Source organism: Dendronephthya gigantea, unplaced genomic scaffold (genome assembly GCF_004324835.1).
Source record: "Dendronephthya gigantea isolate DGI-Jeju-01 unplaced genomic scaffold, DenGig_1.0 000026F, whole genome shotgun sequence".
In the NCBI taxonomy this organism is placed as follows: domain Eukaryota; kingdom Metazoa; phylum Cnidaria; class Anthozoa; order Malacalcyonacea; family Nephtheidae; genus Dendronephthya; species Dendronephthya gigantea.
Window position 1 is genome coordinate 136,212 of NW_021163036.1, and position 70,233 is coordinate 206,444.

At 38.4% G+C, this 70,233-nt stretch overlaps 7 protein-coding genes across 9 annotated transcripts in view; 2 read left to right on the top strand and 5 right to left on the bottom strand.

The window, feature by feature from the left end:
* The first annotated feature begins 2,755 nt into the window (after window positions 1-2,755).
* On the top strand, window positions 2,756-7,310 carry LOC114523234 (integrator complex subunit 12-like). The gene is made up of 7 exons (XM_028544100.1): window positions 2,756-2,887; window positions 3,172-3,445; window positions 3,783-3,975; window positions 4,115-4,181; window positions 4,531-4,623; window positions 5,573-5,683; window positions 6,123-7,310. The coding sequence occupies exons 1-7, from the start codon at window positions 2,756-2,758 to the stop codon at window positions 6,330-6,332; spliced, it is 1,080 nt and encodes a 359-aa protein (XP_028399901.1). The 3' UTR covers window positions 6,333-7,310.
* Window positions 7,311-7,388: 78 nt separating this feature from the next.
* Window positions 7,389-7,826, bottom strand: LOC114523235. The gene has a single exon (XM_028544101.1). It carries the CDS (start codon window positions 7,824-7,826, stop codon window positions 7,389-7,391), a length of 438 nt encoding a protein of 145 aa, XP_028399902.1.
* Window positions 7,827-13,923: 6,097 nt separating this feature from the next.
* LOC114523180 (zinc finger protein 184-like) lies at window positions 13,924-21,213 on the bottom strand. Its single transcript, XM_028544043.1, has 2 exons — window positions 21,104-21,213; window positions 13,924-18,291 (listed from the first exon to the last, which is right to left on the bottom strand). Exon 2 carries the CDS (start codon window positions 18,277-18,279, stop codon window positions 14,692-14,694), a length of 3,588 nt encoding a protein of 1,195 aa, XP_028399844.1. The 5' UTR covers window positions 18,280-18,291; window positions 21,104-21,213; the 3' UTR covers window positions 13,924-14,691.
* A 533-nt stretch (window positions 21,214-21,746) lies between these two features.
* LOC114523031 lies at window positions 21,747-32,620 on the top strand. The gene is made up of 11 exons (XM_028543838.1): window positions 21,747-22,162; window positions 22,946-23,114; window positions 24,113-24,198; window positions 27,084-27,325; window positions 27,599-27,759; window positions 28,114-28,216; window positions 28,344-28,389; window positions 28,763-28,854; window positions 29,049-29,240; window positions 29,741-30,119; window positions 30,897-32,620. The coding sequence occupies exons 1-11, from the start codon at window positions 21,811-21,813 to the stop codon at window positions 32,159-32,161; spliced, it is 3,087 nt and encodes a 1,028-aa protein (XP_028399639.1). The 5' UTR covers window positions 21,747-21,810; the 3' UTR covers window positions 32,162-32,620.
* Window positions 32,569-46,428, bottom strand: LOC114523030 (flocculation protein FLO11-like). Of its 3 annotated transcripts, none has more exons than XM_028543836.1 (17): window positions 46,252-46,428; window positions 45,445-45,524; window positions 44,827-44,919; window positions 44,277-44,522; window positions 44,010-44,049; window positions 43,613-43,824; window positions 42,028-43,232; window positions 41,437-41,815; window positions 41,027-41,212; window positions 39,258-40,025; window positions 39,062-39,148; window positions 36,763-38,688; window positions 36,047-36,289; window positions 35,275-35,595; window positions 34,702-34,938; window positions 34,085-34,231; window positions 32,569-33,653 (listed from the first exon to the last, which is right to left on the bottom strand). In XM_028543836.1, the coding sequence occupies exons 2-17, from the start codon at window positions 45,497-45,499 to the stop codon at window positions 33,328-33,330; spliced, it is 6,471 nt and encodes a 2,156-aa protein (XP_028399637.1). In that variant the 5' UTR covers window positions 45,500-45,524; window positions 46,252-46,428; the 3' UTR covers window positions 32,569-33,327. The 3 variants fall into 3 exon arrangements, with proteins under 3 accessions (XP_028399637.1, XP_028399636.1, XP_028399638.1); XM_028543835.1 differs by having other exon boundaries at window positions 45,445-45,533; XM_028543837.1 differs by lacking the exon at window positions 39,258-40,025 and having other exon boundaries at window positions 32,570-33,653; window positions 45,445-45,533.
* A 10,266-nt stretch (window positions 46,429-56,694) lies between these two features.
* On the bottom strand, window positions 56,695-61,952 carry LOC114523236 (chromatin assembly factor 1 subunit B-like). Its single transcript, XM_028544102.1, has 11 exons — window positions 61,897-61,952; window positions 61,012-61,115; window positions 60,732-60,925; window positions 60,270-60,366; window positions 60,097-60,166; window positions 59,948-59,990; window positions 59,494-59,832; window positions 58,837-58,898; window positions 58,105-58,230; window positions 57,719-57,909; window positions 56,695-57,602 (listed from the first exon to the last, which is right to left on the bottom strand). The coding sequence occupies exons 1-11, from the start codon at window positions 61,950-61,952 to the stop codon at window positions 56,695-56,697; spliced, it is 2,190 nt and encodes a 729-aa protein (XP_028399903.1).
* Window positions 61,953-66,823: 4,871 nt separating this feature from the next.
* LOC114523237 (chromatin assembly factor 1 subunit B-like) overlaps window positions 66,824-70,233 on the bottom strand; it is a 4,220-nt gene continuing 810 nt past the window's right edge. The window contains exons 2-10 of the mRNA XM_028544103.1: window positions 69,778-69,925; window positions 69,498-69,691; window positions 69,035-69,131; window positions 68,861-68,930; window positions 68,662-68,744; window positions 68,543-68,579; window positions 68,211-68,336; window positions 67,826-68,016; window positions 66,824-67,707 (exon numbers count right to left, since the gene is read on the bottom strand). Coding sequence (XP_028399904.1) covers window positions 66,824-67,707; window positions 67,826-68,016; window positions 68,211-68,336; window positions 68,543-68,579; window positions 68,662-68,744; window positions 68,861-68,930; window positions 69,035-69,131; window positions 69,498-69,691; window positions 69,778-69,925 — 1,830 coding nt within the window. The remainder of the gene's footprint in view (window positions 67,708-67,825; window positions 68,017-68,210; window positions 68,337-68,542; window positions 68,580-68,661; window positions 68,745-68,860; window positions 68,931-69,034; window positions 69,132-69,497; window positions 69,692-69,777; window positions 69,926-70,233) is intronic.

The window sequence follows — 70,233 nt, forward strand, 5'->3', positions numbered from 1 at the left end:
AGTGCAAATTAACAATATCAAGACAGAAAAAACAGCTACAAAGACTTCGGCAGGCAATGAATATGAAGAAGAAAAAATCAAAGACAGATAGAGAAACAGCACTTGATGCACTGAAAACCGTGCTACCAGATAGAATGGTGAAATTTATTGCCCTCCAAATCGACCTTGAAAAGAAAAAGAACAAAGGACAGAGGTACTCAAAAGAGATGAAGTCTTTCGCCCTTTCTCTTTTCCATCTTAGTGGGAAAGCCTATAGAATGGTTGCCAAATTTTTCAATTTACCTTCCCGGAGCAGTCTTACGAAATGGGTATCTAGCTTTCCAACTTGTTCAGGATTGCCTGAAATTGCTAAAGAGATGATTGGTAAAAAAGTGAAATCGATGAATGAGACTGACAAAATATGCAGCTTAACAATGGATGAAATTTCCCTAAAAGCTAACCTCCAGTATGACCAATCTAAAGATGAAGTGACGGGCCTAGAAGATTTTGGTGAAGGTGATAGATCAAGCAAGGTTGCCACAGCAGCCCTTGTTTTCATGGCAAGAGGCATCAAAGAAAATTGGAAACAACCCATTGGCTATGTTCTCGTAAATGAAGCATGTCCAAGTGGAAAAATCAAATCCATCTTACTGAAGATCATTGACGACTTAACATCACTGGGTCTACATGTTGAAACAATCATCTCCGACTTGGGTTCCAACTTTCAAAAGTTATTACGAGAAATGAGTATCACACCAGAGAAGCCATGGTTTGTTCACAACGGCAAGAAAATCTTTTACCTCTTCGACCCACCACACATAATAAAGGCTGTACGAAATAATCTAATGAAATACAACTTTCATTTTGGAGAAAAGATTGCAAATTGGGATCATATCCAAGGTATATATGAGCGTGACAAAGAACAGACAATTCGATGCTGTCCCAAACTGACAGAGAAACATCTCCATCCAAATGGTTTTCAGAAAATGAAAGTCAAGCTTGCAACTCAAGTCCTGAGTCATACAGTGGCCTCAACAATAAACATGTACATTTCATTTGGTGCTCTTCCCCAATCTGCTGTGGGCACTGCTGAGTTAGTATCAAATTTTGATAACATTTTTGACTGTTTAAACAGTTCCACACTTAATAGTCCAAAGATGTACAAGAAACCAGTCTCAAAAGATTCACCTCACCACAAATTTATTGCTGATATGCTAAAATTTGTTGCATCAATCAAGGTTATAGATAAAGAAAGTCAAGAAGATGTCACAAACAGTTTGAGATGCTTGAAAGGTCTCACAATGACTTTAAATGCTCTATGTCTATTATGGCAACATCTCAGTACAGATTATTCATTTGAATTCCTCCTTACAAGACGGCTTAATCAAGATGCCCTTGAAAACTTTTTTGGGTTAATCAGGCAGCAAGGAGGAAACTCTGACAATCCAACTCCATTCCAATTTATCAGAGCCTTTCGAAAGCTTTTTGTGGATAATTACCTCACACCACTAGTAACTGGCAACTGTGCCGATGACCTTGGTGAATATCTAATTGGAAAACATCCTGAGAAGCCAGCTAACATACCACAACCAGCCACAACCAGCAATGACCAGACTAGTCCAGAGAAATACACTGAATTTGAATCCATCAACACTGACTATAAAACAGATGAAATAGAACAAAACTTGATTTGTAAAAATGCAGTTACATATGTTTCTGGGTATTTGCTAAAGAAATGCCTTAATAAACATAGTTGTTCAACATGTGAATCGAGCTTCAAAACGAAGAGATTTGATGACTGCAGTCAACTGCTCTGCTACTTCAAGACATATGAGGGCTTAACATCATCTCAAGGGTTGACAATTCCACAAGATGCATTTGTCAGGTATGTCTCATCAATGGAGAAAGTATTTGTCAACGAATTTAACAGTTGTATTGAAAGACCAAAGATTGCAAGATATATCTGTTCTCAAATGCCCGAGCTATCCAAACACGGACAGTGCCCAAACTTCCCTGAAATATATTTAGTTCAGTTGTATGTGAAATGAGGCTGCACTAGCTTTGAAGTTTGGCAACAGGGAGCTAAGTTCATCAAAGAAGAAAAACAGAAAATATTTTAAAGTTCAGCATTTATAACTTCAGCATGTATATAATTCTTATTGGAAGATAGCTTTCCATCTTTTCGATAGAGAGGCCATTGGATTTTCGATTGGATTACAAATTTGACTTGCATGCTCATATATTCATGAGTATTACTTTATTACATTGCCAGTTTTATGGCTAAATAAATTTATGACTAAAGAAGTATTTTCGTGCATTTTTCATTTGTAGAAATAACACATCAATCATGCTTGTTTTTAAATCAGCTCATATGTTTTCTGGATGGTTCAACTTATATAATTTATTTGATGGAAAAAATAACTGCTTAATTTTATCGGCGACCATGTGGCATGCATTCAGCGTGATAAAGAAAATCAATCGCGCTTGTATCTCTTTAACCTAACGCATATATTTTTTACAAAAAAAGAATCACTTACCGTTTGTTTTTAAAATTTAGGCGCAAAAATGGAGATCGATAGAGCCAGCTTTAAAATATTAACATTTTTCGTCTTTCGAACACCTTTTTCCCTTACTTTAGAGTCAAAATACACTTGCCAGAGCAATTTGCGTGGCGCGTGGAATGGCGTAGGCAGGGGGACAGCAACATCAAAGGGTTCCGCCGCGAGTTCCATAACTGTATATCATTAAACTGTGGTGAAGTGGTAGTACATCCAATATGGCGTCTGAAATTGACCCAATTTTAGTCCGCGCTTTGAATCTTTTACACTCGAAAAATCCTAGAGCTTTAGAACAGTTATGTGCTTTGAGAGATGAGGTTTTAGGAAAGAAACCTGATTATGTTCCAGAGGTAACACTCGGCAGTCAGAACTTACTAAATTCAGAACATTTGAATCAAAGTGCCTGGCGATGTGATATGAATTTTGACCGTTTCCCGGGATCTTCGTGAACGGGAATTTCCATTCAGGCGGGGGTCTGCTAGCCTAATGCCTCAGCAAAGATGTAGTTTATTGTCTGATATTACAGTCTTTATTTTCTGACTAATTATAAATTCTATATAAATTGATTGTCTCAAGTTGCCATTTTAAATTTTACCAGCCAGTTTTTAGGCAATTCCCTGTATTTGTATTTTAGAAAAAGAAAGATGAAGTCAAAGAACCAGTTCAAGTCGAAACAATCAAGAAGCCACTTTCGAAACCACCTCCCTTAAAGGCAGACCCAATAACAATATCCAGTGATTCCAGTGGTCCGGCCACCATTGAGGAAGTTCCGGAAACCTCATTACAAATTTTGGGAAAGGTCAAAACTGAAGATGTCACAGAAACTGTAGAAGTCGAGTCATTGTCTTTTGGTGCCGGTACTAATGATCATCCCGACGATGACATTATGGAAACAGTTGAAGAGTTAGGTTGGTAATGATTTACTAGTATTTTCCTGGTAGCACAGAAGATTAGATTTGCAGCTGAAGATTTGTTGGAAGCCTTCCAACATATAAAGTCATCAAATTGAGATTGGGATGAATTATAAAAAGGAAGATTAGGAGGAGCTGACAGTGCAATTATATATTGACAATTCATTCCAAATGCAAAATTTAAAAATTTATAGTAAATGGCTTTAGAGTAGCTACTTTTTAAGCAGAGTCATTCATGCAAGTGGGGTAATTGATTGAAAATTTTTTTGGGCAAAAGTAAACAACATGATAAACACTTTTATGGTTTGATGAGGAAAGATTGCTTTCTATATAGGTTTGAGTTATGTTGAAGAGACTTTGGAAGAGTCAAACTCAAGCAATCTGTTGGTTAAAAGAAAAAGACCAAAGTTGGAAATCAGCACTGGAAAATCATTGCTTGATGATTTGGATGTTGAATCTCATGAGAGTTCACCAGACCATGAAATGTCACCTGACTTGTCTGTTTCTAAATGTATTATTTGTTCAAGGTAAAATCTAGAGACAAATATCATCTAGCAGTAAGTAAAGAATGCTAAGAATAGGTTGATTTAGACAACAATGATTTGGGTAATCGCACTTTAATACCTATGAAACTTACCCATATAACATTTAATTTTTTTTTTGTAGTGGAAAAAGTGGAATACCTGGGAATCAGTTAGTAGAGTGTCATGAATGCCATGAGCTCTACCATCAGGTAAACTACAGCAACACCAAACGACTTTGACTATGTTATGTGGTGGGCAACAAACTACATAAATATACAGATACACATTTGATTCTCATTTGATGTGCCATATTTAGTCCACAACAATAGAAAGCCATGCAGAGGGAATCCTGATAAAATTTTGGGTATCCTCAACAATTCATTTACTGCTAACTGAAAACAGGAGTTTTTGCAAAAAAAACTCGGCATGTTTTGTCTCTAGAATATATCTTTAGGGCTAGACATGTTGGTCTGTTCCACCATTATTGGGGTTTTGTGTTACTTGGTTGATCCCGGTGGTAAGCAGACTGTTTATATATTTTTATGTTTCTCTTGACAGAACTGTCACAAGCCACGCATCACAGATCAAAGTATTGATGACCTTAGACATGTTTGGTATTGCCGAAACTGTTCCAAGCAAATGAAACAGGCCGTAAGTATAAATTTTCTAAGAGTGCAGTATGCTTTACATCTGAAAAACTATGTGTTCATGTGGTATGTCTGATCTCTTTGTGATATCTCTTATGGAATTGACAGTACTTTTTCATATATGATGTAAATACAGGGAAAATGTACACACAGCTCAGGGTTGTGTACGTGATGGAAGTTTTAAATCTGCACATAGTCATAGTCATATGAATCTTGAATTTTAAAAAAAACCTTTCCAATATTTCTAAAAAGAACGCATCCGGAAAAGTCGATCAAAATCACCAAATATGCCAAAGAGCTCTGCAATGGCATTACCGCCTATAGTATACCTTTATATCAACCATTGCCAAAAGCAAACTCGACTTTCCCAACATTTCCCGACTGCCTAGCAGCCTACTGTGTTAGATAAAACGAGAACATGCAAAAAACTTTAGATAAAACAAAAAAAAACACAACAAATAATATCGTTGAAAGTCTTTAAATTCTTACCTTCGTTTATTGTAACGAAATCCATTTGAGACTTAAGCATCGCAAACAACTTTTTGTGGCGTTTTCGCTTCGTTTCTCGTCCCCACAGTTGTTCATTTCGTTAAACATAACGTCAAAAATCAATCGCAGCCGTAGCGAAGCCATCTTGCAATTTGCAAATTGCAAACATCAGTTTTCCCGCCATTTTTAGTTATGTCGTCGTGTCCCGGATGTAGTAGATAGTACGGCGATTTGATTGGCTAACGAGTGATACGCCACCCGAATTTCTTGGATTTTTCCATTTCTCTCGCGAAAATTGTAAATAAACATAAAATTTCATTGAAAACAACGGAAATGGAATGTTTGAATTTTCGTTTTGTTATTTACTGTTGGCTGTTGGTAAACTTTTTTGCGTAACAGAAGTAACATAGCAGCTAAAAATACAGTTATACATAGTTTAACTTCAAGATATGTTTAATTTCTAGAGTACAGCGACTGCTGTGCCAAAATTAAAGCCAATCCCATCGCCTGGAATCCTGTCTAATAAACCCCAAACACAGTCGTTCAAAGCACCACTGAGAGTCGAACAAAACAAGGTATGAAATGCAATAGACTATTTCGTTTCGGGATATAAATTAGAAAATCGGTCGCAAGAGTGAATTTGCATTGAAATAGCGATGAAACTGCATTTCCCGTGCCAGGCAGATGTTAATAACGATATAGCTACTTGAATGCAGAGTTCTTGAAACATATAAAATACCAAATCAGCCTGTACTGAAATACAACAGGACAGTCTTTACAGCCGTTTTTACCGTATAAAGGAAAGGGCACAAAGTTTCTGCCGCAATCCCCCCCCCTGTTCCCACACTTGGTGCAATATTGGCCATGCAATATTCATAAAAGCCAAGATTTTTCGGATAAAATAAAACACCTCAATAAACATTTCATTCGGACTGCCCTCCCCACCATAGGCCGATTTTCTGCTCTGTTTTTTCCAACGGCATTTAAAACTGTTTCTTCGTATTTCGTCCCCAGCCTCCGCTATTTTCGCCGAGCAGCCCGTCGGTGAATCAATCGTTCATAATCCCTAATCTCGCGACGAGCACTGCGGTCAGCGGCAGCGGGGTAATAAAATCACCCAGTCATGCCAACCCACGCGAAATGGCGAGGAATTCAATGAAACGATTGCAACAGGTGAAGAAGAAAGCGGCCGCGAAAAACCAACAAAAATTTACCAAGAGATAAGGTGAAGTTAGCTGGTATAATATCGAAGTGAAACGTATACGACACCCCGATGTGAGCTCGTAACTGAGCGACGCGTGAAATATTTGCTGAACGAATGCAGCTGAAGTGAACTCACTACAGATTATTATCGGTCAGTACTCGGTGTTTGAAAGATGTTCGGCCGGGTAAACCCTCAAAAGTTTGCCATGGGTAAACTTCATGTTAGCTGGTAGAATGTTATTGTTCATTGTATAAGCCATACCCTAATATGGTCTCGGGTTGAACAGCACGAGTGAAGGTTTGAAATTTACGATAGAGTGAATATCAGCCAGAACTCGGGGCCTCAAATACAAAATATTTTGGCGGATCAACCGACCAAAAGTTCTCCAAGTAAACTTAGTTAATGGAACGTCTAAGTGCAATACCATAATTTGGTCATGTGTTGTGCAGTTGTGGAAAATTTGGAGTACAATCTTAGAATATTGGTTAATACTAGTGAACTGGAACAATAACTTGGCCGCCATCTTTGAAACTTATTTGAAGCCAAATTGAAGGACCAGTGCCAGTCCATTCCTATTGTTGTTGTTTTCACGGTTGACGATTTGTTGCGACAATAATGAGAGAGACTGGCCCTGGTCCTGAATTTAGCTTTAAATTTATTTCAAAGATGGCGGCCAAATAATCGTCAGTTATCGTTCCAGTCTAAACAAAGTTCAGTGGTTATAAATTCTGATAACGTCAGTACTTTTGCTTAGAAATGAAAATATTTAGTTGGAGAAAGGTCCTTTGCTGGACGCGTCAAACTTCGCGTTACAAGCTAATAGTTAGTTTGGTTACCGTGAACGGCAATGGTGGAAATATGACTCTTCGTATCTTTGTATTTGAACCAAAGTGAAGATTACTTCACTAATTTTGCCTATTATTCTCTACGAAAATTTTTCGAATCGGTTTTTGGATATAGTTTTGGGTTAAAAAATAGAAATATACTACTGTTTTTATTATTTTACTACACATTACTTAAAGACATGAAATAGTTATCACTAGCATTCCACGATTGGAAGAGATGACCGTAGCTTGCTAATGGCCTCGAACTACGGGCTGCGATAGTTCGACAATACGATCGCTCGCTTTTGCTTTTTTTGCCGCGTCGGAGACGACAAACGCGTCCGTTCGCGGGAGATTGGTACCCACAGTCCGTACTTGAGGCTTGCTCAGCTCGTCGACACGATCCGACGTCGATGCCTTTCGGGCATTCGGCGATACGCGCCATGTTTCGTCAGAAGTCTTGCAAGGGAGGTAACCATTCGCGAAGGGCCGCGGGCGAGATAACTCCAGTATCCTTTCACTGGGCTTGTAATTCAATGCGGACATTTTCACTCTCCATTCGTTTTCCATATTGATTATTCGTTTTGAGGCTTTTGCCAGTTCGTCCAGGCGCTCTGAGGGCGAGGCCTCTTTGGCTGCTTTCGTGATCACAGGGATCGCGGGCTTCGGAGGCTGATATTCCGGGTGCATTGGGCGTGGTTTCGAGAGTTCCATCAACCTCGATTTGCGCAGAGCGTTTTTTGCCGCGTCGCTTACCGTCCACAGGGGCGTGGATCGCCCGATCGAATAGTCGTGGTATTTCAGTATTTGAGGTCTAAATCGGAAGAAATTCATGCGTAAACACGTGAAACAACAAAATCAACGGCGTGCAATGGCCACAGATCAGAGTACTCCAAAAAAACTGGAGTAATAACCCACGAAGTGGAGTTCAAGCCTGTATCTTTAATTTTTTTTTAGTTTTAAGTAGAAATACTAAACGATCAACTTTGTGCCTGCATACAGGCGGTGTTACACTATGACTATGCAACTTTCCTTGCAACTTGCAATGCAATTCTACGTCTAAGGCATCTACTACAAACATTTCTTACGTTCTGCTTACGTTTTCTTAGCATTTCGTTTGACCATAGTCGTATTATGACATAATAATGGACCTAGTAGACTCGCGCGAGCGCCACGAGAACGAAAACATTTCTAGGCTGCCCGCGGTTATGGTTTGACTAAAGAAATACGTCAATTTGGCGGGCAGCGTGAATGTGTCTCCTTATCATCAAAATAAAAATAACATCAATACATCATGATATTCAATCTGTTTGAAAAACAACTTTGTGACAAACCCACTGTCTTGATAGACTGTGCAATTATTAAAAATACACATGGCAAATCCTCAAGCAAATATTTATTCGCCTACAGTCTCCGACATGTTAATAAACTGCAAGAATATTTTTCCTAATACAATTTAAATCAGAGAATTGCTACTGTTAAGTTTGCTACAAGTTTTGCAATATTTTTTTAAAGATTCTGTCTCGTGTTCTTCCCCGATTTTTGTCATTCACAGACTGTAGTTCATATGAATTGTCCCACCACAAAACGTTTTACTCACAAGCATAAAGTAATAAAGACGCTTACTTGTAAGCGGGCAATGGGACACTTTCCGAGCGATTCTGTTTAGAAATACAATCTTCAATCTCCTTCATTCCGTAAGGTTTTTCAAGCGTATTCTAGTTTGCAAGAACTATCTTCGATTTTTAATTTCCTCTTACGCGTTGTTGCCTTGGGAACTGCATGCTGGATAAAAGTATGGTGGGCTCATGCAGCACGCGCGTTTTCATATGAGTGACGCAAACAAAAAGTTCATCAATCGCTTGTCAACAATTGTAATTTGCCAATGTGGCAAAGAAATTCAGTAAAACTGTATGTGGACCGCCGTATACTTCAGTGAAAAATTTTCGTTGTAAAAGTTCGCCGTTAGCAAACGACACCCCTCCACTCCTGACTCGTTCGCCAGCCCCTGATTTCAATTAGTCTGATTTTATTGAATTCAGTTCTACAACCTATTCAAATCACATTATCTATAACTAAATTAAATTTCGTACAGATTTATTTATATGCACTTTTTATAGCTACAGGCCCACAGCTACTGTTTTACCCCCAACTAGTAATGTGCAATGCCCCAACTGAGTTTAGTTAACAATGTGTTTATGGTAATTGATTGGTCAAAATATTCCAAAACAATTGTAAAAATAGAATTGTGAAAGGTATTAATTGTAGACTGATGTCTTTGATTTTGTGAACATAGATAATCACGATTTTAATTTGCAAAACAGCGATTCATTTTCAAGAGTATTTTATATTTGAATGAAAATGGTCTCCCATATGTAACTCTTGTGAATGCTTTAAAGTAATTTTTTAATGCTTTAAACTTTAAAAGCTGTTTGCTTACATGAATACAGTTGCAAATATTATACCGTTTCCTGATGAATTTCAAGTATTTGGTTCACATTCACACAATATATGTGGAAGACCATCAGCGTTGGGTTAATGTGTTTTAACATCAGTGAAGGAATAGAGAAGTTAAAGTGGAGCAAATAATGTATTGCCATATGCGTTTTGCAAAATGCATTGTAAAACGCATTAATTGTAATAATATGATACAGTTGTATGAAAGTAAACACGGCTTGCCCTTTTTTGCCGAAGCTTATCTTTATTGTTTCCAGTTCTTTAGAGGCTGCCCACATGTACGCGTTATGTACCTATTTTTAACATTGGCTTGCGAACCTAAATGTTGTTCGATCGCGAAATTCAGAAGCACATCGTACTTTAAAAAGTATAGAAGTTCAATCGTTCAAAAATGTAAATAAACTGATACATTCACTTTGTCTTACACTTTGCCTTTGGAATTCGTGCTTATATAGTTATATTAAATTTGCAATCCTGTGCAAACTGCGACGTGTCAACGCGCCTATACACGGCCACACGCCTATACACGGCCTTGTTAAACAGCGAATCTAGATGTATTAAATATATTCTTACCCCAATTCAATCTAAACTTAATCAAAGTATATACAAGTATATACTTGTATATTTCGAGCCATTACACACGTGCGACGACGAAAAATAATAATAAAAAAGAAATAATAAAAAAAAACAGAAACAAAACCGGCGAGGCGAATTTTCAATTCCGTCGCTGACGTCAGAGTAATGAGTTGTTAGCAATCTTTTACTTATGGCAATTACCTTAGGAATTTCCTTTGGTAAGCGCTAAATACCGTAATTACTCGAATAAACGCCGCGGTGTAAATTTTTAGCAAATTTAGTTTCGAGGGCGGCGTTTATTCAAGGGAGGCGTTTATTGCAAACAACTCTGAATTTATTGTGTAATTTAAACGCCAATTTAACTAACTGTGATTTAACCAATACAATCTAGTGGTATCGGCAAGATTCTCGGCTGTTACCACGGAATTACGCATCGTAGAAGTTTTGGAGAGAGAGAGCTAAGCAGCAAAGCTATGAAGTATAGCCACTTTGAACTGAATAACATTCAAATTGAGAAAAATAAATTTCCACGACTGGTTTAGATTCAATGTTGTCTTTTTTTGTAAAGATAGATACTTGAATTTCTTACAGTCGTTATAAAGAAATGCTTCGAATAAACGCCGCAATGACGAAAAGGTTGCGGCGTTTATTTGAGGGCGGCGTTTAATGATATTTTTGCTATTCCCTGCGGCGTTAATTCGAGGGCGGCGTTTATTCGAGGGAGGCGTTTATTCGAGTAATTACGGTACGCAGCAAACAGTAAAATTAATGCGCCCGGCAGGGAGTCTTCAGACGACAAAGATAATTTTGCCGTCAATCGCCTTGGCGTTGTTTCGGAGTCTGAAAAATCACAGTTAGTTTTACTTGTACTCCGGTGACATTCTCATGGTATATAATTTATAGAAATTGTATATGTAAATTCTGAAGTATATTTACAGTGTCAATACCTTTCTCTTACACTGTAAGTATGATTTATCTGATACGCATTACACAATGCATGCGTGGCTTTCCCACCATCGGGTTCAGGTGACAAATAAGGTTATTGCAATTGGTCTGAACGATGATGCCTTAACTGTGCACAGCGTTCGCTAAATGAAATCAATATAAAACAAACCTATCCGATTCACACAATTCTATGTATGGATATCCATCAGATAACAGTCCTGGTATGCAGTTTCAATCATCGTATTCAGAGGCTGCGAGAGATTGATGTAATTGATCCTTAAAATCACGCCATCTGCTTGATGCCAGGAATGCGGAACATAACATATATATAACATATATATGAAGAAGCTAAAAGGTATCTAGTATTTCGCTAGACTAATTATTTTTGAACCTTTACTATTCAGTATGTCGTCTATCGTGACAAGCATTTTAAGTTTAACTGTGGGTTTGTTGGTAAACAAGGCTCGAGACTCGATGGCAGCGAAATTAAAGGACGGCGATGTTACAGACGCGAGAGTTCGCGAGCTTATCGTAAGAGATATGAACGACGTGAAGACAAAACTTGATGGACTTTCGCGCAAAGATCTTCTCAGCAGTTATCGTTTCCTACAGGAAGGAGTCGATTTACTCAATGTTTCTTTTGGTGAATCAAAGCCTGAGCAAAAAGCTGTTGTAAAGTACGGAACTCGGGACGACCTTGGGGAAGCATCAGGAGCATTGCCAAGCGGTGTTGAGTCTCTGATCTTGAACGACGTTTCAAAGCTTTCCCTTGCTATAGAAGAGTTAAAGATCGAATCAAATAAAGAGTTTGAGGCCGCTAACGAACGATTTAAAGATTCCCGCAAAAGAGCAACCGATGCTTTTTGTATTGAGTCACTCAGCATCGGCGATAAAATATTTGCAGCCAAACTTCGAGTTATTTCAGAATTACTGGAAGGTCTGGAACGTTCTGAAACCGCAATCATAGGATGCCTGTCGTTTTTGAAGGAGCTCCACAGCCTACCTGCCATTCAAGAGACTTTCTTGGTGTATCTAAACGGTGGAATCAAGTCGCTGGTAAATAAAACCGAACGAGTGGAAAACGTCAAGTCTATTATGCTAATCAACTATGTATTGTATCAATATGTTTTGAAATTCAGCACTAAGGATTCTTCTGTTCTTACCTGGCCAGAAATTGAACTTGCTGATCGCAGGTTTAATCCGATGTTACAATGGCAAGAGGTCGCTAGTCGGAAGTCAATGGGTGGAGAATTGCCTGAAAATCCTAACGCGTTGTTTCTTTGCGAAGATACATGTCCCAGGATATCTGCTGTTAACAGTCATGGAGATGTTGTTCTTCGTGATGGAGACAACCTTAAGTTTTTTTGTAGGAAAGGTGAGAGCAAACTGGTTAAATTACCCAAACCCAGAGAAGTTGTCAAGCAATATATTCGAGGAATCGCTGTTGATAAGAACGACAATATTTACGTTCACGCATATCCTAGAACAATAACGGAGGAGAAAGGCGAAGTTAGAAGTAACGTGTTGTATATGATGGATATTAATAATAATTACAATATCAAATACGACTCCACGATCGAATTTCTCAAAGACGATAATTTTTTCATTCATTTAGCTGTAAACAGCAATAATGACATCATTATAATGGTAGATGATCAACCTCATCTGTATATCTATGACAACACTGGACAGTTGAAGCAAAAGTTTGAAACATTCACATCCCCGCCATCCAACTTGAGTATTTCTGAGCAGAACGAAATTATAGTATCCGATCACAATAATCATATACGTATGTACACAGAAGAAGGGAATCTGAAGTCCACAATACAAGTACAAAAAAGTCACAAGGTCTTTGGGGCTGCATTTCACTCTGCCATTTGTAAAATCGTCGTTTTGACCTTAGTCAAGAAAGAAGGTTGCTGTTACCTTCTCTGGTTTTCCGAAACAGGCGAACTGGAAAGAAAATTGTTCTTGTTTAAGTTAGACAAAGAAGAATCGATCCCATATTATTATCCGCAAATCAGATCATCTCCAAAAGGTCCTATTGCTGTGATAAGGCGGAGAAGCATCCATTTCATTCCTTGAACAAAGTTCAGTATTGCACAGCAATCAGCACAGCAGCTGTTTACAATTTTGTATACACAGAACTCAAAGGTAACCAAGGAGCAGGATTACAACTTCTTCAAACAAGTTTTTAAAACATTTTAATTTTCCATCTGTATTTAAATCGAAAGAACGTATGAAATATAATGATATAGATTTCGATATTTGTTCTCGCATGAAACAGCCTAAAATATACCGAAGAACATTTGACGTGCATGAAGCACATGTAGTTAGTTATACGTAGACGCATAAACACGTTTTTATCATCGTAAAGTCCAGTCTTCACTTATGAACTGATGAACTTTATGCAGCTGTGAACTGATGGTCTAGAAATGATAGATTTAAAATTGTCGGACGTTGACTGAACCCATGCAGCTTTACTATTTTAAAACATTAATAATCAGCGAGTGAAATGATCCAGAACAAACTTCTTTACAGAAGGCCGGATGTATCCAGGATTTACGCACTTCGGAAGGCTGGAAGCTTCCGTTTTTATCTCGTTTTATTTCGGAATAAAAGTAACAATTCGTTTTTATCTCGTTTCATTTCCTAATAGGTTACGCCTTGTAATTATTATTTCTTGCACAAAAAACGAACATTTTCGTCGTAGACATACAAATCAAACAAAACCAACTTAAGTTCGCAAGAAAACTAAAAGGAACTAAAATACTACCAATCTCAGTACGCAATCATAGGGTGCTGGGTGCCCTTTTTAAGGAGCTCCACAGCCTAGCTGCGATTCAAGAGACATTCTTGGTGTATCTCGACGGTTGAGTTAAGTCGCAGGTGAATAAAACCGAACGAGTGGAAAACGTCAAGTCTGTTATGTTACTTAATCAACCATGTATTATATCAATATGTTTCGAAATTCAACGATAAGGATTCTTCTGTCCTTACCTGGCTAGAGATTGAATTTACTGATCGCAAGTGTAATTCGATATTACAAAGCGAGAGATGAACTCACATTGAAAGTTATGTCACAAATCGCCGATCACTTTAGCAAAATCACTCAAAAGTACATACAAATACAGGCGTTTACATTTATAAGATACTTGTTAACACTTTCACAAGAAAACTAAAAAAGCTTCGTTCAAGTCAGATGCTGGTGTTTTACAAAGTCAAATTCGGTAGAAATGCCTTCGTCCCATTTTGGAAATAGCGACCCAATGCATTTGGACGAAATTTCACACGTCTGTAAATAGTTTTTCGCTACCGACCTTTGCGAGTTTACTATAAGTATTCGACGTTAACTCTTTTAGGCAATGCTAAGCAAGCATGCAAGTTAAAGTTCCTTTTTTAAAATTTTCAGTTTAATTTGCAATTGGGCTATAATCAAATCATTTTCGATATAATCATATTCCACTCCAAAGTCTTAAAGTCGCATTTGTGTTTTTAAAAGGTAGCTTCTTCATGAAGTCTTCTTAAGCTTGTGTTCTTTATTTATCTAGAAGCTAGTTCATTTTTGGACCTCTTTCTACTCGGTCTGAGTGCTCTCTTCAGTTTGAATGTATATCAATTGTTCAACGCCTTCGTTCGTCGGATTTTGCTGCCAGTTTATACCTTCCAATGTTTCAATTTTTTCCGCAGAAATCGTCTGGTTCCTTATGCACTCTCTCAAGATTTGCCTGAGGTTACTTTCATCCAGTCTCGTCCCGTCGTCTGATTGGTTCATGCCTGGAACAACATTAGTGCTGATTGGTTGGCTAGAGTTCGCGAGTTCATTGGCTGTTGTCACGAGCAGTTGAATCGCGCCTTCTTCGAGACTGACCTCAACCGCTTGCTGGACTACGTTAGCCTCGCTCTCGTTTATGTTATCTATGATCTGGTGTGAATCTTCGATGACTTGGTTACTGATGACGTAATCTTGATCGTTGACGTTACTCTGGGCGTTGATTACATCATCTTGGGCATTAATGACGTCACCTTGGGAGTGAATAATTTCGTCTTCAGTAGTAATGACGTCATGTTGGTCATTAATGACTGCATTCGGGTCAGCGGCTTCCTTGTGATGGCGCTCGTGTCGTCTCATGGTCGAAGAATCGATAAATGCGCGACCACACACCTGGCATTGATACGGTCGTTCTCCGGAATGGGTGCGCTCGTGGATCTTAAGGTGGCTTGACTGACGGAATTGTCGATCACATGTTGTGCACGTGTACGGCTTTTCCCCGCTGTGAATACGTTGGTGGAACTTCAGGGTCCATTTGGCGCGAAAAACTTTGCCACATTCCTCGCACGGGAAAGTGTTTCCACTTCCGTCATCCTCATCCGGCAGCCCGTGTTCTATGTCGTCATCCAAAGAAGCAACTTCAGATGACGTCACTCCAGATGTCGTCACATCTAATGACGTCACAGAGGTCGCCAGACCCGTTGCTAGGAGATGGGCGGCGGAAATTTCTTGTGGATTACCGCTGACACACATTTCTTGCACGGCGGACTGGGTGAATTGCATTTCCGGTATGATGGGGTTCTCGGAGTTTGCCATAGTTGCGCCGATTCCTAGCTTTTTCGCGGGACAAACGTTCATGTGATTGGTGAGACTACTACGTCTGGACAGGGATTTCCCGCAGTGGTCGCAAGAGAACGGCTTCTCTTCCGAGTGGCAAAGCAAATGCTCTTTCAAGTTATCTTTTCGTCGGAACGACTTGGAGCAGATATCACAATGGAAAGGGCGTTCGTCGGAGTGGATTCGGAAATGGCGTCGTTGGGTTGACGGATCTTTGAATATCTTGTGACAAATGGGACATTGCTTTGATTCGGGGCTGCCAATAAGCTTGACCTCTTGGGAGACGGGTTCCTTTGGCGACGACGGTCGGTTCTTGCAGGTTTTTGCATGAACTGTTAGTGCGTACCTTGTATTGAACGCTGCATCACACGTCTTGCACTCGTGCGATGTTATGCCGCTATGGTAGGCAATTTCGTGCGCCTTCAGATGATCGCGACGTCGAAAACGTTTTTCACATTCACCGCATGCGTGTGGACGTTCTCCACTATGAACCAAAGCATGTCGTTTCAAAGCGGTGGTATCCCGAAACACTTTATTACAAACAGTGCACGTTTGATCAGTTCTTTCGGCAGTGTTTGTCCTTTTTCTTTTCCTCGAGTTTGGCGTGGAAGGGTCTTTCTCCGGGGTACCGACAGTTTCGTTACTTACGGTGTTTTCATCGTCACCTTCATCACTACCCCCTACTGTGGAAGGGTCGCAATTCTTTTGGTGTTCTTGCAACAGCTCCGTGCTAACAAAGATTTCAAAGCAAAGCTCACAAGCGAACATTCCCTCGTCAATGTGTTGTTGGAAATGCTCCCAGAGTTCAACTTTACCTGGGAACGTCCCGTTACAGCTAGGACAGAAAATCGACTTGATCACAACGGATTCTACGTCTTGTGCGCTTGAATCGTCCATCGGTTCAACGTTTTCGAGGTTGTCTAATTCGTTTGGCTCAGTACCTTTCTCTGAAATTACTACAGTGGTCTCAGATTCTGTCGGATTCTCGGAATTTGCTGGCACTTTGGAGAATTCCAAAGTCACAGTTGTACTTCGCGCTCGATCATTGCCTTCAGGCTGGAAGTTGCTTCCATTTGTACCTTTACTCAATGCGGATTGATCGGTATTTCCAGTTGGCTTGTCGCTTTGGGAGTTTCCAGGAAACACCTCACTTGTGGCGGATACTAACTGGTCAGCCTCAAGCACGTGTTCGACCACATGCACTGCGACATTATCTGAACTTTTTGACTGTCCAGACGATGAAATGTCAGCTGACGTAGACTGCTCATTGTTGCTGGTGACATTTTCTCCTTGGGAGGTTTCGGGAAATACTTCGCTTGTAGTAGCCACTAACTGATCAGCTGCAAGCACTTGCTCAACAACGTCCACAGCTACTCCCTCAGAATCCTTCGGCTGCTCAGGTATAACGATGTCATCGAATCCAAGCAGATGGGTTGTTCGTATCATATGCGTCTTGAGTCCGTTCTTTCTTGAAAACGACTTCCCGCAAGTTTGGCAACTGAAGGGACGGATTAACTTGTGTACTATCACGTGTTCCTGAAGGTGGTCCTTTCTACGAAATGCCTTGTCGCATTCCGTGCATTTATACGGACGCTCGTCGGAGTGGGTTAGCAAATGGCGCTTCAGGGTCGATGCATCTCGAAAGGTTTTGAAACAAATATGGCACGGTTCTGAAGTCTTAGTCGCGACCATGTTCGTTTTCACGTGAGCTGCTTTTTCGGAAGTGGTCGTCCAAGTTTCGTCGCCAATCCCCGATACCTCTCCTGGTTTCATACAGAACCTCGACATGTGCACCTTGTGAGTGTACTTTCGTGGGAAGGTCTTGCCGCAACGGTCACATTTATACACGTGTTCTTGGGTGTGAATGTTCCGATGCTCTCGTAGGTTATCCTTACGCCGGAAGGCCTTGTCGCAAAAATCACACTGGTAGGGCTTCTCCTCGGAGTGGATCAAGCGATGGCGCCTCATTGATGGAAGATCTGAGAAATTTTGATCACATATGGTACAGACCACTCTGCCTTTTACATTTTTTTGAGCCCCTGCCGAATCTTGGTAGTTTTTCGGTTTGGCTTGCCGAGGGGTATTCGAGTTCTCCAATTCGACCATTGGTATTTCAGAGCTTTTTTCCTGCGCATCCTCGGGGCTGGTTACGTTGGCGTGCTTTGGGGTTTCTTCGATGCTGGCTGCAATCAAGGCGAGTTGGTTTATATCCGATAACCTGTCGGAATTGTTACCACCAGTATCTGACTCCGCCGGTGGTTGGACTAAGCTGAGTTGAACTTCCTGGGGGAGGGTTTCAGAATTCATTTCCACGTACTCATCAATGTTACTGTCCACGGCTACAACAGTGAACACCATATCTTCTCCCTCTGTTTTGTTACCTTCACTGAAAACCACGTTCGGGACAGTGTTCTGCGCCAAGGTGGTACTTATGCTAACTACTTCTCCAAGTGTATCGTCTTGTGATTTTTCACCACCACTTCCATTCTCGAGACATTCTTCTGTTGTCTCAGCGACGTTTGTATCAGTCATCTCTTGTTCTGTTTTTTCATCCATACCGTTTTTCACCTGAACAAAATGATTACAAACAAAACTGTAAACCACGCATTCAAAGCCTGGTAAGCAGTAGTTTCTTTCACAAATCTCGTTTATTTATGGTCTCGTGTCTAATAAAACCAATGAACACACATAGCAAGGCGAGTTTTTAAAATGAAAATTCTACTTCTTAAAGATATGCTGGGAAAAAAACTGAAAACGCCACGGTTCTTCTCGGAAATCGAGGTCGAGTCGAAGTTATCCTTCTGGAAAAATCGAAAAACCACATCGCCCCTCCTCCGCCCCCATTCTTTTGAAACTTTTTGTGACAAATGCTGACGAATGTTTATGGCCGAAGGAAAAAACTCGGAAAACTCGAAAATTTCAAATTTTTGCGTCGCCTTAAAAATGGACAGTTTTACAAGATTTCACTATTATGAGACACTAACTGTAAAAATGCCTTATATAAATGTTGGTGGATTTTTGGTATCATTTTGGAAGTTTCTTCTTAAGATTCAGTGGTTTTGTGGCGAACTAAATAATAAGAAACATAGATGTGCAATTCACCGGACAGGTTTAATTATTCAGTCTGCAACATATCATTGTAGATAAGTGTTCTTTGTGCTGTATGTCTCGTTGTTAAATAACGATATAAACCTGTTTTGATCATGCATTAGCCAGCGTTGTTGACTTTTAGTGAGTTGTTTCAAATCCTTATTCTCCACTCCGTTAATTCCCACACTGCCGACATTTCAAACCAAAATTTATTGGTTTCGCGGTTTAATTGGGATTTAAAATGCGGTAAAACGAGAAATTTACATAAATTTGAAAACCTCAATGCAGGAGAGAAATGTCGCGCTCACATACATTGAGCATGCGCCGTTACTGTTGAAATGTACCCACATGCACAAGAAAAAGATGGTTTAAATAAATGGAAGCTTGAAGGATTACAATTTGATGGAATTGTAAAACCAACATGCACATAGACAAAGTCACAAACCACATCATTAATAACATGTGACAAAGTAATGATCTTTTACAAGGAAGAGATTGGACACGGTGCTTGTGAGTTGTGATGTCATTAATGAGATTAAGTGAGAGTTGGTTGCTAATATAGTATAGGGGGACTGAACACAAATGTTATTTCATTGTTGCAACCTAGTGTATTTAATCAGCTGCTGGCTACACAGGCACTTGAAGTTCTTGGCCCAGTTGTATAAAAAGCTTGTAACTATTGTGTATTCCTGATTTGACTAGGATTTAACTATGCAAAATGTAGTTATAGAGTTTTATACAACCTGCGCATAATGCATCATTAAGATATGTGTCACACAAAAATTCTTACTTAAGTGGACCTACTGTTTATTTCCTAAACTGTGATTTATATGTGTTGGCTTGATCTGCACTTGTTGAAAAAAGGTAAAATATTTATCATTCAGTGAAAAAGACCCACTCGAGAGTGTAATTGTTAGACTGAGTAGGCTCTACTGTAGTTGGGTCAAGCTTGCGTTAAGAGAAAGACTCATGAGAAAGTTGCAGTTTTTGTGCAAATGCTCCTGGTTAGTTTTAAACACTTGTTCAAGTTTTTTCTTATTTTTGGTATAGTTTTGTCCTTATAATGCAATGAGTCTCTTATCTTTCCATAAATACATGGATATTTTGAATTTTTTAAATGCATGTCAAATATAAAGCTTGATCCACATACACAAAAAACAGATTGGACTCCAAGTGGGAAAATCTGCATTCATTATTATTTTACTTTGTTGAAATAGTGGCATACCTAATGCTACAAGAGGTTGGCATTCTACCTCTTTTGACCACTCTTGAGAAACATCTACAAAGTACAGGTTTTAGGATTGTGTGCTATCAAAATCTTTCCAACAAGTGCTTCATCCCAAACCCCCCCCCCACCCTAAAAAAATCACGACTCTGGTCATGCCACTTTTGACCTCAAAGGATTTCGTATGTCAGAAAACGGTAATTGATAGTTCATGGTTCATTAAGAAAAATATCTGTGCATGTCATTTTCAAGATCTATTAACTTCGAATGAGATTTAATTGACATGAAGCTACTTTACAAGCCATTCTCAATAAACTCAAAGGATTGGACTTAAAGCTAACATTCAGTCATCCAAAAACTGTCATTTTTAAGTATCTGTTCTGCGAGAATAATAAGACTGAATAATAAGTAGTTATGCTTACAACCTAAAATTAAATAAACTGTTTCATGAAAAAAGAGCATGGGCCTTAATAATGACAGACAATAGACAAACAAGTCAGTCAATTCACAGGCAGTCTCTGTTGAATAGATGATTCATGATTCAGTCTATGTATAATTTGGGCGGTATGATAAGATCTACTGGGCAAAAACAGCCAATTATTTGGCCATGTTTATTCTGATATGCAGGGAATTTCCTCAAATGTTCTAATTTCAGGAAATTTCAACCTCCTCTAGTTTTAGCCTCATGGGTTAACAGCTGCAGTTTGGGAGGAAAAATCACGTTTTTGAAGCCGTCAGACAACAAAATAACATATGTAAGTCCATCTGTAAACATAGACAAACACACAAATTTTAAAAATATCTTCAAAATCTTTTCTCAACACAATGGACCAAAACGTGACCACGTCAGTACGTAAACCATATCGTAGGAACTTTGTCGAACAGATATTAAAACGATTGCGGAAATGTAAATCTAAAATATAACCTCTTGAATTCGATAAATACTAAAACTCAATATATTTACACGTGTCGTCGATAAAATACGCTTCGTATAAAAAATGCATCGCAAATTTTTCACCCGTTATTGGTTTTGTTCGCGTTTCTGTTCCTCGTATTTTAACCTACCTCTTTTCTGGGAGATAGAATGCAGGAATTTTGCCCGTCAGGTTGAGAAAAGGTTGCTTCCTGAATGCGAAATTCTGCCCGAATTCAAAATAATGCCTTTACTTTTTCTTCCTCAGCCAGCAAGAAGCAATCTACCCGCAACAATTCCCGCAATGCACGACGGACCACTACGAGATATTTCCCCCCGTTTAAAATCGCCAATTGCTATAAATTTCTGCACTATCGTAAATATTAAGACCGCACAAAGTTAAACATATTTTGAAATAATAATTTCTTCAACTAATTTCAACATACTGGCTTTTTTCGTCTTTTTAAGAGCATTTTTAGGATTGCTTACGCACGCAAAGCATCATGGTTTTCGATACGGTTTATGTACCCGGTAGCAACCTTTTAACAATTAGAAGCATTATTAAAGATATGAACTACTTTTTATCCATAGGAAAGACTTAGGTTTATAAAAAATTGTTCACAGCGTCCACAAAAACTGTCCTTTTATTTCTTTTTATTTTCTATAAGTACGGAATTACTATATTTCACTACAGTCTTTTTCTCCGACGGGGTTTTGAACCCGCGGGAACTCCCACGCCAAGGTCACGCGTGGCGCGTGTTGTGACAAAAGTCAAAAATATTGAAAACACCGGTTGAAATTTTATGAGGGAAAAAATTGCTTTGTCTGAGAGAAATTTTTAAGCAATCGCTAGCTCGAAATGGAGCCAGAAACTTTAGATATAAAGCAGGAAGATGGCAGGAAATGCGACCCTCCCGTTGAAAGAACCAATAGCGAAGAAAATAGCGCAGGAAAATTCATTGAAAACTCATCAGAAATAGATGTTTTGAACGTCGAAGCAAGCCAGCCGTTTGTTGCTGTGCCCGAGCCACTTGTTCCCGACTTGACTTTGTTTAGCTACGAAGTTCAACAAGGGTATAGAATATTCCACGAACTAAAGTCAGACCAGTATAAATCTATAACATATCCGTTTGTTCGGCCTGTCGATGTAGAAGGCTTGAATCTGTGGGACTACCATGCGAGAATTGAAACACCAATGAGTTTCACTCAAAGTAAGTGAAACATGTATTGTTCTTTCTTTCATTCGTACAATATTTGTTCCAGATCTTGTTCTCTTTGTACAAATAGCATCTTGGATGGTAAAGGCATGCAAATTGTGCCCCCTGTGTGGGTTTGTATTTTTTTTCAAAAAACCCATTCATTCATTCATTTCTTTTTTTATTTCATTTAAAACTTCCCTTTCTACCACTTCCTTCTAAAAACTGCTTTAACCTGGTCATTGCCACAAACCAGAAGAACAGCTTTATTCCCAATAAACAATTCCCTAGGCTATTTAGGGAGGAGCATTTGTATAGCTCTTATGCCAAGAGTATTTCACTAGTTTGATCATGTCTGGCACTTTATTTATTAAGTTTTATTTATAATTTAAAAACAAGTGTAACAAATTACATGCCAATATGAATAATAGCATATTGGGTTACAGTAAATAATAGTTGAATTTTCTTGGAAGAATAATGTTAAGGACCAATTACCTGATCTTGGAGTATCCTATTTATAAAATGTACAACCAGTCATTGTGTGATGGCCATTTGATTTAATTTCCATAAACAATTTGACAATTCAAATACAAGAAAATTACACTGGTAATGAAATCTCAATCATCACATTGGCTTGCTCAAAAATTTAGCTGTGAGATGCAATTTGTAATATGTTCACTTTCATTGCAAATTGTTCAGAGGAATTTGTGGATTAAAATTGCAACAGTGTTGGACAGATAGGACAGAAAACATTTGGGTTGAGCAATTTAATTAATGTCTACAACTATTCATTTTTAGTTGAAGGCAAGTTCAAGAGTTATGACTACCAGAGCATCACAGCAGTTATATCAGACATGCGGTTAATCTTGGAGAATTGTTATCGTTACAATGGATCCACACATTGGATATCGAAACTTGCCCACAAATTGGAAAAAATTCTTGATCAAAAGTTAGCATTGTTGAATAGGTGAGCAGTGTTGACGGTAAACAGGAAATAATTATTGCAACATTATCCATCAAATGTTAATACTAGTAAGCACAATCATTGCCATTTAATATCTCTCAAAACTGGCATATTGATATACTTATGGCAACATTTGTGCCATTGTCAGTCATGATGTTACCTTGTTATATAGGTGCTGTGTATTTTTAAATGTGATCAGTTCATTCGGAGTCATGTGACTCTTTAAATAAATGCAATGTTCCCCACCAGGGAAGCAGGTTAAAATTTTTTTTAATGAAATTGTTGTGTAACATGTATGTTTTTGTTCCAATATAACAAAGCACTTAATAATGTACAGTCAAGGGAAACATTGAGACTCAAGGGAAAACAAAATTCACTATTTCCCTCTGGGGCATACATTAAGTGTATATTGGTTAAAATCTTGTAATAATATTCTTGTATGTTTGCATGGTGACAGTCGATAAGTAATTTAGCTTGTAGGTACACCATGTAAGTATTTATATAAGACTGCAAACCTTAATGGACCAAAGCTTTTCATATAAATACTTACGTGGTGTACCTACAAGCTAAATTACTTAAAGTTAATAAAATCTTGTAGTCTAAAAAAGTACTCACAAAATGATTGTTCAGAAAAAACATGAGGTAAGGAAAACACTTGAGAAAACTTTCCCATGAAAAAGTTATTTTAATTAATCAAACCGATACTTCTCTCTCTTAAAATTTCTAATCTGCATAATGAAATTGCACCTTTGACCTGATTTTGAACTGGCTAATGTCCCTGCATGTATGTACATGTTTCTAATTACCAAAGTTACTTGTGCTTCATAGCCATGGAATAATTCCAGTATTGGGATATATGGAAAAATGCAGTGAAGTCATTCAATATGAACCTTATTAATTTCAAAATATTTGGAAAAATTCAAACATTTTCTATAATTTGCCATATTTCCAATAATCAGGGGTTGTCATGAACACTAATGCTGCACATTATGATTTTGTAGATCATTGAGGGAAAAAGTAACTCTAAGAGCAACCATGGCTTTTCGAAGAGGAAAGGATATTGCCCAGGATCTTGCTGAAGAATCAGGTAAAATACCTCAACACAGGATTGTGATATATATCTTCATGAGTAATATATGAAATTGAAACTAACATACATAAACGCCAGTTTTAAACTTTTATTAAGTCAAATCTCATACATTTCATTGAACGTGTACATTGATTTCTATGGAAAATCTCTACATTCTCTACACACAAACCTAAAAAACTCATTCAATAAAACAATTCATCAATTAGGAACAAGATCTTGAGACCACAAATAAGCCATGTGAACACATAAAAAGCATACTCACAATTATTTAAGCGACTCAACACTGAATGTAGATATTTTGGGCAGATAAAGTTTAGATTTTTACATGAAGCATTTCTTTTGGGTTATATAAAATCACATAATAAGGAGATATGAAATAGAGCAAGGCTCCTTTCATTTACAAGAAATAAGGGGATATGCATAAATCTTTCATTATTATCATGCAAATGTGGCATAATTTTATCGGATATTATATCATATCACAAATGCATTTGTTTTGTTTGACTCAAAATCTTTTTAAAAATTTTCATTATAAATAGACTTTCTTAATAAAATTTTGGCAGCATCTCAAAGATTATTTTAACCCTCTACTTCAACCGAGGTGAATTACCATTACTACCATTTGCGTTCAAGCTTGCGGCGTGCGATTTTAAAACGTACGTTTCACGTTTCAAAACGTACGTTTGCCGTTTCAAAACGTACGTTTTGTCACGCCCCCTTTCATGTTTCGGTTATTTGTAAATACGGTTTTAAAATATTGAATGCAGCTATTTGAAAAAAGAAAATTGCACCTATATAAGTTTACTTTTTCTCACAGAGTAAGGTTCCATTTGTAATTCTTATAAAACACCTCCGCAAACGTTACAAATGTAATAAACCTATTTTTGGATATTAGCTAAATTCGTTTGAACTTCAAAAACATGTCAATTTCATTGTCTAAACATGACAGGGGGCGTAACAAAACGTACGTTTTGAAATGGCAAACGTACGTTTTGAAACGGTAAACGTACGTTTTGAAACGTGAAACGTACGTTTTAAAATCGCACGCCGCAAGCTTGAACGCAAATGGTAGTATTTATGAGGCAAAGACTCTTTAAACTAAATCGAGCAATGAAAGTGCCCGAAGGCATTTCATCAAACGCTTGCGGCCATCATGAAATAGCGCCTAGCTCATCAATATTTTTAAACGAATAAATATTTTTAGCGTTTTGCAACGAAAACCTTGAAATTCTGAATCTGGATAAACGGGAATTACGTTTATGAATAAACGGGGGTAAAACAAACACTCTGGAAGTATAAATGTATGCGATGTTCTTGCTCTACATCACTACATGTTGTTTGCAGCCATCTCGGCGGCCATAGTTAAACAAAATGATGTCGGAAAACTCGTCAAGGGCCATTTCCACAAAGAGGTAAAGGCCCGGCACGAGACGAGCTAACCTTTTAATTTAGTTGTCAACAAACACACGAGCGGTACTATAAGCCAAGCAAAGTTCGCACACGAAGTACTCACCTCAACATAAATGTCGGGGGCTTCACAAGGCTTGAGACTCGGGGTAATCACACGTGTGGTTGGCCGGCTAACAAGGGCACTTTCTTTTTTTGATTGGAAAGGAAAGTGCGAAAGCAAAACCAGGAAGGGAATTAAGGTTTTCGGGTTGGGTGAATGAGTTTCGTGGTGGAAATGTTAGGGTTAGGGGGTGCAAGTCTCTTGTTACCACCGGCCAACTGTTGCCAACATAATAAACTTTTAAAAAGGCCAAACATGCTTCGCTCAGCGATTTTATACATTCGAAGCGGATCAAAAATGCCGAATTTTGATTGGTCCATAAGGAACCCGGACGTCTACGAAGATAATGCAAATGTATCAATTTGAGATACAATTATCCTTAATTATGACAAATTGAACAATGAAATATTTCCAGTAAATATATCGCTAAAGACACAGTAACCAGAAATTGTACTCTAAATGTTTGATGGATATAACCGAGATCAGTTTAATATACTAGATTCCCGCATGCCCGCATTCATCGTTTTGATTTGGGTTAAGGGCTTCTGTTTTTCTTTTACGCCTGTCCAGATTCCAGGAGTATAATCCCTAATCTAATCCTTTAAATCACTGATTGGGTGGAGGTTTAGGGCCAGGTTTACTGAGGTCAGGTTTAAGATTAAAATTAAAATACAGTATTCCCTCGCTAACTCGAACTTCCAAGGGGAAAGAAAACTTGTTCGAGTTACCGGGGGTTCGAGTTAACTGGAGTTGGGGTCAGATTACGTTTAAGTAATACGATCAGGTATGAAATCCAATCGAATCATTCTTCAAGAGGTATCATGCCTACCTATATGAATGGTCACCGAGAGTGGACGACGTTTTAAAATTAAAAAGATCGAAAGAATAGAAAAGGAACTAAAAAGGCTAGATCAATAACGACCGTGGTACTACAAAAAATCTTTTGAAATTTAAAATCAATTATACATTTTCATTAACTTATCGTTATTTCGATAGTTTTCGGTTGTCAAAAAGCTATCTCACATTTAAAGTTTGCTGATTTTTGATTCGAAACCAAAGGCAAAGTTCGAGATAACCGGGATATATTTGACCAAGGGAAAACAAAATTTGTTCGAATTAGCGAGAAGTTCGAGTTAAGCGAGTTGGAGTTAGCGGGGGACTACTGTATCATTTTCATGAAATTGAATTTATTCCTTAATCTATTTTTGAGGGCGAATAAGGTTTGAGTCATGTTTAGGATTAAAGTTAAGATTATATTCGTGGATTCTAGTCGTAGAGTTACATGCATGTATACTATTATTAATCACCACCGTGTCAATCTTGTTCCGCGGATCTCGCAAGATTTAAGTTAAAATAATCTCTTTTCCATTAGTCTATGGGTGTCGGCGTCGAAGGTCTGGTCGCATGAACCATATGAACGGGATAAATCCCGAGGAACCTTCGAGTCTGATGAATCATCTCATGATGGAAGAAGAAGAAAATCAGAAAGAGATAAAACGAATCAAGGAGAAGGAACGAAGGGAGGCGAACGAGGCGCTAATGGTAGAACTGGGTGAATGGGAGAACGAAATGTTTACGACCGACGTGTTGAGGGAGTTGAGATCGATATGGGAGGTAGGAGCTAAGAATGGCCGGGCGATCACTTAAAAGCGGGCCGTAGGATTCCTCTGCTCTAAATCTGCTAAATCTTCACTGTTCAGGACTGATCCTCAAAATCTCCACTGCTATATAAATATTCACTGCAAATTAAGATTCCCTAAATCTAAACTGCTAAATCTTCACTGCTCAGACTTTTTACTGCCATGCAAAGCTCTTCTAAATCTCCACTGCATTTTGAAGCTCTACTGCAACATGTATAATTTACTAAATCTATTTATCACATTTCAGATTCCAGCCATTGGCAGCTTTCTCTGGCTCTTTCAACCAGCGCTAAATCTCCCTGAACTAAACTTCACCGAATTTGAATACGGATTAATTATTCCCAACAAGTCGCAGCAAATGGCCTGGATATTAACATCTCTTCTTGTCACCCCAAGTCAGCGCAAAAGGTACAAAACACACATTCTTTGCATCATTACATATAGAGTCAGAGATCATTTTACTAACCTGGCATTAAGGACCTGAGATTATAGTGAGTAGTGACATGCCATCAGAGTTAGCTCAGAGATCAGTTAAGCTGCATGTGTACCATAGGCCTAAATAGCCACATATAGCTACCTGTCTCATTAAAATGGTTTAATTTGAAAGCAAAAATGTATACTAGTGGTTCATTTTCACGTAGTCTATGTATATTTGCATGCGTTTATTAGCAAATAACTCCTCTTTTTGACAAGGGTAACTCTTCTTGCGATAGCATATATCTGTATAGGATCACTCGATAATATTGCCGTCGTTGCATTTAGCATCCACAAGAAGGCGCCGATGAAGTTTAAAGTTTGGGAAAGGAAGTTAAAAGAACGGTTGGATATTTGGTATTTGGCCAAACAAGAGGAGGAACTACAAACGGTTAGAATTGTATATCGCTTACCTTATAAGGCACTTGTAATACCATGGATAGAATTTTTCGAAAACAATTATTTGCAAGTTTTAGCAAAGTACTTCGGCACGAAGATTGATTCATTCTTTATTACAGGTTGCTCGTCAGATTGGATTAAACCCAGCATTCTTTGATGTATTAGGTACGAACAGTATGCATGTTAGGCTCTAGCTCGTAAAATACATGCATGTTGTATCACCAATGTCCGTCATCTTTGCTGCATTGCAATGGTTTGTTATCGAACGGATTCCTACAAGGTTTAGGGCTCACAAAACCATCAGCCACAGCACTACAATGATATACAATCCTATTTTCCTGATTAAAATGGATTTAATCCTCGAAGTTAGCCTACGATTAAGCTTATATAGATTTTTGCTTAGAATCAACCATAAACCTAATTTAAGGCCTAATCCTAAGCTAATCTTGAGAATTAAGTGAAACAAGAAATTATGAACCAAATGACAGGCACTGATACATGAATATATAGAAAATGCATATTTTACTCCTTTTTGTAGGTGATATTAATCCGTTAGAGACAAAGTCATACATTGATTTAACTTTGCATCAGCGTGTCCTCATTCTGAAGGTTTTGTGCGACGAGTGCTTGGTAAGTGACTTGATAATTTAAAAAGAAAGTATAAAATCACGTTTTTTCACTTGATAGGGCGCTGTACCCCCTAAGAGACTGAAATATATAGAGATACGTCATCCTCTAAAGTCAGTCATGAAAATAGATCAACTGAAAATGAACCATAGGTAGAAACCTACGTTAAAATAACTTGATCTATGCTACATTCAAAGGACTATCATCCTCAATTGCGTGACTTGCTTGGTAATACGGACACCACACCGTACAATGAAACATATCTTGGTTACGACGCTAAGAACTCCTCGTATCTCTACTTCCCTATTTTTGACGCCACCGACATCAGAATTTACAAACAGGATGAACTGCCTGCTCTCAACGAATGGTATAGAAAATGGGTCTCAAACGTAAGTACATGCATACACCTAAATTACTCATTTCTAAAACCTTTTGTGTGCATTGGACTAAATCTAGGAGAAATTTCGGAAAAGGACTGCATTCATGATTATAATTTCCATGGTGACTTTAGATGTAAACAAAATCTACGATGTTTATAAAGTTATTTTTTCTTTTTATTCGAGGATACAAAATATGCAAAATTTAGGGCTTGAAAGTTGCTTTTTAAAGCCATTATTTTTGAATGGTCAGCGAATTCCCGCGATGATGAATAGGGTTTTTTCTCCTGAGTTTTTGCGCGTGAGCCTCGGCCTTTAAAAAGTGGGATTTGCAACAAAATTAAAGGGTTTTTTGCGTTGGCCAAGCAAAATAAACTAGAACAATGTATTTCAGAAGAAAAACATTTGCACAGCTTTTTAAATATTTGTGAACAACGGGTTGCGGTGAAAAATAAGAATTCGCGGACCTGGAATTTTTGTGTTAAATTTCGAAAGATTTTTGTTCACCATAGTCAAAAGCTTTCAACCGTTCCCAAACGACCAAGGGAAATCACCAATCGAAGTCGAGAAAACGTTCCTCTTCGAAGTCGTCCAAAAAAAGCAAAGAGACGTACAGCACTATCGAACCAGGTTTTGGGCTCGCCTGCGGTGACGTGGAGTCGTTGCGCGAATTATGCGAGAAATTTTCCGAGAAACCCCCGCCACCGCCTTCTCGGAAAAAATCTGTCAGTCGGCCGACGCGCAAACGATGTGAAAAAGAACTTCACAAAGTTTTGAGTGAGCTTCTTGAAGAGTTGGGAAAATCCGACGCCAAATATTCGAGGTCAAGAGTGAGGGGGATGATGAATCTCATGAAAGACTGGAAATCAGTTGAAGATGCCTCTGATTCAGGTATTGAAGTTTTGAAGTTCTTTTACAAATTATTGATTGATTGATTTAATCACGAATAGATTCACAGTGTATAAATGTGTGTGTACATATAAAAAATGCCTTATTTGAGTGATGATTCTTCAATGCATATATGTATTGCTTTTTTTTACTTATCAGTAGTCGAACTTGTGTGCGTGTGGCTCGTCGTCGTGTGCTTGTTCCTATAATCAGCGGATACAATTCACAACCAATCTCTTGATTAGTCTTGCGTCATTCTCACTTATTATGTTTTAGTATTATAAGATAGTTTCTTGACTGCGCTAAGCAGACAATTTCCAGTTTATGAGGTGTACATTTAGAGGAAATCGAGGCTAAAAAAAATACCAGGAAATACATGTGAATACAGATTTTAACACCGTAAAAAACCTTCTTTTGGCCTTCCAAGAAGGTCAAATTATTTTTTTTTGAATGATTTTCCACCGCGATACATTCTTGCAAAATCTGCATCCGTTATCTTTTCGCAAACGTGAATTATTTCAGGCTAAATAAGAGTGTAAGTTTGTATCCCCATATTGGAATGACACGTGATGCCATCATGATAGCTTATAGCTGGAATTGCGTATTGAAATGGCTTGGCAAGTTTTCACTGGCTTCCTGACACTTCTACATTATCGTTAGACTCATGATCGACGGACGTTATTGTCCGGCAAATATACAACGCCAACGTGTTGTTAAGTTGTTGTGTGACTAACAACCTTTTTGTAATTTGATCTAACGTTCTAGTGATTGTTTTTGCAGGCAATGAATTAGAGAACCAAGGTGGAACTGAAGACGTTGTTAGCGGAGATATCGAAACCCCCCGCGACGTTGAGATGACTAGTATTCCCGACAGCATTAATTTGGATGAAATTCAGGGGGAGGAGGGTGCGCCTCTGCTGTCGATGGTCACTCGAAGTAGAAAAAGGAAATTCCTAGATTATGATGATATGGTCTCTGCAAGCTCTTCACCTCTCTCTGAGGTTTCTAAGAATCTCGAAGGTGAGGTTTGTGATGAGAATCCAGACTCGCTGTATGAGGTCAAGTCCGAGAAACGTCCGTACTTGGATGATCACGCAATACACGACTCTGCTGTTGAAAGTGAAGAAATTCGTGACGGTATTGTGTATGACATTGTTAACGACCTCATCTCAAAAGTGTCGGGAAATGCTGAAGTTGTGATTAATGGTGTAGATAATGATGGATATAACGGTACAAGTGTGACTCAAAATGATGTAATAGAAATCACTTCTAATGGGGTGGATGTTGAGAACACCCTAGGTAATCCAGAAGTTTCTGGGGATAGTAAAGGACAACAGTTGATAACAAGTAATGATAAGTACGGCGATACTAAAGGACATAAGGGTGAGGTGATGGATATAAAAGACAGTCGAAGTGATGGTACCCTTCTGGATAAAATGACAAATGGCAGTCTTTCAGATACAAATGAAATGCCGAAAGGTCATAATGAACTACAGCAAAATCATGATGCAAGCGAACCTGTGGTAAACTGCGCTTTAAACCCAAATAATGAAGCGTGTGTTGGTAACAGTGAGTTGAAAATAAAAACTGGACTGAATACTGTGGAAATGCAAACCAGTGTATATTCCTCTTCTCACTGTCCTGAGACACAGGGGATAAATGGGAGCATCACATGTGTCGAAGGTACGGATGTGTACGTTAATGGTCAGAATTATGAAACTAAAAAGGTTTGTAATGGTGACTATCCATTACCAACATATAAATCGGGATATAATCCGTCGACGAAAGAACCTACGAGAATGATACCCACGGAAAATGAACCTACAGCGTTTGCGTCCACGGAAATTGTTCATCCCGGTAATGGACACACGGAGATGATACCATCGCCAAATGTACCTGCGGAAATTACCCCTACGGTGAAAGATTCTACGGGAATAGTACTTATTGAAACAGAACATTCGGAGTTACCACTTACAGTTAGAGGGAATACGAAAAACGAACCTACGGGGAACGAACCCACGAGAATCGAACTGACGGGAATATAATCCCACTTACATACTAAATACTAATTTTCTAACATTCATTATTATTTAAAAATAATTGATATTGAAACATTGTTGCGTTTCAATAATTTAGTATTTAATAGTTCTATTTGCAAAATAGACGTAGAATTTAATTTGAGTAGAGAAAGATTTTTAAACTCAGGTGATTTTAGATTGTGTTGAAATATGTTGTTTTTGCTGACATTTTACCCCGAAATAACTGAATGTTTATTTTAGACCAGGAGTTTTTGCAAATAGATTTCACGAATTGTTAACTTACATTGAAGTGCACCAGACGAACTGAACATCTTAGCATGTCCAAAAAACAAAATTAGAAGAGCCGAAGGCTGTGTAATATTAAACTAACTTATACATGTACGTATTTATTCATTTGTAACTGCTTGCTGAAAATTTGAATCATTTACATGCATTAAAATTCCACCCAATGTTAAAATTAAAGTTTTTTCCTTTATGATGCAATGTCAGTAAACGCCTGTAGACGTGTACACGTGTAATGTTACAGATTTTAAAATCGATTTTGAAAAAAAATTTTACCGATTTGTATATTTCACCCTTTAGTTTTTTAACACTATTTTCAGTTTTGCTAGTTGGACTGTAGACAATAGTACTTATCATTGAATCTAGAATCATTCAAAATTTTATCATAAACACTATACGTTAAATTTAGTCTTTCCTCTTGTCGGCAACATTTATTAAGTATAACACTTGCGATTAATCTCTGATCATTAATCTGATCATTGACATTAATTTGGAACACAAATATGAAATACCATAGGCATATAGGCATATATATTTTTTAAATTCACCTAAAACCACCGACATGCTTTTGAGATGAAACAAATGTTCTAGTCAGAGCTATCCTGTTCTCCGTCGGCCTGTGTACCATCTAACAATTTTACAGGGGAATGTCGATGGTAAGTTCTACTTGTATCAATTCCATACACACAAACTTTTCAACTTCACTACTTCGTAGAGCATTGGCCAATCGAAAATTGCAATAGAAAATGCGTCATGGGACTATTTTGGGTGCATATAAAGTGTTTATCCTATTTGAAACTGCTCGATAATGCACTTCATTTGTCTATTATACCAGCTGCAATTTTGGAATGGCCAATTCACGAGGGACTGTGAAATCAACTTTGAAACCTTTAGTCTTCATTTAAAACTTTGTTAGAAGCTTTCCAATGTCTTCTCGGTATCTCTGTTCGTTTTGAGCTCGATAGCTTGCACATATTGATGGCAAAATTTTTGGCAGCCTCGTCTTCATCGGCGCTGTTTAACTGCACAACTTGGTCGTCCAATCCCTGGACGTTTGATCTTATCTTCACTTCTTGTTCGTATGATTCTGGTCCTACGCCAAACATGGCGATGTCTGAACCGTCTGTGCGAAGCTCGCTAATCGCATGGCGATACGAATCGAACGAACTGACATCCGTGACTAGGACAAATACCCGAGGGGCCACTTCTCGTCTACCTAAAAATACGAAGTCATAATCCGGCGTGTGAACACTCATTAGAAACCTTTAGCTTCACGTTATCTTTGTATTTTTACAATAGTCTACGAGAGCTCACAAAATTCCACGCTCCACCTGCATAATTTAGTCCGCTTAGGGGCCATTCAGAGGACTGTTGATCTCGCTATATCATATAACCTTCCATTTTTTTATTAATACAAACAAGCCTGCGAATATCATGTAGTTAAACCGTGGTTAATCTCGAAAGAAAAGGGAAGTTTGTAATAAATGTGAACAAAATTTTGTACCATGATCTTCGCAACCTCTTTTCAGTGCTAAATAGTTATAGCCAGTGGTTATAGGAGTGTTGTTTAATAGTTTTTCATATATACTGCGTTTATTTTTGTCATTACGTACGAAATATCAACCTACATGTGTAATTGATTCTTACCTTTCAAAAGCATAACCTGTCGGGCGTACAATACCTCCCGGGGCTGAATATCGGATGAGGCAGGATATCGTATATGATCAAGTTCGTAGTCTATGGATTTCGCGATGTAATGTTCGTTCAAAGGGAAGACCATTACATTGACGTCACCTATAATATACGGATTTTGACTGACATTAAAGTATACATTTCACATGATGTATATAAATATATGTGGGGTTTCAAAAAGTTAGTCAGAAAAATCTTCCATGGTTAAAAACTGATTATTTTAACTTAACGTAAAAGTAAATCTTATAAATTTCCACTGGAATAAAGCACTAAATGTATGATTTTGAATCTAGTCGAAAAATTCCCTATAGTGGAAACCCGCTTCAGGAAAATTTACCGTTAAAAATTTTTAACCCATTACGGTCAAAAAAGTACGTAAAATATCTTAAGTTTTGAGATCTAGGGGTAAACTTAAATGTTTATAAGCTCGCTTGTTTTAAACATATGCCATTTACAAAAAGAGGTGGATATTTGATGGATATTTTTGCACTTAAATGTGTCAAGGTTTTTGCATTTAAATGTGTCAGGTTTTTTGCACTTAAATGCATCAAAATATTTCCATCAGGTCTTACCTAAGAGGCCCACCCCAATGTGAACATCGTTCCTTGATAGTGGAAGATATCTTGCCGCCTTTTTCACGAAGTTAATTTCACGTTGAAAATTGCCAACGCCGTTTGTCTCAACTTGTCGCGAACCATCCAGTAGAAATACAACGTCCAGTATGCATTGATTGGGCGCAAAACTTCTCTGAAATGAGTTCATTTCATCGGGACTGTCCATTAGTCTTGTGTTTGTCATTATCTGAAGGACTGCACAATAATAAAACACATTAATGAATGATGAGAATCGTTCTGAATTACCACAATAATGATTTGAAAGAACTATGTAATAGATTCTATTATTACACTTCTTGACGTTTCGACTTTCGTCGGGAGAGTTAGAAGATAACTTGTTTTTCATTCTAGATCTTTTGACGATAGCCTTAGTTCAAAACGTTGAGAAGTGTAGATTTAATTCGAAGTTGTTTGAAGACTCTACCACGCTGCCCCTTAGTTATATTGGAAATCCTATTATAATATAAATCTGATATAACAGGCAATTTGATTGGCTAACGCACGGCTTGTGGTAAATATGCACAAACTAACTTTGCTGATCAGTGAATCCACAAACTCTGTTCCTAACTTCTTGAACAGAAGTTCGGAGATCATCATAATCCTTCAACATGATATGTTTAACACTTGGTACGCTGGCAATGTCATTGAGTTGACCTTCGTCGTAACCGTTACCCAAAGCAATCACAAATATCTCCACTCCATTATCGCGCACCCATTTCGAAGGCATTTTGACATCGTCGTTCGAAGGGCCGTCGGTCAGAAGCAAAAGTTTACTTTTTCTTCCTCTTGGGACCGAGCTGAACATTAGGTTCCAGGCATCTTTCATTGCATTCCCGGTCAGCGAGCCTTGTCCTGCAATGTTGAAAGATTTAGGCTCTGCTATTTATCGTGAAGGTTAATCCCTAGCATACATATTTAGTTTTATTCACAGCTTGGCTTGGTTTCCGGCCTTCCGCCTACATGCTAGATTGACACGTGTGCTCTCTCTCTCTGTGTTGACTGTTGTATATATATGCGTTGTAAAGTATTGTATTTCATTCTGTCTGAAGATGACTTTGTAATAAAGTCGAAAATTTACAGTCTCAATCTGTGTCTTGTTTGAATTATATAGCATTGGGCAGTCCCCGGGGTCTAAACAGTCTAGAGGCCCATGAAGGTAATATTCAAAGGAATTACTGAGTTTGATTCCAATTGACCTGCAATCAAAACTGCGGTCTGGATAGCTGATCATGGTGATTTACTTATGATAATATCTCAAAAATCTTCGTCAAATACACCATAGAAGTTATTTAGGACTTCCAACCTGGATAGTGTACGCTGTCCAAGATCTGATCAATGATCTTCTCCGTTCCTTTGGTGCCAAACGACAGTATCACAGACGTATTGGTGCTATACACGAGAGTACCAACATGGACCTGTTGAGATTGCTTTACGAAATCGTGTATAACATCCTTGGCGAAGTTGATCATTTTCAGGAAATTCCCTCGTTTCGTTCCTTCCACACTTGCTGAGCCGTCCAACACAAAACCAAGATTTATATTGCAATCTGTTGAAACGCAGTGTGGTATACAATTAGACTAGAAGATATTTCTGGAAATGCGCGCCGACACAGTGTGTGAGGATTGACAATTAAATCAGTCGATCAATCAGTCAATCGATCAATCAATCAATTAATCAATAATTCTCTACGACAATACATGATCATTGTGTGGGGTGCCGATCTCGGGACGATTTTAGATCGTATAGTCTTCAACCCTTCATTATCACATTGATGCAAAAAATGTATCGTTGACCATTGCTAAGAACTTAATCTTGAGTCCGTAAACAAAATATTTTGCACGTGAATATTCTGGGTAGATTACTTCATTATTAACATCGATAGCTGTTACTGGAGAGGTAGAAACTATTAAGGCTTCGAGACAAATATAGCTTAATTGATTTTGGTTAATCCTTGCACTTGCCACTAAAATGGTGGTTCGGTATGCAGCAAGTTAACAACATGGCATAAACTTCACTTACTTGGTATCGATGATTTTAGAGTTGGCTTTCTTGTTTCTTTTTGTCTGGATAATCTACTCTCAATCGCGGTAAAATCTTTGCCATCGTTTCGAGCAGGTCGCTGTATCTCGTGACTTAAAGGCGCAGGCAGTATGACAGTGCTTTCTGGCGTGTTTTCTAAAACCGTATCTTGGTAGGTGGTACTTGGCGGTTTTATGGTATTAGGTTGTGGTAATTTCTGATCACTCAGTGTCAAGGGTTGTGTTTTGGTGGCGTCAGCTTCTGGTACTTTCGCGTTACCTAGTGTGGCACCAATCTGAGCTTCTGGTGAAGTCTGATCAGCTTGTAAAGGTTTTGCATTCTGGGAGGTGCCAGTTGCACTTTGCTGCGGTGGATTCTGAGTTTTGGTAATTTGAGGTAATGGTTCAGGTTTACCAGAAGCGTCATTGGTAGGAGCTGATGGTAGAACATTTTGAGTACTCGCAGTACCCGGCTTGGTTCCATCTTGAACATTTGCCAAAGCGTTTTGTGCTTGATTACCGCGCGGCTGCTCTGGTTTCACAATCTGTCCCGACGCAGCATTCGCCGGTGCCTTGAGTGTGGAACTTGAACTTGGTCCTGCATTTTGTGGGTTCTTTGTTTGGACCAACGATTCGGTCCCATCAGAACTTAGATCTTTGTCCCCTTTGCCTACATTGTTCGGCTTTTTTGTTAAAGTATTCTGCCCAGTTAACAAATCGTTGGCTGGTTGTGGAACGGAAGGATTCTCTTGTATGCTGTCCGTTTTCGGCTTGTTAATGTTACCTGCAGTTGGGTTCTGAGACAACGGCTTTCCCGCCGATTCCTTCCTTGCAGACTTGAATTTATCGCTTACTTTCAAATGTAGTACGGTGGCATTTCTTTGCGGATCGTTACCAGGAGTGTCGATAATTTTTAATTTCAACGGCACATGGGTAGTCGTGTTTGATTTTGACAGCATATCGTTGGTACCTCCTGTTTTAGAATTCGATTCTTCAACGGCATTCGAACTCGCAGGCGATTGGCCAGCGTATTCAGAGCTGGGCAGCGATTGGCTTGTGGAAGCTGTGTCCGTCATTGATTGGCTTGTCGTAGCCGAGACCGTTGTTGATTCGCCTGTCGAAGCTGGGGCTGTTATTTTTTGACTTGTAGAAGCTGAGGGCGATTTATTTGTTGAAGATGCGATACTCGACGATGATTGGCTGCTTGACTCAGAGCCTTCTTGTGATTGGCTGGAAGGCTTGGAGACAATCCCGGGTTTGTTATTATCGCTGGTTATTTCAATATCGTTATTTCCTGATGCTAACTCATCGCTTTTTAGATTATCAACTTGTGATTTTAACTTTCCGATTGTTTTCAGTAAATTTTGTATGTCACCATCTAACGCATAAGAGCCTTCATGCAATTCGCCCGTCGAATGAGCTTTGTTGAGACTTTCCCCAAGGGTAGATAAAGTTTTTGATAGAGGTTTGAACCTGTCTTGTTTTATATGAATAACTTTGTCGTTGGCGGTTTTAACAGGCATTGCCTGAGTGGTGGCACCATTACCAGGCAGGTTGTCGGGCTTGGACCGCTCTGCAGGTTTGGGGGAATTTTTCACCGAACTTGTCTGCTGACTAGCGGATGGTGATTTATCGGTCGCCGGTGAAGATACGGGCTGGGTTACGCCGAAGGCTTCGGGCGCCGTTTTCGATACCGGCAAATTTCCCTCTGGTGCTTTGGTGTTGGACACAGCGGTCAGTGGTTTCTTAGCACTTACGATCAAGGTACTTGGTGCTGCTGGAGGTTTTTTATCTGAAATTATATCAGATGTGGCCTGGGACAAAGGTTGTTGTGGTGTAGTAGATGAAGTATCCCCCTTGGGTAAACCGCTCGCATGAAACATGCCCGCCTTGTATTCTTCTTTCGACATTTCTGTATTGATCTTACCTGCATGAAATGAAAAGGGTAAGATAGAGCGTGCATGTTTGATAGAATGCAAAATGTTTCTCCCTGGGAGCCAACTAACAGCCTCATCAAATGTTGTATCAATCGAATCGATGATTTCTAGGCCTCATTTTTATTGAGAAGGCAAAAATTCATCGCCACTGCTAGCAAAGAGCATCTTGAAAATAAGTGAAACTGCAAACTTTGGTTGCAAAAGGGTGTAAAATGTGGAAGATAATTCATTGTCCAAAGTATATCGCAAATTTCGTATAGCTTTTTCTGCTCATCCGGCAGTATAACATTCCACGTGTTGAAATTTCGCAAAATGGAAATTTTTCTTTAAGGTTGCTTACTACTACTCGCCGTAAAAACTTACCGGGATTTTCCTCTGGCGAGGTTTTCTTAACTGGTTGTAACATACATGGGCAAGGCTTGGTATTTGGTCCTGGTTTACCCATGAGAACTAAATAAAATAATCATTTAATAGTTTTCTGGCGAGATAGCTAACAAGTGAATGTTTTCATTAGGGAATGTTTTCAGTAACCTCCCCCCTGAACATGGCTGCAACTTACAAGCTTTGCATACTGCTACCACAATGGCATTAACTATTGCATTTCCGGCTCCGGGGGGGACCATAAACATTAGGTCTGCCTGCGATGCCACCTTTCCAATTTTCGCGTCCTTGCCAACCCCTATGACCACAATTTTCGCCCCTGCCGCTTTCACATCTTTCACGGGCGCATGTACTTCAGCGTCACTTTCTGCACCGCTGATCAATACAAACAGCACATCATTGAGTATTGGTGGAATGGGCTGCTTTTGCTTTGCCAGCATGTAAGCTTCTGCCCGCTTGAATGCCTTAGAATTTCGCTCCCTTTCCGGGCGGAATTTAAAAAAAATTTTAAGTTTTGATCGTTTATATGCTTGAGCAGAAGGCCCGGTTTTAGGGATGTTTGCAAGAATATGAGGGTGTGCTTTCGAATGATGCCGGAATAGATTTCCGATAGGATTTTGTGCCCAGTTAGTAAAGCTAATTTTAGGATGTACATCGAGATTTTGTGCCCGATTTGCAGGTCTGCGTCGAGAATTTCTAATCAGTTTCGATGCCTGATTTGCTAGCCTGCTTTTTGGGTGTAAGATAGAATCCCCTGCCTGAGTTGGAGACCCAACAATGTGCGAACGTTTCATGTTTGCAATAATTCCCATTACAACATCCTTGTCCTCTGTTTTAAAACCAATGGCAAGTCCTTTGGCAAAAGCTTTCATCTCGTTAAGATCATTAATGTCTGTTACATTTGTATTGTCGATAAACATTCCCGTGTCTGCCAAGTGATTGCAAACTGAAAGAAAAGAAATCCAGTGGTAATGACCTAAAAGAGGAGAATGGATTTAGGGTCCCAACGGAGACCCACAACTTGGCACATATCAGTGATATTTATAGATCGGTGGCTAGGAGAAATCTTATTACTCCATCCGCACAACCACAAAGCAACTGGGGACGAGTCAGAAAGTATCTAGGATTTGATTGCAGGATTCAGTTGGCAGAAAGGTAAATATGATTAGTAAAAGGCAAGCTATTTGTGACAACTGAAAGCTGAGATTTAGAAAGTTGGTTAGCCTTGGTGTCGAACATGAGCGCCGTTGGAATGGGGAAAGGGGAGGGGGAGTGATTGATGAATACTAATTACAACCATAAACATGAAGCAAATATTTGAATCAGTTAACGAGAGTCGTGCGAGAAAACCAGCCTGGCTGTGAAACGCGAAGACGAAAGTTGAAAACGTGGAGAGGAGGAATAATCCTCGAAAGCGAATGAATTCGGTAGCTATAAAAGATGCAACGTTGGTTCTGTCACCGATTCGAAGTTAGCTAGATGACCCATGCGGTGCAACCCAGTTCATGCGAGCTTAAATCGAGTTTACGAAGTCCATTGCTTTTACCGCCGGACAAAGACTCGTCACGCGCGAATTTTCGCCCTGTGACCCAAACCCACACTGACCACAGCGGCGTGTACCAGAACACTTGCTCACTTCTAAGCTTCTAGGTTTTTCAACCAGGGAATATCGCAAATCGCATTACGCCTAAACCTATCTACTAAGGAAAGGTGGCGGGCATGTTCATCTTACGCTGGATTTCAATTCGCGAAATCATGGTTGCCGTCTGGAAAAATTTGCATATTTTCTTTTGAATTGACATCAGTCAATTTGAACTAATTTATTTATGCTAAAAACGAACCACTTCTTTGCAAGTGTAAATCTAGCCTTAAGATCACTTTATTGGGAACCTCTTCAATTGCCGCAATCATTTCTATTGAGCTATTGTAGACATTTAACCGACTTACCAAGGGCAGGACAAATGCATTCTTCCTTAATTCGTTTCGCACCACTCTCCTCTGATGTCTTTTCTGCATCGTTCATGTTCTCGTCGACTTTCTCTCCCATTTCTCCCGTAAAACCCTCGTCCATCTTATGATCGTTCGATGGTTCCTCGTGTTTTTCCATCTCTTGTTGATTCCTTGTTTGATCACCTGGAATAAAACGAAAAGACCAGCCTTGAAGGTACAGTCAAGCCTCTATAAATGACAGGTCTCAAGTAATTTGATGTTTTTATTACTTTCAACAGCAAAACATCCAGTTCGGTAATCTCTTACTTGTATAATCAATTACTTGATTTTTTTGGTCATTCTTTCATTGATGTTAATATTTAATGGGGTTTAATTTTCTTTGCCCTGACAGTTCGTTGTTTTCTTACCATTCATATGCATATCTTCCGTCTTTTCATTCAGTTCTTCTTGGTCTTTGCTATTGTTTACTTCATCATTTTCCTTTTCTTCCAATTTCTTCTCATCCAATTCTGATTCCGCATCGCTTTCCTGGCCTTCCAGTTTCTGGTCATTCATTGTTTGATCCTTTGCCTCATCTTCCGTTTTCTTCTCATTTATTTTCTCTCCATTCGCTTTTCCATCTTCTTTTTCCTCCATTTCTTCATCCTCAAAATCCTCGCTGTCGTCTCTCAAGGAAGCATCGACGACGGGTTGAGATGGCTTATCTGATGGATTTTTCACTGGGACTGGTTTGAGGCGACCTTTCTTTTCTAGTGATAGCCATCTTGATCGAAGGAGATCTTGGGCCTAGAGTTTAAGCATGCAATCGTACAAGGCAGTTAGCAAGTAGCATATTGCAACAAATTAATTACATCCCGTATCCGGCTAGCACATAAAAATATCGGGTGTTTTGATCCCTACCAGTGTGTATGGAGCGTTGTTCATGAAGCGAGTTTCTAGTGCAATTTTACAAGTACTAAAACGAAACTAGTTTTTAGAACATATTAATTCACACTTACAGCTTTCATTTGTTGCTTATTTGGCAGACCATTATTATCAGCCTTGTCCCCATCCTTCCCCATATCGCTTGATTGAGGATTTTTGCTACCTTGACTAGATGTAGGGTCCTCCGTGCTGATATCTAAGGATTTATCGTCATTTGATACTCCATTGCTCGATGTTTGTTCAGTATTCTCCTCTGCGTTGTCTGATGTGGAATCTGTATTATCCTTATTTGGTTCGCTAGATTCCTTATTGTCGGAGGTGTCACTATCCGAAATATCCAATGAATCATCATCTTCCATTTTTGACTCATCGCCATCTTTCATATCATCCTTTGCATTCTGTTCACTGATCTTGCCAGTGCTGTCAGACTTCGTATCCATAGCTGTATCTTGATTTTGACCATTCGAGGTTTGTAAACTCCCCGAGGTTCCTCCATCTGACATTTTTGACCCATCGCCGTTTTCTTGGTCAATACTTGAACTCGTTCCAGGGAGGTCACCTGGCTTCGCATCATCACTCTCCTGACCTGGCTCATTTGTGTTAAACTGGTCATTATTCTTCCCAGCAACTGGAGCCTTGATATTCTCATCTTTATTTTCGGTACCTCCATTGCTTGGCGAATACATATCGCCATTTTTCATGCTAGATGTGGTATCACTTAGTGTAGTAGGTTGTGCATCAGCTGTTGAAAGTGGTTTCGTCCCTGCACCACTAACACCAGAAGAACCATCCTCTGTCTTTGCTAAACCTGATTGATCATTTCCTAATACAGCTGGCTTCTCGCCGTTTAGGACACCACTCGTCGTGGTCTGTTTAGAACTGTCTTTGTTACCAACTTTAGCAAGAGCTGCGCCACTCTGACTGAAGGTATTAGCGTTTCTGTTTTTCGTTATTGACACAACTGAGCCATCATTAACCGTCTGGCTTGTTGATTTAGTTGAATCGCCAACTGATTTTAGTACAAGACTACCGCCAAGATTACCTGCTGGTTTGGTCAACTTCTGATCCGAAGTCTTTTTGCCAATATCCGGACTATGTTTATCGTCTTTATAATCATCATCATCAATATCATCATCATTATCATCATCATCATCGTCTAAGTAGTCATCTGTGTCTTCAGATTTTTTGCTGGCCTCTGATGACGATTTTGGTTCGTTCAATTTAGACGTTTCCGAATCAGTATTCGATTCTTGGGCCTTGTCGGGATTTTCCAATTCATCTAGGTATAAAAAAGCAAATCCAATCAATAAGTATTCGTATGGAAAGCCAGTTACTAGTTATGGCAGTATCACTGTCTTCAACACTGCATATGACCAACGAAAGAGTTTTTGAGAAAGCTAGGGTCAAGTGTGCAATAATATAAGACAACATTATCTTCGCAAAAGCATTACGAATTTTTATTTCATGATGTGTGGTGGAGTGACCATGTTACCACGATTATTACAATGCAAAACTTTATGAATTCCTATTAATTTTAAGAGCTTCGATAGAATCTCGTATCCGTCAATTCGCAACTTGGTTAGCAAAGAGTGCGTACAAGTTGAGGGTGTCGAGTTGAAGGTGTCAATGATTACGAAGTGGTTTCCAGTCCTATCTTACCGTTTTCGGTTCCCAAGCATTCATTTTCACACGACCTATTATCCACGCCCGGTCCCAGTTTACTGCAGTCTCGGCCACCGTGAGCCGGGGATGGATTGGTACACGTACGAAATCTCTTCTGTATCCCCTTACCACACCTTTTACTACACTTCGTCCATGGGGACCATTCACTGTACCCGCCATGACGGCGTTTTAACACTGGTCCTGTGAAACTTGGTAGAAAATACTATAATCATTGATGGTATTCGAGGTGGCTTTACCAAATAGTAGAGTCGCGTTGAAATTTTTTACCAACTGACCAGCACTTTTACATCGTCATCGTTCACCAGGATGAATCGTCCGAAATAAAAAAACGGATGCTTGTTAAGTAGTTTATTTTGATTTTAGTTTTACTTACCTATACACTTGCATACTCCATGGTCCTCCATATCCATCATCTGAAAAAAATAAACACAGTGTTGACTTTCAATTTTATTAAAGATTTTTTCAACTTCAGTAAGGTGAATAATCTCAGCAAGTGTGTCCAAAACGTCTTGACATGAAGGTAACTAGAAGTATTGCTTAAAATGTTTTTCCTAGAGCCCTGCGTCAGCGCCGTCACCTTTAACCCCTTCCCAAACTAGCTCCTTTCTAGAGTTAAAACAGCCCTGTTTGATAGAATTACCTCTGCAATTTTCAGCTTTTCCGTATTTCTTAAACAAAGAAGTTTTAACATTCACATCTCCAAAACACTGTCCGCCATTCTCAATCGCAAACAGCTTCATTTTATTCTCCATCGCCGCAATGGCGCATTTCCTCATGGGATCCTCCCTAAGCTTATAATCTCCGTCCATCAGTAACTTGTGTCGTTTCTCCAGCGGCTGGATTGCCCTGAGCCACGCGTCCTTCCAACAACCGAGGCTGTGAAAACCTGTTTACATGGAGCGACATTGGCCTGTTTACATGAAGCGAGTTATCCCGGGTAGGCGAGGTTAAAGCGCATCACATCAAAGGCTTAACCTGATTAGTCTTTCATTATATGCAGTTTTCACCTCGCCTAGCTGAGATAACTTATTCCATTTAAACAGGCCTTAGATTCATAAATTATCATCATTTCCAACTTTCAATATCTTTTCCAATAATGGGGATTTGGGAATCGTACCAGTCACCCCTATGCCCTCGGCCGTGCCCACCCCGCCCTCTCCCCACCTAGTTTGGTGAATCGTACACTATACCTTGTCCTCTGATAATCCCAGAGCCCGAATGGAAATGAAACTTGAAACCATCTTGTTTTGCGATCATATCCCGGTCAATGAGATAACCGTGTCCTGGAAATCAATACTCGATCAATACATAAATTCCAGGCACCTCCCTGTGTTCAATATTCGCTCATATGCAGAGTTTGTTTCCTCAATATGTGATGTTAACACTGAAATTCTCGCGAAGAGACATGAATACACATGCAGTAGCCATTGTTATACGCTTTACATGAATTTCCTTCTCATTAATCGAAGTAGATGGATTTTAAACGGTTTGAATATTTGAATAGGCTAATAAGATATGAGAACGTAAATAAATCTGTCTGTGTGACATATCAGTAAAGATTTAATGGCCAGTGAGTAGACATCTTGTGGTGCAAAGTTTCAATACAACGACACCTTACTTAATATATCTTATATGTTGTTCAAGATATTTTTATATGGCTTGTTTAAAAGTTATTTGCCGATAGGATAATGCATTTCGCTGGCGTAGCTATATATCATTAATTTTTTTGCTGCAGTTTTTTAAGAGATCTATTTGCTGTTGTAATTGATAATCGTCATGGGCTAACTATCGAGGAACACCAGACTTACCATGAACTAGTGATGAAATTGAAACGATAATGATTACCGCGTTCAGCCAAATCATGGTCGATCAGCACCGTTTGTATAGACTACATTCACTGTAATGGCATTAAAAATTGGACAAGCATGTTGCAGTATATACACACAAATAGAAATAGTCAAGGCTGCATAACTCCCTAGTTGACTAACTCCCTTGTGTGCAGTAATAATTTAGATTTGCGCAGCTCTACATGATAGAATGACAATGTTTTGAAGCGCTACAGTTTTACTTCATCTAGAAGTAAATTTTAAAACGAAGAGAACTTTAAATCCTTTAAATATGAATCAACAAATAGCAAATAACGCAACCCTCAATTATTTTCAATGATAAATTTATCTTTCAAATTATAAATATCTCTCCGATATGTTTTGTTGCAAACAGCCATGCAAGTTTGGAGGCTTTAAAAAGGTGTTAGTTTGCCAGATCGAGAGCTTGTTTCAAACTTTTGAAATAGCTGCATGTCTTATAAACGGTTGTATATATACCCCAAATGTAAACTGCCCCGTTTCAAACTATGGATCTATAATAGAAACCTTCCAATGTCATGTTTACAATTGGCTGATCAAAGAATTCATTGACTAACGAGCCGTGAATTACGGAGTAAAAATTTTATACTGTATGAAGTATATCTCAATTTAGAAGAATTGGATAAATCATTTCAGCAACTGATAAGTACATCCTGAGCGTAAAAAATCATGTAATATTTCATTTTTTTTGAAATCGGTGTTGAATTTTACATATACGAAATTCAATGGAAGTTTTTAATATACACTTACAAAGTGCATGCGAGATTTCAAGAGATATCCAGTTAATTCTCGTTACGATTTTCCCACTCGCTCCATTTTACCGCCCGTCTACATACAATATTTCCAGTAAAAGAAGGAATATTTATGACAATATATTTAAATATAGGATATATTATTTTTCTTAACACGATCTTAATCCAAACTTGACCTGCGTGTTAAGCCAACCGAGGCAAAACGTACCTGCAAGCTAATTTTGTTTTTTTAAAAATTTGACAATAAATTCGTTAAAATGCAAGTGGTCCTCTCAGACAAAACATGAAACGAACCTATCTTCGAGTGCTACCAAGTCCGCGTTAATGGAGAACGAAAGTTATAACTCGTTCGTTCGTCAAATTTGAGCTTGTTGAAATTTTTTAAAAGAGTACTCCGTAATTCGTCGTTTGACTATAGGAAAAGTCCCCTCATTACTAATTTGTTCTTGAATGGTCGGGTCGTGTTGTTCAAAGTCGATTTGTTTAACCCAATAGCTACATATTTTCTAACTTCTATATAGCTTTAAGTTGGACATGGTATTGCAAGTTTTTTTTACTTTCGTTTGATTTCCAATGTTATAAAACTAACAGCAGCGATGCAGAACACATGCATATAACATAACTTTAAATATAACACGATGCTGCAGAAGATAAATAGCGGGTTAGAGTATAGGCCATGCTGCATAGGGTTGGCGCTATATGTGTTTTTTAGCAGATTTTGCTGTTCTGTCGAAGCAAAAATTAAATTTTCCCAGCGCAAATCTTGAACAAATATTATTATCTAGAAAATATAATGTACAACAAAATTGTTTTTTATGTTACATTCTACAACTATCAGAATACTTTGTAACCATTTAATAATAATCAGTCTAGAGTTTACTTTGTGCATTAACACCGCGACCAAACACCGGCTTCGCAGTCAATGAAAATGATAGGAAAATATCTGGCAGAATAAACAAGTATTATAGAAGTAAATGAAGCTGAAAACTTGATTGTTTATGTGCTATCAAGAGCTATCTACTTATTATATTAAACTATATATCTTACTTATCCTTAGGTAACCTTCAGTTGGAAACAAGCGAATGCCAAATAATTTGAATATTGTGTTTGTAATGTTCAATGGCTCTATATTTAATGGTTTATAGTAACTTCTGGCTCCAGTGGTACTCGTGGTCTGTCTTGTCTCGTAATGCTGTCCTGAGCAGCTTTAACACTGCATAGCAAACCGTCTGGTGAAAACGTTAAACGGCGAAGGAAGGACGGCATTGTCTCGTCGTGAAATATTTTGATTTGTTTTGAACTCTTTTTGACGATAAATTGATATTTTAGTTAAAATAATTATAAAGGCGGCAAAGTATAACATTTTAAGTGCAAAATTTCATGAACTAATCCAGTTCAATCTAAGCTGTTTAACCGGTATTTGATGGTCAACCGATGACCAAATGCGAGCCCACGATACTATCGAACTAAGTTAACCAACCGATTTGAATGCAGAGTTATTTTGTCTGATTGTCTCCGCCCCCAAGCAAAATAAACGCCATTAAGTTAACCATATTATTTTGATCAAGAACTCCCTTCAATAGCATCCACCAATTGAGGTATTAAATTTAGGAAAGCTCAATGTTTTACGGTTACTAAATAAAACTGCACCATTCATGTATCCACTGACCTGTGTTCCGGTTTCACTTTTGGCACAACTCGGCAGAGTCACTTTATTAATATTAAAACAACATCTGTAGTTGGACGTGTTGCAAATACGACACGTGCGGTCACACGAATATGACGCAACATAGGTACCACAGGGATCCCATGACACCCCTTGGACATACTGACGATGATCCTTTAGTATCCTCAACTTATCCCCTGTTGATCATATGATCATAAAAGTATATCATTAAGTATAGTGAAATATAACAAATGTGTACAAATAAGTACTGATAAGGATATACCTTTGTTAGTATCCCAAATTATCACGCTGTTATCAACAGAGCCTGAAATCAATTAAGTTCCATTGGGAGACCAAGCTAAGTCATAGACGTCTTCAATATGACCTCTAGAGAAATATGAAATGTGTCCATGCGTTGGATATTCAATATTCTACTGTTGAACTGTCGATGTTAATAAAAAACATTGCCTGTTCGTATTTAAAACTCAACGTTGGAAAACAATAGTTCAGAATATATATTACGCTCAGGCGAACACCGCTAAGCCAATTGAACGTGATTGGCTAATCAGATATACTGCTATAATTGCTTCGAACAAGCATATAGTTTCAGACGGAAATGTTAATGTTTGCGATCATTTGTTTACTTTTACTTGGGAATATTATCATTACTGTCATTATCGTCCATATAGTTGGCACGGACAACATCGTATGTTGTCATATTGTGCCCGAAAAAGGTTCAAAATACGCTTATCATTGTCTAAATGCCCAGTCTTCCTCAATGACTCGCTACCTCAATACCTAACAGACGATCTGGAGAGGTTACAAAAGCGTGCACTCAAAATCATATATCCATCACTATCATATCCAGAGACTTTGCTATAGAGGCTCGTATTAATACACTCTTTGATCGGAGGGAAAATATTACTGATAAGCTATTTACAGAGACTGAAAGTGATCCGTTCCACAAATTGCCTGCTGCAAGCAAAACTGACACCGGTTACGATTTAAGAACAAAATGCTGTTTAATTTAATAATGTTGCTAGTAAAACTAACCAATACAAGAATAGTTTTATTATACATCGCTCTATGAAGTTTTATGAGTAAATAATTCATAGATATATAAGTAATCTTTGTTACACTAAATTCAATATTGTGTAGAATTTAGGATATTTATACTTTTTAACCTGTCGTATTTTTGTAAAGTTAAACGTTATTCAGCCTTTGGGCTGCAAGTATTTAAACTTTTTAACTGATCATCAACAACAACCAGACACACTGGACGCGATTCGCTATAACGCAACGCGAATTTTTCATTTTCAGAAACAAATAAGTTAAATTCTGAATGAACATTTTGCGAGATATGGGCACAACACCAGTCAAAATGTACCGTTAATCGGTAATTACTAAGAATATCATAACATTGTCAAAATTAGCGGCTTTTAAAAACTGAAAAATTCGTAAAAATCCCATCGCGTTGGCGGATCATGTCCGGTGTGGACCCACACACACAGGAAGCTTTAAGGCCCACGCAGACCAGACGACGACGACCAGACAACGTGTCGCAATTTTTAAATGTTTTTGATTTTTCAAAAGAAAAAAAGTTTTAAATTATGACAATATTCTTGTATTGTTTCTTAACGATAATACATTTTGACTACTCTGGTGTCCTTAGATTCCAAATTTGGCTTCCAGAAATTAATTATGTGCTTCTAAAAACTGAAAATTCGCATCGCGTTGCCGCAGTAAAATCTAAACTATGCGAACAACACAGTTATATTTAGGAGATATTTTAAATAACTTTCACCGAATTCAATACCTTTTATACTCCCACTGACACTGCTTTTGTTACCCATGGCGCTGTTCTTTTATGCCAATGATTATACAAAACACAGGATATACTGTATAGAAATGCACTCCAGAGTTCTTTTAATTATCATAAAATATTTGACTTCGTCTTACAATCAAAGCCTCAAAGGAAAGTTTGCTTTTTTCGCTTTCAAAGCCTATCGCACAAAACTAGCGTCTACGAGCACACGTGTGTTCTTCTATATCATGCATATATCATTCGCATGATCCTTTAGCATCCTCAACTTATTCACTGTTGATCATATGATCATAAAAATATATAATTAAGTGGTGAAATTTGACGAATGTGTACAAATGAGTACAGATGAGGATATACCTTTGTTAGTATCCCAAATTATCACACTTTTATCAACAGAGCCTGAAATCAATTGAGTTCCATTGGGAGACCAAGCTAAGTCATAGACGTCTTCAATATGACCTCTAGAGAAATATGAAACATGTCGATGCGTTGGATATTCAATATTCTAATGTTGAACTGTCGATGTTAATAAAAAGACATATTGCCCATTCACTTCCTACGCCAAAAATTACTCAGAATTTAAAAAAGAATGATAATATGTAAAATGCAGACATTTTAAAGACAACAAAGAACAAAAAAGCGAGAAAATGCGGAATTTTTTAAGTACATGGTTGCTATGGGTGAGTAATCTGAGATAACAAAGCAACTTATTATTTTGACTCATTTGTGACTTATAAAAGAAATTTAGCTTATCACTATATGCTGGTTTGAATACACTATTTAAATCGTCTTTTCAAGCTCTATCGTTTGAGGTATTTTGGGGTCTTTAGCCCAAATACTTGCAGAGATATTTAGTTTTCCTTCTTCCCGACAATATTGTCGTGTTTAATTGATGTGAGACAACAGTGAGTGGAAGTCAAATCCGTTCTGCACATAGGTTCTGCTCATAACAAATGAGGGCCCGAATTACGAATCTTTCAGTTTTCAAAATGCCAAGGTTGTGAAATTCTTGGTGAATTCTGAATGATAATACATTTTGACTGGTCTGGTACACATATATCTCTCAAGATATTCGTTCAGAATTTAATTTATTTGCTTCCGAAAATGGAAAATTCTCGTCCATGCAGTGTCGCGAATCGTGTCCAGTGTGTGGGCCTTAAAATCTAAACTATGCGAAACCACAGTTATATTTAGAACAAATTTTTATTGACTTTCACCGAATTCACTACCTTTCCCATACTCCTACTGACACTGAACTAAGATCGCTTCATACCAATTGGGTAGACATAGAGTATAATTGTTGTAACACAGTTTTTAAACAGAATTCCATCAAATTCCCAAAGTGTAAGAGCGGAAGCTTAAATATTAATTGACTTCACCCCATTTAATACCTTTATTGTTAACACCTCCCACTGTCGCTGTTATCGTTAAGAGTACCGCAGATAAGTTGAGATAACTAGCATAGTTTCATTAGAGTACGCATCATTTAAGAGTCAGTTCAACTTCGATATAGTCTGAGAGCTGTTTGTTACTTTACATTATCAGAAAATTCAACTGTCTCAATTTTTCATTAAATTTCGCCTACGCTGTCCATCTGGTAAACTCGACAATGGCACAACGTTCAAGTTCATCGCGCTACGAGCGATTTCTCGCTTCAGCGAATAGCTATCTGGAGAAAGACAATTTGAAAGACGCCGAACGAACTTTTTCCAGCGCCGTAAGGGAGGTTTATCTTATGAAGAACAAAATTTACGAAACAGCAATCGCCCTTAAAGGATTGGGTTTCGTATACAAAGCTCGCGGAAGTCGTGAAGATTTGGTCAAAGCTTCGGGGCTTTTAACTGCTTCGTTAAATCGACTGCGAGAATGCAATTCAGAAAATGAAAGTAAAAGAACTGTCAAAGTTGATCTAAAACCAGAAATTTGTTCTTTAGAAGAGGAGATCGGGAGTGTCCACATGATGTTTATTGATGAAATACTTCAATCACAGCAGAATGATAGCAAGAGCGATTTTCGAAAACGTGAACATTATAAACAAACTCTTCAAACGATCCGCGATTCCTGCCAATCGAAAATCAGCGCCTTTGATAAAATGCCTGAGCTTGACCCAGATGCAAGAGATATCAGTGTTGAAAGGGAAAGAATTGAACAAACACATCAACTGTATAAATTCATATCGAAATCAATGAAGGATTTAATAACAAACATGGCTGATGATTGTATAAAGGTTATGTCAAGTCCTCCGTGTAAATTTTCCATACTTGGTTTGGGGTCAACAGCAAGAGAGGAAGCCACGCCATACTCAGATTTAGAATTCTGTATTCTTGTCGAAAAGAGCACGGACAGTGTCATGCAGTATTTTACCGACTTCACAAACCTACTTCATTTAAAAGTGGTGGAACTTGGTGAAACTATCCTTCCTAGCCTTGGAATAAAGTCGTTGAATGATTACTATTCCAGAAACAAAGGAGTAAATTGGTTTTATGATGATAGTCCAAGAGGTTTCTCTTTTGACGGAGCCATGCCGTGGGCAAGTAAAACGCCAAAAGGACGAGATAAAACTTTGAAGAAGCCTTGGGTACAGTCCCTGATCAAAACTCCAAGAGATATGGTTGGCCTTCTTTCAGAGGAATCGATTTTCAAAGAGGGATACCATCTGGCTGATGTGCTTTCAACCCCATCTTTAATTTGTGGAGATGATTCGTTGTTTAAAGACTATGGCAAACTTATGAGAGAGCACTTCGAAAAAACTGTGAAGAATTGCAGCTCGGCAAAGGTTGATTTCAAATCCACGTATCATATAAATGCAATGTCTTGGAAAGAGAGAATTTTACATGAGTTGGTTGAAGTGAATACGAAATACGGTCAAACCGGTCTTGGAGACTTTGTAAACAAACCAGGCAAAAGTTATGAAGTGAAAACAGATATCTACAGATTTCCCAGCCTTGTTATACAATATGTGGGGAAATACTTCGATGTTCAAGGCCCGTCCTCTGGGAAACGATTGGAAAGTTGGTGTCTGCCGAGTTTCTTACTGAAGAAGGAGCTCATGACCTAAAAACTGCGCTTGGTATAGCAGCTGAACTTCGGTTGAGAACGTATTTAAGCAATCAAGGTCAAAGTGAATATTTCAAAATCAATCCTCAATACTTGTGTTTACTGCTGAGACTTTTCTTTACCGTCATACCACTAGAAGAAGCATTGAAAAAGTTGAAAGAAGGAAGCGGTTTACCTGAGGTTATGAAATCGGAATTTTATCAAAATAACTCAACAATAAAAGCAGAGACGTACTTGACATTTGGGGAGTACGACAAAGGTCGGGAGATCCTTAATAACATGCTTGTAAACACGCATGTTTCGTCACTAAACGCTGTAAAAAAATTACTGCAATAGGAAAAAATACTGATATAGGAAACACACTGCTCATTCAAGGAAAACCAGCGGAAGCGGAAAAATACCTCAGAAAAGCACTGGAAATTGTGAAGCGAAAATACGATCTTGATCCACAATCACGTATATCGATATCAGTTGGGAGATTGTTATATGAACTATAGCGTCGTTCTGTTTGAGTTGGGGAAAATCGAGGAAGCTTTATCTTATGGAAAAAAAGCTCTGGAAAACAGATATTCGCTGTATAAAGAATGTTCAACGGCACCGGCAAAGGTTCAAATTACTTGTTGTTAGACATCGCTGGCGCACATTATAATTTAGGCAAAATTATGCGATCTTCCTTGGCCCCTTCCTTGGATTTCAGTGAACAGAAACACAACGAAGTCAAGCTATTGGAGCATGTTCAAAAAGCAATCGATATTGCTTACATGTTATATGAAAAGTACAATACACCTTTTCGTTTTCACGCGAGTGCAATAATGTTGCTATTTGAATATCAACTTAGAACAAAGTCATTGGAGATGCACCTGGAAAAGAATGAAGGACTGTTACATGACGCTTTAGAAGTGCTATATAGGACCAGAAAGTATGCTATTTTTACAAGAGAGGAGGAAAAAATCTATATGCTCTTTCGGTTCACGCAAAACTAAAGTTTGATTGGAAGAACGCGAGGTTCGCGTTTAACAGGGTTTATGATATACGATATCACATCAATGCGGGGAAAGATGACGATTTTTTAGTTAAAGTGCTTAATGACATTGCATTTGCCAGTGAAAAAGAAGGTGATGAACATACAGCCTGTCATGAATATGAATCTGCACATGAAAAGTACAAGGAGTCTACAGAGTTTTACACCCAAGCTCTTGACATGTGTAAAAGGATTCACGGTGACGATAAGAAAAACGAGCTTTTACAGGAATGCGCGGAAGGTTTTTTAACGGCAAATGCGAAGTCTTTGGCGTATGATTTCGTGAGGTTTTATATGGATTTCTACCCTCAGCGAGTTCAAGAAAAGGCATAGTGCCCTGATTAAAAATCTTAAACTAGTGACAGCAGAAACCAGAGGGAGAGTGAGGCCTGAGCAGCTCCCAGCGCCGGATTAATCTTTCCAGGGCTGGTCACGGCTCACAAAAAACGAATTAGGGCTGTTTTTAACTCACGCATTTTTTTATACGCACGTACACGCACGGAGAACTTAGTTTTCCGTTTATTTTAGTATACATTTGTTAACCGATGTGTTCAATTATAATACTTTGAAGGATTTAAAGTTTGCCGCGTAGCTGCATCTCAACTTCTGGGGGGGAAGTAAAAAAAACTTGCCGAGGAGTTGCTTTTATAGCGGCTACTCCGGTAGCCGCATGATGTCAAACGGGGGGGAGCCTCTCCCTACCCCCCCCAAAGCCCCCACCTCAACTACGGGCCAGTTTGCCACGCGTATAAAACCGCGTAAGTGGAAAATTACATATCATTATATACTTTGCAAAATGCACTTGGAAAGCAGAAAGCAGACAGGTGGCTCATCGTTGTTTAAACTGTAGTTAATATGTTTAAACCTCAGAAAGCCCGGAGGGGAAATGACCAACTATCTCTTAATTTTCCCAAACAGTGAAAATCCGGGGCCAGAGGCAAATGCCTCTTCAGTAATCTACCACTCCTCCACCCCCTGAATGATTTAAAAATACTGAAAAAATCTTGTACCATATAACATCCATATAATTAATTGTCATATTTAATAATGAACCATTGCTGATTCATTAGCATTTTAATCGGTGATTTGAGTAGATAGATAGATAGATAGATAGATAGATAGATAGATAGATAGATAGATAGATAGATAGATAGATAGATAGATAGATAGATAGATAGATAGATAGATAGATAGATAGATAGATAGATAGATAGAATCTTTATTTAATGAGGGTAGACACGAAATAGCTGACAGCTAATAAACTTGTGGCCCTCAAACTAACTAAAATTACAATATCAATAAAAAATTGTTTATACGATAGAAAAAATCAAGACATAATTGGTCAACCTGAAATTTATCAATGATTATGCAACACAACAGAGAAGAATTAACTCATTTGGAGTTGAGCACCACTGTGATGATCAATCTCTGATGCAGTTTTTCTTTTCAGTTAGAACTTTATTCTGGTGTCGCAATATAAAAACAAGCTAGAACAAAATGTGTTACCTTAGCATCTTTGCAACCTGCCAAGATTCTTTGTTTTCAAAATCCCCACACCCTATGTCAGAAGGTTGAGGGAAACCATCCGTATTACCATCATTCAGCTTCCAAATAATCACAAAACAATCTAAAAAGACAGTTTTGTAAAACGATTCACTCGAGTTCAGCTTGTACTAGCCATTAATCATCCTAGCAGTTGCTTGGAGCCCCCAAGGTGAAAACTTTACAATATGGTGGCTGTGCGTTTCCAATGAACAAATATTGTTAGTAGATCAGTTATAAGTCATGCAATTTTCATGTTAAACATGAGAAAAAGTGAAGAAATTTATTGGAATCTAAAAAATAATGAGATTTTACAGTACCATCTCCACCAGATGCCAACATATTTCCTACAGAACAAGAGAAAAATTTTATGTCTTGATTTTATGTGATGATCAATTTGGACGTACCTGCAAACTAATTTTGTTTTTAAATTTGACAATAAATTCGTTAGAATGCGCGTGATCCTCTCAGACAAAACATGAAACGAACCTATCTTCGAGTGCTACCAAGTCTGCGTTAATGGAGAACTAAAGTTATAACTCGTTCGTTCGTCAAATTTGAGCTTGTTGAAATTTTTTAAAAGAGTACTCCGTAATTCGTCGCTTGACTAAAGGAAAAGTCCCCTCATTCCAAACTTGTTCTTGAATGGTCGGGTCGTGTTGTTCAAACTCGATTTGTTTAACCCAATATATAGCTAGATATAAATTTTCTAACTTCTATATAGCTTTAAGTTGGACATAGTATTGCAAATTTTTTTGACTCGTTTAATTTCCAAAGTTATAAAACTAACGGCGGCGATGCAGAACACATGCATATAACATAACTTTAAATATAACTCGATGCAGAAAATAAATAGCGGGTTAGAGTATAGGCCATGCTGCATAGGGTTGGCGCTATATGTGTTTTTTAGCAGATTTTGCTGTTCCGTCGCAGCAAGAATTAAATTTAAATTAAATCTTGAACAAATATTATTATCTAGAAAAAATAATGTACAACAAAATTGTTTCTTTATGTTACATTCCACAACTATCAGAATACTTTGTAACAATTTAATAATAATAAGTCTAGAGTTTACTTAGTGCATTAACACCGCGACCAAACACCGGCTTCGCAGTCAATGAAAATGATGGGAAAATATCTGGCAGAATTAATAAGTATAATAGAAATAGATGAAGCTGAAAACTTGATTGTTTTATCAGCTATCAAGAGCCATCTACTTATTATATTAAACTATATATCTTACTTATCCCTGAATAAAAACCTTTAGTTGGAAACAAGCGAATGCCAAGTAACTTGAATATTGTGTTTGTAATGTTCAATGGCTCTATATTTAATGGTTTATGATAGTAACTTCTGGCTCCAGTGGTACTGGTGGTCTGTCTTGTCTCGTAATGTTGTCCTGAGCAGCTTTAACACTGGTACTAGCCATGCTTGTTGAATGAATTGTAGAACTTTGGTTGGACATTTCGCTGACGGTCTGCTGGGTCGCCTGGGTCGCCTTCTCAGTGGGAGGCGAGGGAACCTCTGTTGTTGCAAAGTTGACTCTGGGCGGTGGGGGTTGGGTCATGGAAGCGCACCCCTCTCTCTCGGTAGGAGTGTCTGACCCACTGTGGTTCGTCGATGTTGATATGGCGAGGATTTCTCGTGGTGGCCTAGTCGAGTTCTGTGGTGATTTGAGAGTTACAAAGTTAACTCGACGTGGTTCGTGGGCGCTTTTCACGGGCTCACCCCCCGGAAGGGAATCTGATGTATTCTGGCTAGAAGGATTGGTAGGACTTCTGTGGGGTACCCGCGAATCTTGTGGAGATTTTATGGTGACGAATCCCACCCGGCGAGGCTGGTTTGCCGAACTTACAGTTTTTACTTCTTCGCATGCGGAACTATTTGTATTCAAATGTTTACAATCATTTTCCAAAGACGCTGTTCCTTTCGCTTGCAGCGTCGTAACGTTCACCGTCCGTGGCTGAGTTGCCATGGAAACCGTTGTCATAGCAGCGTCAGAATTATTACCCGCGGTCGAAGATGGCACCGGCATCGGAGGCTTCACGGTGACGAAGCCGACTCTGCGTGGAGCTGGTTCCGTAGTTTCCCCCCCGTCATTTTGAGCGTTGGCTGTTTTAACTGAGCTCTGTACGCTTGCTGATTGGCTGGAGTTAGCTTTCGGTGCGTTTACTGTTACAAAGTTTTTGATTGAGAGCTTTTCTATCTTCGGAGGAGTGCGTTCATCTTTACCAGAGTCTAAATTTAAAAGGAAATGCGCACTTTTGAATACGAAATAAATACTGTTGATTAAGAATCGATTGGACTTGTATTTTTGGTACTTTTACAACAAAATAATGCTGTGTATATCACACCTGGTGTTTTGCACCTCGGCGTCGTGATAATTCGTCTATTTGGACTGCTTTCTTTGGCGGGAACTGTGGAATTCTCGATTATTTCCCTCGCTGTTTGACTGTAGGGGACACCCAACTCGTTATCATCGAATGTCACCAAAGAACAATAACCATCTCGGGAGGAAATCGCAAGGATTCTACCATCTCCGGACCTAAATATATTCCAGGAAATTATACAAGATTGATTTTGTAGCAAGCAATGATAGGTAAACATAGATATCGCGTAATTTCAACAGCAAAAAGCCCCTGACTTCTTGTTATTCGTGAATGAAACAGTGACCAAACCATTCTCCGATTTTATATAATCTTGAATTTTAAAGTTTATTTTAAATTTCTAAACAACTCACCAAGCGATGTCCGTCAATGAAGCGTAATGCATATTTGAAAGAAAACCAAACGGCAACGTTCGTTGAGTGTCGTACAATACAACGCTGTCCAAAGATGCAACAGCTATTACTGTGCGATATGGCAGCCTGTGAATATATCAACAATCAATTTACTCTAAAGAACACTGCAATCTATTTCTAAAGCAATAAAGGTCCTAAAACTCGTACCAAAACCTTGCATGAAAACAATATTTAATTGTAAACAGGCCTCGTAATTTATTACATCCGTTACAAAACATTTAATTTTCGTTGGTCAAACCTGTGTTTCGAAGCTCAAAGAGTACCGGGCAACACTTATAATAATAATAATAATAATAATAATAATAATAATAATAATAATAATAATAATAATAATAATAATAATAATAATAATAATAATAATAATAATTAATATCTAAATATAGCGCTTAATTATATAAATATTTAAAGCGCTGTACAATCTAAAATACGTAATCTAATTTTTCTACTAAAAATTTAAAAACTATACTGTTCTACTAAAGATTAAAAGCGTTTTTAAAAAGGAAAGTTTTTAATTGTTTTTTAAAATTACTAATGTTTTCACTTTATCTAATTTCTAATGGCAAAGTGTTCCATATTCGAGGAGCAGCAGACATAAAAGCTCTGTCTCCAACGGTCTTTAATTTAGTAACAGGAACTTGAAGGAGATTTTGGTCATCTGATCTTAGATCGTACTTGCTGGCCGGTTTAAATGTCAGTAACGCCGAGATATAACTAGGAGCATCACCATTTAGAGCCTTATAAACCAATAGGGCAATTTTAAATTCGATTCGATACTTGAAAGGAAGCCAGTGAAGGTTGATTAAAATTGGTGTAATATGGGAGAATCTTGTACTTTGAGAAACAAGTCTAGCTGCAGCATTCAAAACTCTTTGAAGTCTTTGAAGTTGGTACTGAGGTAACCCCAAAATCAAACTCCAAAATATCAAGCATAAATTGGTGGTCAATTGTGTCGAAGGCCGAACTTAAATCTAATAAGACGAGCAAGACCACTTCTTGTTTGTCCATACTCAACAGAATGTCGTTTTGAACTTTCAGGAGGGCAGTCTCAGTAGAGTGGTTCTTCCGATACGCTGATTGATTACTTGGTAGGGGCGCATTTTCGTCACAGTGGTCAAGCAACTGCTTAACAACAGCCTTTTCGGTGGATTTAGATACAAGTGATAGGTTACAGACAGGTCTAAAGTTCTCGAAAACCACATCTAGGCCAGCTTTTTTTAAAAATGGCTTTAATAGAGCAGTTTTCCAAGCGTCTGGAACATGTCCTTCTTGCAAGGATAAATTGATAATTTTCGTGACAATAGGTGTTAATTCATTAGAGCACAACTTTACTAGCCATGATGGGATCGGATCCAATTCACACGATGCGTTTGACGACTGCATGATTATGTCATAAACCTCTTGGTTCGAGAGAGGAGTAAACGATTCGAGCTTGACGTCTGGTCTACGATATTCAACCGGCTGTGGATCAATGGTAATGTCGTCGATATCCTTTCTAATAATTTCAATTTTGCGGTAAAAATATTCACCGAAAGTATTAACGAGTTGACATAAATCATCATGCGGTGGCAGTTGTGGATCATCCCTCGGCGTTTTACAAAGCGATGTCACAACCTTAAACAATTTCTTCGAGTCATTTGAACATTCATCAATAAGGTTAGTATAATATTTCTTTCGAGCCTCATTAAGTAATGCAGAATATTTATTGCATGTCTTACTTAGATAAGCAACTCGATCAACATTTAGTTTAGATTTCCTCATTTTTCTTTCTAGCTTCCTTTCTAACTGCAATGGTCGGTTTCTTCTTGGCGGGAAAATACATGACTGGTCTACGCAGAAAACAAATATTTCTCTTTTGACTTTGAAACATCATTTTACGTTCGTACTTGAGTAAAAGTATATTTTAAGCAGCAAAGTGTTTAGAATGCCACTTACTTGTTCATGGATGCTTTGGTGAAAACGAAAGTCGTGTTCACCATCTTCTCTTGTATCTCAAACTTTCCACCTGAAAAAGCAATTTCACCATCGATATTTTATCCCAAATTAAGCCACAAGTATATTGGCCTATGAAAGTGCTTCTGTGGAAGGTAAATAAATATTTGTCTCACCTGGGACAAATAGAAGTAAACCATCTGGTGAAAACGTTAAACGGCGAAAGAATGACGGCATTGTCTCGTCGTGAAATATTTTGATCTGTTTTGAACTCTATTTGACGATAAATTGATATTTTAGTTAAAATAATTATAAAGGCGGCAAAGTGTAACATTTTAAGTGCAAAATTTCATGAACTAATCCAGTTCAATCTAAGTTGTTTAACCGGTATTTGATGGTCAACCGATGACCAAATGCGAGCCCACGATACTATCGAACTAAGTTAACCAACCGATTTGACTGCAGAGTTATTTTGTCTGATTATCCCGCCCCCAAGCAAAATAAACGCCATTAAGTTAACCATATTTATTTCTTCAAAATTCCTTTCAATAGCAATTCACAAATTGAGGTATTAAATTTAGGAAAGCTCAATTTTTTACGGTAGCAAAATAAACTGCACCATCCAGGCATCCACTGACCTGTGTTCCGGTTTCACTTTTGGCACAACTCGGCACAGTCACTTTATTAATATTAAAACAACATCTGTAGTTGGACGTGTTGTAAATACGGCACGTGCGGTCACAAGAATATGACGTAACATAGGTTCCACAGGGATCCCATGACACCCCTTGGACATACTGACGATGATCCTTTAGTATCCTCAACTTATCCCCTGTTGATCATATGATGATAAAAGTATATCATTAAGTATAGTGAAATATAACGAATGTGTACAAATGAGTACTGATGAGGATATACCTTTGTTAGTATCCCAAATTATCACGCTGTTATCAACAGACCCAGAAATCAACTGAGTTCTATTAGGAGACCAAGCTAAGTCATAGACGTCTTCAATATGACCTCTAGAGAAATACGAAATGTGTCCATGCGTTGGATATTCAATATTCTACTGTTGAACTGTCGATGTTAATAAAAAACATTGCCCATTCACATCCTACCCAAAAAATTACTCAGAATTATAAAAGAATGATAATATGTAAAATTCAGACATTTTAAAGACAACAGAAAACTAAAAAGGGAGAAAATGCGGAATTTTTTAAGTATATGGTTGCTATGGGTGAGTAATTTGAGATAACAAAGCAACCTATTATTTTAACTCATTTTTGACTTATAATACAAATGCACCTTATCACTATATGCTGGTTTGAATATACGATTTAAATTGTCTTTTCAAGCTCTATCGTTTAGTGGTATTCCGAGGTCTTTAGCCCAAATATTTGCAGAGATATTTAGTTTTCCTTCTTCTCGACAATATTGTCGTGTTTAATTGATGTGAGACAACAGTGACTGGAAGTCAAGTCCGTTCTGCAGATAGGTTCTGCTCATAACAAATGAGAGCTCGAATTACGAATCTTTCAGTTTTCAAAATGCCAAGGTTGTGATATTCTAGGTGATTTCTGAATGATAATACATTTTGACTGGTCTGGTACAAATATCTCCCAAAATATTCGTTCAGAATTTAATTTATTTGCTTCCGAAAATGGAAAATTCTCGTCCATGCAGTGTCGCGAATCGCGTCCAGTGTGTGGGCCTTAAAATCTAAACTATGCGAACAACACAGTTATATTTAGAACAAATTTTTATTGACTTTCGCCGAATTCACTACCTTTCCCATACTCCTACTGACACTGAACTAAGATCAGTCGCTTCATACCAATTGGGTAGACGTCGAGTATCATTGTTGTAACACAGTTTTTAAACAGAATTCCATCAAATTCACAAAGTGTAAGAGCGGAAGCTTAAATATTAATTGACTTCACCCCATTTAATACCTTTATTGTTAACACCTCCCACTGTCGCTGTTATCGTTAAGAGCACCGCAGATAAGTTGAGATAACTTGCATAGTTTCATTAGAGTACGCATCATTTAAGAGACAGTTCAACTTCGATATAGTCTGAGAGCTGTTTGTTACTTTGCATTATCAGAAGATTCAGCTGTCTCAATTTTTCATTATATTTCGCCTACGCTGTCCATCTGGTAAACTCAACAATGGCACAACGTTCAAGTTCATCGCGCTACGAACGATTTCTCGCTTCAGGGAATCGCTATCTGGAGAAAAACAATTTGGAAGACGCCGAACGAAACTTTTCCAGCGCTGTAAGAGAGGTTAATCTTATGAAGAACAAAATTTACGAAACAGCAATCGCCCTTAGAGGATTGGGTTTCGTATACAAAGCTCGCGGAAAGATTCACAAAAGTGGTGAAGATTTGGTCAAAGCTTCGGGGCTTTTAACTGCTTCGTTAAATCGACTGCGAGAATGCGATTCAGAAAATGAAAGTAAAAGAACTGTCGAAGTAGATTTAAAACCAGAAATTCGTTCTTTAGAAGAGGAGATCGGGAATGTCCACACGATGTTTATTGATGAAATACTTCAATCACAGCAGAATGATAGCAAGAGCGATTTTCGAAAACGTGAACATTATAAACAAACTCTTCAAACGATCCGCGATTCCTGCCAATCGAAAATCAGCGCCTTTAATAAAATGCCTGAGCTTGACCCAGATGCAAGAAATATCAGTGTTGAAAGGGAAAGAATTAAACAAACGCAGCAACTGTATCAATTCATATCGAAATCAATGAAGGATTTAATAACAAGCATGGCTGATGATTGTATAAAGGTTATGTCAAGTCCTCCGTGTAAATTTTCCATAGTTGGTTTGGGGTCAACAGCAAGAGAGGAAGCTACGCCATACTCAGATTTAGAATTCTGTATTCTTGTCGAAAAGAACACAGACAGTGTCACGCAATATTTTACCGACTTCACAAACCTACTTCATTTAAAAGTGGTGGAACTTGGTGAAACTATCCTTCCTAGCCTTGGAATAAAGTCGTTGAATGATTACTATTCCAGAAATGAAGGAGTAAATTGGTTTTATGATGATGGTCCAAGAGGTTTCTCGTTTGACGGAGCCATGCCGTGGGCAAGTAAAACGCCAAAAGGACGAGATAAAACTTTGAAGAAGCCTTGGGTACAGTCCCTGATTAAAACTCCAAGAGATATGGTTGGCCTTCTTTCAGAGGAATCGATTTTCAAAGAGGGATACCATCTGGCTGATGTGCTGTCAACCCCTTCTTTAATTTATGGAGATGATTCGTTGTTTAAAGACTATAGCAAACTTATGAGAGAGTACTTCGAAAAAACTGTGAACAATTGCAACTCGGCAAAGGTTGATTTTAAATCCACGTATCATATTAATCCAATGTCTTGGAAAGAGAGAATTTTACATGGGTTGGTTGAAGTGAATACGAAATACCAAAATTTCCTTGGAGGGTTTGTAAGCAAACCAGGCGAAAGTTATGAAGTGAAAACTGATATCTACAGATTTCCGAGCCTTGTTATACAATATGTGGGGAAATACTTCGATGTTCAATGCCCGTCCTCCTGGGAAACGATTGGAAAGTTGGTGTCTGCCGAGTTTCTTACTGAAGAAGGAGCTCATGACCTAAAAACTGCGCTTGGTATAGCAGCTGAACTTCGGTTGAGAACGTATTTAAGCAATCAGGGTCAAAGTGAACATTTCAAAATCAATCCTCAAGGCTTGTGTTTACTGCAGAGATTCTTCTTTACCGTCATACCACTAGAAGAAGCATTGCAAAAGTTAAATGAAGGAAGCGGTTTACCTGAGGTTATGAAATCGGAATTTTATCAAAAGAATCGAAAAATAAAATTAACGACGTACTTTTCATTTGGGGAGTACGACAAAGCTGAGGAGATCGCTAAAGACATACTTTTAAACCCGCATGATTTGTTACTAAACCCTGGTGAAATGATGATTGTGACGGGAGCGACACTGTTCTGTCAAGGCAAACGAACGGAAGCGTTGAAATGCTTCCGTAAAATGCTGGAAATTAATGGACGAAACTACGACTGTGATCCACCATCACGTAAAAATCGACGTAAGTTGGAAAGTATTTATTTAAAGTATAGCGCCGTTCTGTTCGGGATGGGGCGAATCGAGGAAGCTAAATCTTATGCAGAAAAAGCTCTGGAAAATAGTTATTCGCTGTATGAAGAATGTTCAACGGAACCGGCAATGTTACAAATTAATTTGTTGTTAGATATCGCTTACGCACATTATAATTTAGCCCAAATTCTTCGACCCTCCTTTATCGGTGATAGGAAAAACAGCGAGATTTTCTTGAAACATAGTCAAAGTTTACTCGATATTGTTAACATCTTATATGAAAAGTACAATACACCTTTTCCTCTTCTCGCTGATGCAAAGTTGTTTCTAGCTCTATATGAAATGACAAAACCGGACATTCAAATGGAAAAGATTGAAGGACTGGTAGATGACACTTTAAAAGCGCTATATAGGAACAGAAAGTATGATATTTTTACAGAAGTAGAGGCATCAATCTTGAAACTTGTTGGGTATAGCGCACTTGCAATAGACGATTGGGAGAAAGCGAGGTTCGCGTTTAAAAGGGCTTATGATATACAAACTTACATCCGTGGGGGGAAAGATCACGATTCTTTAGTCAAATTACTTAATGACATTGCATATGCGAGTAAAATGGACGGTGTTAAACATGAAGCTAGTTGTAAATTTGAATCTGGATATAAAAAGTGCAATGAAGCTAAAGAGTTTTACACCCAAGCTCTTGACATGTGTAAAAGGATTCACGGTAACGATAAGAACAATGAGCTTTTACAGGAATGCACGAAAAATTTTTTGACGGCAAATGCGAAGTCTTTGGCGTATGATTTCACGAAGTTTTATTACTTTTATCAGGCTTTCTACCCCCCGGCGAAACTAGTGACAGAAGAGACTAGAGGGAGAGTGAGGCCTGAGCTCACAGCGCCGGATTAATCTTTCCTGGGCAGGTCACGGCTCACAAAAAACGAATTTGGGCTGTTTTGAACTTACGCATTTTTTAAAACGAACGGAGAACTTAGTTTTCCGTTTATTTTAGTATACATTTGTTAACCGATGTGTTCAATTATAATACTTTGAAGGCATTTAAAGTTTGCCGCGTAGCTGGATCTCAACTTCTGGGGGGGAAGTGAAAAAATTGCCGAGGAGTTGCTTTTTTAGGTGCACTCCGGTAACCGCATGATTTCAAACGGGGGGGCACTCCCCCTACCCCGCCAAGACCCCCACCTCAACTACGGGCCAGTTTGGGCGAGGAAATGACAAACTATCTCTCATCTTTCTCAATCAGTGAAAATTCAGGGCCAGAGGCAAATGCCCCCTTCAGTAATCTACCACTTCTTCACCCCCTGAATGATTTAAAAATACTGAAAAAATCTTGTACCATATAACATCCATATAATTAATTGTCATATTAAGTAATGAACCATCGCTTAAATATCCCAGATTCATTAGCATTTTAATCAGTGATTTGAGTATTAGTCAACCTGAAATTTATCAATAATTATGCAACACAGAAGTGACTGAATAAAAAAGCCAACAAATTCCGAAGCCAACAGATTTAACTCATTTGGAGTTAAGCACCACTTTCATGATCAATCTCTGATGCAGTTTTTCTTTTCAGTTAGAACTTTATTCTGGTGTCACAATATAAAAACAAGCTAGCCGAACAAAATGTGTTACCTTAGCATCTTTGCAACCTGCCAAGATTCTTTGTTTTCAAAATCCCCACACTCCATGCCAGCAGCAGGTTGAGGAAAACCATCCGTATTACCATCATTCAGCTTCCAAATAATCACAAAACAATCTAAAAAGACAGTTTTGTAAAACGATTCACTCGAGGTCCTCTCAGACAAAACATAACAAGCGTTAATGGAGAACGAAAGTCAAATTTGAGCTTGTTGGAATTTTTTAAAAGAGTACTCCGTAATTCGTCGTTTGACTATAGGAAAAGTCCCCTCATTCCAAATTTGTTCTTGAATGGTCGGGTCGTGTTGTTCAAAGTCGACTTGTTTAACCCAATAGCTACATATTTTCTAACTTCTATATAGCTTTAAGTTGGACATAGTATTGCAAACTGTTTTTTGACTGTCGTTTAATTTCCAAAGTTATAAAACTAACGGCGGCGATGCAGAACACATGCATATAAAATAACTTTAAATATAACTCGATGGAGAAAATAAATAGCGGGTTAGAGTATAGGCCATGCTGCATAGGGTTGGTGCTATATGTGTTTTTTAGCAGATTTTGCTGTTCCGTCGCAGCAAGAATTAAATTTACCCAACGCAAATCTTGAACAAATATTATTATCTAGAAAATATAATGTACAACAAAATTGTTTTTTTATGTTACATTCTACAACTATCAGAATACTTTACAACCATTTAATAATAATATGTCTAGAGTTCACTTAGTGCATTAACACCGCGACCAAACACCGGCTTCGCAGTCAATGAAAATGATGGGAAAATATCTGGCAGAATTAATAAGTACAATGGAAATAGAAGAGGTTGAAAACTTGATTGTTTTATGAGCTATCAAGAGCTATCTCTTTGTTATATTAAATTATATATCTTGCTTATCCCTGAATAAAAACCTTGAGTTGGAAACAAGCGAATGTCAAACAATTTGAATACTGTGTTTGTAATGTTCAATGGCTCTATATTTAATGGTTTATATAATAGTAACTTCAGGCTCCAGTGGTACTGGTGGTCTGCCTTCTCTCGTAATGTTGTCCTGAGCAGCTTTAACACTGGTACTAGCCATGCTTGTTGAATGAATTGTAGAACTTTGGTTGGACGTTTCACTGACGGTCTGCAGGGTCGCCTTCTCAGTGGGAGGCGAGGGAACCTCTGTTGTTGCAAAGTTGACTCTGGGCGGTGGGGGTTGGGTCAAGGAAGCGCACCCCTCTCTCTCGGTAGGAGTGTCTGACCCACTGTGGTTCGTCAATGTTGATATGGCGAGTATTTCTCGTGGTGGCATAGTCGAGTTCTCTGGTGATTTGAGAGTTACAAAGTTAACTCGACGTGGTTCGTGGGCGCTTTTCACGGGCTCACCCCCCGGAGGGGAATTCGATGTATTCTGGCTCGAAGGATTGGTGGGACTTGTGTGGGGTACCCGCGAATCTTGTGGAGATTTTATGGTGACGAATCCAACCCGGCGAGGCTGGTTTCCCGAAATTACTTCTTCGCCTGCAGAACTATTTGTACTCAAATGTTTACAATCATTTTCCAATGACGCTGTTCCTTTCGGTTGCAGCGTCGTAAAGTTCACCCTCCGTGACTGAGTTGCCATGGAAACCGTTGTCATAGCAGCGGCAGAATTATTACCCATGGTCGAAGATGGCACCGGCATCGAAGGCTTCACGGTGACGAAGCCGACTCTGCGTGGAGCAGGTTCCGCAGTTCTCCGCCCGTCATTTTGAGCGTTGTCTGTTTTAACTGAGCTCTGTACGCTTGCTGATTGGCTGGAGTTAGCTTTCGGTGCGTTGACTGTTACAAAGTTTTTGATTGAGAGCTTTTCTATCTTCGGAGGTGTGCGTTCGTCTTTACCAGAGTCTAAAGTTAAAAGGAAAATAAGTACTTTTGAATACGAAATAAATACTGTTGACTAGGAATCGATTGGACTTGTTTTTTTTTGTAGTTTTACAACAAAATAATGCAGTGTATATCACACCTGGTGTTTTGCACCTCGGCGTCGTGATAATTCGTCTATTTGGACTGCTTTCTTTGGCGGGAACTGCGGAATTCTCGATTATTTCCCTCGCTCTTTGACTGTAGGGGACACCCAACTCGTTATCATCGAATGTCACCAAAGAACAATAACCATCTCGGGAGGAAATCGCAAGGATTCTACCATCTCCGGACCTAAATATATTCCAGGAAATTATACAAGATTGATTTTGTAGCTAGCAATGATAGGTAGACATAGATATCGCGTAATTTCAGCAGCAAAAAACCCATGACTTCTTGTTATTCGTGAATGAAACAGTGACCAAACCATTCTCCGATTTTATATAATCTTGAATTTAAAGTTCATTTTAAATTTCTAAACAACTCACCAAGCGATGTCCGTCAATGAAGCGTAATGCATATTTGAAAGAAAACCAAACGGCAACGTTCGTTGAGTGTCGTACAATACAACGCTGTCCAAAGATGCAACAGCTATTACAGTGCGATACGGCAGCCTGTGAAAATATCAACAATGAATTTACTCAAAAGAATACTGCAATCTGTTTCTCACGTTGACCCAAACGCTGTAGCCAGGTGATGTAATATTTTTAAAGCAATAAAGGTCCTAAATCTCGTACCAAAACCGTGCATGAAAACAATATTTAATTGTAAACAGGCCTCGTATTACATCCGTTACAAAAAGGTTTACTTTTATTCTTACTTAAAAACAGACTTGTTGCTTTCGCAAGAATTTTTGCCTAAACAAATGAAGAATAGAATGATTAACTGTAATTAATTTGATTCATCAGGCATGCAAGATTTAATTTTCGTCGGTCAAACCTGTGTTTCGAAGCTCAAAGAGTACCGGGCAACACTTCACTGCAATGGTCGGTTTCTTCTTGGCGGGAAAATACATGACTGGTCTACGCAGAAAAACAAATATTTCTCTTTTGACTTTGAAACATCATTTTACGTTCGTACTTGAGTAAGATTTTAACCAGTATATTTTAAGCAGCAAATTGTTTAGAATGCCACTTACTTGTTCATGGATGCTTTGGTGAAAACAAAAGTCGTGTTCACCATCTTCTCCTGTACCTCAAATTTTCCACCTTGAAAAAGCAATTTGATTATCGATATTTTATCCCAAATTAAGCCACAGGTATATTGGCCTATGAAAGTGCTTCTGTGGAAGGTAAATGAATATTTTTCTCACCTGGGACAAATAGAAGTAAACCGTCTGGAGAGAACGTTAAACGGCGAAAGAAGGACGGCATTGTCTCGTCGTGAAATATTTTGATTTGTTTTGAACTCTATTTGACGATAAATTGATATTTTAGTTAAAATAATTATAAAGGCGGCAAAGTGTAACATTTTAAGTGCAAAATTTCATGAACTAATCCAATTCAATCTAAGCTGTTTAACCGGTATTTGATGGTCAACCGATGGCCAAATGCGAGCCCACGATACTATCGAACTAACTTAACCAACCGATTTGGCTGCAGAGTTATTTTGTCTGATTGTCCCCGTCCCGGAGCAAAATAAACACCATTAAGTTAACCATATTATTTTCTTAAAAACTCCCTTCAATAGCAAATTACCAATTGAGGTATTAAATTTAGGAAAGCTCAATTTTTTACGGTTGCAAATTAAACTGCACCATCCAGGCATCAACTGACCTGTGTTCCGGTTTCACTTTTGGCACAACTCGGCAGAGTCACTTTATTAATATTAAAACAACATCTGTAGTTGGACGTGTTGTAAATACGGCACGTGCGGTCACACGAATATGACGCAACATAGGTACCACAGGGATCCCATGATACCCCTTGGACATACTGACGATGATCCTTTAGTATCCTCAACTTATCTCCTATTGATCATATGATGATAAAAGTATATCATTAAGTATAGTGAAATATAACGATTGTGTACAAATGAGTACTGATGAGAGTATACCTTTGTTAGTATCCCAAATTATCACGCTGTTATCAACAGATCCTGAAATCAATTGAGTTCCATTGGGAGACCAAGCTAAGTCATACACGTCTTCAATATGACCTCTAGAGAAATATGAAATGTGTCCATGCGTTGGATATTCAATATTCTACTCTTGAACTGTCGATGTTAATAAAAAAACATTGCCCATTCGCATTTTAAACTCAACGTTGGAAAATAATAGTTCAGACTATATTACGCTCAGGCGAACACCGCTAAGTCAGTTGAACGTGATTGGCTAATCAGATATACTGGCTTACTGCTGTAGCCTGTAATTGCTTTTAACAGAACAAACAGAGTTAACAGACGGAAACGTTTGCCGCCGGATCAGATGGCATCGCAAAGTGGTTAGCTCATTTTAACTTGCGATTTCTGTGCGAATACTTGACTGATTTTAATAAAAATAGAACCATTTAT

What these genes read in the sequence shown, in the direction of transcription:
- LOC114523234 (XM_028544100.1), top strand. Translation starts at nt 2,756, where the DNA reads ATGGCGTCTGAAATTGACCCAATTTTAGTCCGCGCTTTGAATCTTTTA. An exon ending in GGAAACAGTTGAAGAGTTAG is followed by an intron (nt 3,446 to 3,782) that starts GTTGGTAATGAT and finishes CTTTCTATATAG; the next exon opens with GTTTGAGTTATGTTGAAGAG. An exon ending in CCAAGCAAATGAAACAGGCC is followed by an intron (nt 4,624 to 5,572) that starts GTAAGTATAAAT and finishes TTTAATTTCTAG; the next exon opens with AGTACAGCGACTGCTGTGCC.
- LOC114523235 (XM_028544101.1), bottom strand. Translation starts at nt 7,826, where the DNA reads ATGCACCCGGAATATCAGCCTCCGAAGCCCGCGATCCCTGTGATCACG.
- LOC114523180 (XM_028544043.1), bottom strand. Translation starts at nt 18,279, where the DNA reads ATGGATGAAAAAACAGAACAAGAGATGACTGATACAAACGTCGCTGAG.
- LOC114523031 (XM_028543838.1), top strand. Translation starts at nt 21,811, where the DNA reads ATGGAGCCAGAAACTTTAGATATAAAGCAGGAAGATGGCAGGAAATGC. An exon ending in AGTTGAGATCGATATGGGAG is followed by an intron (nt 27,326 to 27,598) that starts GTAGGAGCTAAG and finishes ATCACATTTCAG; the next exon opens with ATTCCAGCCATTGGCAGCTT. An exon ending in ATAGAAAATGGGTCTCAAAC is followed by an intron (nt 29,241 to 29,740) that starts GTAAGTACATGC and finishes TGTTCACCATAG; the next exon opens with TCAAAAGCTTTCAACCGTTC.
- LOC114523030 (XM_028543836.1), bottom strand. Translation starts at nt 45,499, where the DNA reads ATGATTTGGCTGAACGCGGTAATCATTATCGTTTCAATTTCATCACTA. An exon ending in AAAAGCTGAAAATTGCAGAG is followed by an intron (nt 44,050 to 44,276) that starts GTAATTCTATCA and finishes TATTTTTTTCAG; the next exon opens with ATGATGGATATGGAGGACCA. An exon ending in ATGCATTTGTCCTGCCCTTG is followed by an intron (nt 40,026 to 41,026) that starts GTAAGTCGGTTA and finishes CTTTTCTTTCAG; the next exon opens with TTTGCAATCACTTGGCAGAC.
- LOC114523236 (XM_028544102.1), bottom strand. Translation starts at nt 61,952, where the DNA reads ATGATACTCGACGTCTACCCAATTGGTATGAAGCGACTGATCTTAGTT. An exon ending in CTGATCTTAGTTCAGTGTCA is followed by an intron (nt 61,116 to 61,896) that starts GTAGGAGTATGG and finishes GTATTTCTCTAG; the next exon opens with AGGTCATATTGAAGACGTCT. An exon ending in GCCGAGGTGCAAAACACCAG is followed by an intron (nt 57,603 to 57,718) that starts GTGTGATATACA and finishes TTTTAAATTTAG; the next exon opens with ACTCTGGTAAAGATGAACGC.